At 41.5% G+C, this 68,628-nt stretch overlaps 9 protein-coding genes and 1 non-coding gene across 18 annotated transcripts in view; 7 read left to right on the forward strand and 3 right to left on the reverse strand.

Annotated features, from left to right (window-relative positions):
* Positions 1–154, forward strand: part of Rlip (Ral interacting protein) — a 3,977-nt gene extending 3,823 nt beyond the window's left edge. For all 4 annotated transcript variants that reach the window (XM_014357266.2, XM_014357267.2, XM_089590177.1 and 1 more), the window contains exon 10: positions 1–154. This exon is cut by the window's left edge and continues 57 nt beyond it. In XM_014357266.2, coding sequence (XP_014212752.2) covers positions 1–57 — 57 coding nt within the window. In that variant the 3' untranslated portion in view covers positions 58–154.
* A 3,402-nt stretch (positions 155–3,556) lies between these two features.
* LOC106642462 (glucose dehydrogenase [FAD, quinone]) lies at positions 3,557–7,751 on the forward strand. The gene is made up of 6 exons (XM_023392539.2): positions 3,557–3,829; positions 5,191–5,387; positions 5,481–5,624; positions 6,224–6,744; positions 7,021–7,328; positions 7,395–7,751. Exons 1-6 carry the CDS (start codon positions 3,557–3,559, stop codon positions 7,749–7,751), a joined length of 1,800 nt encoding a protein of 599 aa, XP_023248307.2.
* A 2,448-nt stretch (positions 7,752–10,199) lies between these two features.
* Positions 10,200–21,804, forward strand: LOC106642501 (dnaJ homolog subfamily C member 5). Of its 3 annotated transcripts, XM_089590201.1 has the most exons (8): positions 10,200–10,852; positions 11,986–12,124; positions 12,224–12,376; positions 12,452–12,583; positions 14,524–14,574; positions 15,088–15,165; positions 15,695–15,869; positions 17,781–21,804. In XM_089590201.1, exons 1-8 carry the CDS (start codon positions 10,833–10,835, stop codon positions 17,840–17,842), a joined length of 810 nt encoding a protein of 269 aa, XP_089446327.1. In that variant the 5' UTR covers positions 10,200–10,832; the 3' UTR covers positions 17,843–21,804. The 3 variants fall into 3 exon arrangements, with proteins under 3 accessions (XP_089446327.1, XP_014212797.1, XP_014212798.1); XM_014357311.2 differs by lacking the exon at positions 15,088–15,165; XM_014357312.2 differs by lacking the exons at positions 14,524–14,574; positions 15,088–15,165.
* Positions 21,805–23,082: 1,278 nt separating this feature from the next.
* On the forward strand, positions 23,083–24,776 carry CycH (cyclin H). The gene is made up of 6 exons (XM_014357268.2): positions 23,083–23,422; positions 23,582–23,806; positions 23,876–24,049; positions 24,123–24,348; positions 24,422–24,533; positions 24,603–24,776. Exons 1-6 carry the CDS (start codon positions 23,306–23,308, stop codon positions 24,742–24,744), a joined length of 996 nt encoding a protein of 331 aa, XP_014212754.1. The 5' UTR covers positions 23,083–23,305; the 3' UTR covers positions 24,745–24,776.
* Positions 24,777–25,029: 253 nt separating this feature from the next.
* On the reverse strand, positions 25,030–32,013 carry LOC106642463 (uncharacterized). The gene is made up of 5 exons (XM_014357239.2): positions 31,824–32,013; positions 31,582–31,707; positions 27,540–27,778; positions 25,325–25,461; positions 25,030–25,246 (listed from the first exon to the last, which is right to left on the reverse strand). Exons 1-5 carry the CDS (start codon positions 32,011–32,013, stop codon positions 25,030–25,032), a joined length of 909 nt encoding a protein of 302 aa, XP_014212725.2.
* On the forward strand, positions 25,760–25,832 carry TRNAM-CAU (transfer RNA methionine (anticodon CAU)). The gene has a single exon. It is a non-coding gene; the product is annotated as a tRNA-Met (tRNA).
* Positions 32,014–33,397: 1,384 nt separating the features above from the next.
* On the reverse strand, positions 33,398–36,692 carry LOC106642492 (UBX domain-containing protein 4). 3 transcript variants are annotated; one of them, XM_089590417.1, is made up of 7 exons: positions 36,359–36,692; positions 36,046–36,180; positions 35,540–35,793; positions 35,108–35,383; positions 34,648–34,968; positions 33,973–34,202; positions 33,398–33,888 (listed from the first exon to the last, which is right to left on the reverse strand). In XM_089590417.1, exons 1-7 carry the CDS (start codon positions 36,438–36,440, stop codon positions 33,768–33,770), a joined length of 1,419 nt encoding a protein of 472 aa, XP_089446543.1. In that variant the 5' UTR covers positions 36,441–36,692; the 3' UTR covers positions 33,398–33,767. The 3 variants fall into 3 exon arrangements, with proteins under 3 accessions (XP_089446543.1, XP_089446542.1, XP_014212775.2); XM_089590416.1 differs by having other exon boundaries at positions 33,398–33,871; positions 33,962–34,202; positions 35,465–35,793; XM_014357289.2 differs by having other exon boundaries at positions 34,648–34,974; positions 35,465–35,793; positions 36,359–36,690.
* Positions 36,693–37,314: 622 nt separating this feature from the next.
* Positions 37,315–43,674, forward strand: LOC106642493 (mitochondrial ribosomal protein L10). Of its 2 annotated transcripts, none has more exons than XM_014357292.2 (3): positions 37,315–37,483; positions 42,678–43,205; positions 43,320–43,674. In XM_014357292.2, exons 1-3 carry the CDS (start codon positions 37,462–37,464, stop codon positions 43,544–43,546), a joined length of 777 nt encoding a protein of 258 aa, XP_014212778.2. In that variant the 5' UTR covers positions 37,315–37,461; the 3' UTR covers positions 43,547–43,674. The 2 variants fall into 2 exon arrangements, with proteins under 2 accessions (XP_014212778.2, XP_014212776.2); XM_014357290.2 differs by lacking the exon at positions 37,315–37,483 and adding an exon at positions 42,041–42,587.
* Positions 38,552–42,033, forward strand: LOC106642491 (partitioning defective 3 homolog). The gene has a single exon (XM_089590415.1). The coding sequence runs from the start codon at positions 39,140–39,142 to the stop codon at positions 41,942–41,944; it is 2,805 nt and encodes a 934-aa protein (XP_089446541.1). The 5' UTR covers positions 38,552–39,139; the 3' UTR covers positions 41,945–42,033.
* On the reverse strand, positions 43,564–50,001 carry LOC106642489 (uncharacterized). The gene is made up of 9 exons (XM_089590503.1): positions 47,222–50,001; positions 46,893–47,140; positions 46,635–46,815; positions 45,658–45,923; positions 45,086–45,258; positions 44,731–44,842; positions 44,393–44,575; positions 44,055–44,297; positions 43,564–43,972 (listed from the first exon to the last, which is right to left on the reverse strand). Exons 1-9 carry the CDS (start codon positions 49,572–49,574, stop codon positions 43,892–43,894), a joined length of 3,840 nt encoding a protein of 1,279 aa, XP_089446629.1. The 5' UTR covers positions 49,575–50,001; the 3' UTR covers positions 43,564–43,891.
* Between the last annotated feature and the right edge of the window lie 18,627 nt (positions 50,002–68,628).

Here is a 68,628-nt window from a genome sequence, read left to right on the forward strand (position 1 = left end):
TTGAGAGTGCAGTTAGCTCTGCATGCTCAGAAAAACAAAAGCTATTATTCTCAATGATTGCACGTCAGTATTCTTAAACAATATATTACAGACGTTTCGAGGTTCTCTCAAGAATCATGCATTTACTTGTTATCCTCCTTGGCTTCAAAAGCAGCCTCTGTGAATCAATCAGATACGCAGCAATTGGGATCGATATTTTACATGGCTTCCGAACCATGGGACAATGATTGAAGTAAGAAAGTGATTTCACATCGGTGCTAGTCTGGTTGTGGGCCGGTAATTAAATTCGGTGTATCTGAGTGAAAAAAAAAACCTACAACCTGTAAGAGCCCATCACCTTAGACTAAATTTGACTACTGAGACTCAATATTTGTTTTTAAAACGATATTGTTATTCGCGAGCGAATTTCTTGAAATGTCAATAGACAGTTTATATATTTTTTCAATGTTGCTAAAGAAGTGAAAATAAAGAATAACATATCGTACATCAATTTCGTACGACAAAAAGCGATACGGTATCTGTATAGTTTGTTATTAAATAATAAACTTTAATCAAATGTTTATTAAGAATATTATAATTGGTTACACATGGTTAATGTACCTACGTATACGTATATATCTGTTGTCTTTAATTAATTTAGAATCACGTTTTCAGAAATGTAAGGTAAAAAAGCAAGTGGCTCAATTTATGGAAAAAATCAAATTTTTTCTTTTTAGGCACGACTGCTACTTTTATTACTAGAGCAAAAATTGTGAAATACACCTTACACCAGACAGTAATTCGTTGCGTTTTTTTTTTTTTTTCTTTTTTTTTTTTAACGCAACCTACCACAATTATACATAGGCCTAAAGCGTAAGCTGTGAAAGTAATGGCAAAACAGTTGATTTTTTGGGGATTATAAGAGGCTTTCTTTTATTTTTAAAACTAAGAATAAGTTGAAACGGTAAAAAACATATTTTTCTCTACAACTGCTCCTTTGGGCCCAAAGACTTCCAGTTTTTCAAATCTAGCAAAAAAAAAAAAATAATAATTTTTTTCAATTCAGCTAAACCGATAAAATTTTACGTTTTTTTTAAGATTTACAACTTTTTTGCTTAGGAAAGTTACATACAAAATTCTGATTTTTTATTTACAAAATTCTGCAGCTTGAGGGCTCGTGAATTTTTTTTCTTTTATAAAACTTATTGGATTTGGATGCATAAAATTGTGGTATGAATAAAGTTACAATGATCAAATGTAAATTTTTTTAGATAGTCGATTTAAGGATGCACACACAAATATTTGTATGTGTATTTATTTGCATTTACTAGTGTGTGTACTGTTCTGATCACCCGCATTTTAGGTTCAAATTTTTTTTATTGACTAAGTGTACGTTTTTTGTTTTAATAATTATATTAGGTACTCCTGTGAAGTAGTCGTGCCTAATAACAAGTAATAAAATTTACAACTTATGATAAACGTTATATTTTCGGTCAGTGTTATGCTTCTGCTAAAATAAAATGATTATTTTACAATCACGTCAAACGCATTAGATATTTATCCCCACATATTCGCTTCCAAAACTTTGTCATCATTAGCTGAATATTAAGTAAGTGTTGCGCACGAGAATGTGGGTCACTGGCAGAGCAGCTCCTTACGGCGTTTCCACTTTTATCTCTTTAACGATCACGACGAGCAAGATCGACCAGTTTCGCGCTTGGAAATTTTCTCTTACGTTCCAATGTCGCCAGAAAGTGAAGGTTGCCTCTTGTTGTGAAAGGGTTCTCGATAATTTGGCCATACTACTGCTTCTGTTACTGTTACTGATGCCGCTGGCAGAAAAAAAAAAAAATTGAATTTTAGTATTAGTAGGCAAAGAATTTGGCATTGAATTGACCTTCGGATCGGAATCAGCTTGTTACATGTCAAGAATCAAGTTTCGATTACTCAATAGTCCATGGAATTTCGGAAAAAACCAAAAAGTTCATACAACTGATACATTCCGCCAAACAATTCTTTTTTTCGCACCAAAGTCCATTGCACGATTGTTATTAATATTACTATTCTGTGTCAATTATATTACTATATTGATGTCATTGTGTCATGATATTAACACAATAAGTAGGTGACCGGCAAGTAGCTGCACGATAAGATGATTTCGAAACGTTTTGCAAAGCGTCAAGACCCTCTATAAGTACCTATTATCGCATTTTTTCACGCTTTTGGAGTTTATTTATTTATTTTTTTTTTTTTTTTGTATAATCATTGTCATCATTAATATAATTAAAACTTTTTCACATTTATATAGAAGTAAATATCCATGAAAAGGAAGCAAATTAATTTTAAAGACAAAAAGTACCCCTCAACCAGCATCGGGCTTTATTTTTTCCCAATATATTTGTTTCAGCTAGACATTTACGATTTCGTAACTTTTTGTGTCATTTGTACAAACAATGGCGTAAAAGTTTAAGCCCCAAGTAATATTATTCGGCACACGGTGCGTTTATTTCATTGAATCAACTTCGCGTGCACGTATAGGCATCGTATGAAAGTAAGGATAAAATAGTTTATTGCACAATATTTTTCAAGAACCGCACAATGATCAAATTCACAGTAATTGAAAGAAAATAAAATTTAATATAATAAGAAATAAAAAATCGGCAAATATGTATGGATAAATAAAATCAAAGGTACATGTGCAGGATGGCAATTTTTCCGAATAAACAGACAATGCACAATAACCGGTTCCCCATGTTTTGTATGTAATCGTAAAAAAAACTCTGGTGTATTTTAATGCGAGTGTCCGAAAACCATGTGGGAGATCGAAATTATAAAATCGCCAAAAAAACGAACCAGATCCCCTTCACCTCTCCGAGGTATTGAATAACGCGCGCGGGATGTTGTGTGATCGCGGGCGCGCGTCTCGCGGGGAGAGGTGTCGCGCGCGAGCAGTTTCAAATCGGCTATCGGTGGATCGGGTCGGGCGTCTCGGGACGTTAGTGATTGGGCCGCCGGATGGCCCCTCTCGGAGAATAGGTCCAAATTATTCACTCGAATCGGATGTATAAATGTTGAGCCCAAATTCGGTTGTACGAGGAAAAACGAGGAAAATCGGCTTGACGAAAATAATGTAACTTATTCATTTCGTTGCTCCCATTTTTTTCATCATCAACTTCTTTGGAAGTTTATCTGTGCATAGTTTCTTATGGAGGGCTTTGCCATTTAATTTGCTTTTTAAATAAAAATTTCACCTACACTACGTTTAAAATTACATTCAATGGCACAATAATATTATAAGTTGTATACTTTTATTAAGTATACCATTTTTTAATTTTTTTTATTTATTATTGCTCTACTCGTATGTACAAAATAAGCATATAGTTACAGCTTGTATCCACTATGCATGCAAATAGTGTAAAGTAGTGTAGAACAAAAAAACTCTGTGTGTATCTCACGAACGCAGAAACTAAAAAGGCACTGCAGAGAACTGCGTAGGGCCATTTTTGTATTCCATTATAAACATGTGAGATTCGACTGAATAGTTGAATAAAAAAGGAAGAAGAAAAATATAATCAGTATGTATAGTGTCAAAGTGGTCCGAAAAGTTGTGGTTTGGTTGGCACTGTGCAGCCTAGCTGGTGCGGACGAGTACGACTTTATAATAATCGGTGCGGGCTCGGGTGGCTCCGTTTTAGCCAATAGACTGAGCAGCGTCGCCGACTGGAAGGTACTTTTGCTCGAAGCGGGCAAGGAGGAGATGTTTTTTCTCACAGACATGCCCCTGATGGCACCCATCATGCAGATCACCGACTACAACTGGGGCTTTAAAACTGAGCCGAAAACGGGAGAGGTATTTTTGCATCATTTTTATCATCATAATTACTTCATTAAACCAAGATCTCGGTTGTTCTTGGAATTAAATTATTCTTAGCTCAACTTTTGAAATCCAAAAATCACTACGTAAATGTGTGCTTTCACTGCAAATCCTATAAAATCTTTAATTACTTTGAAATACACATCTTATTATTTATTGGTTCACAAAGCGTATGAAAGAAATGAAAATGCGAGTACAGAATAACCTTGGATTCATTGAGCAAAAACAATAATATTAATAAGTTTGTTCATTTTTTTTGCTTTACCATTCATTTGAAATATGAAAAAAAAAAATGATTGAAAAATAACATTTTGAAGATTTACGACTTTCCTTGACCATGCATGAACTTTAAATATATACAGTGTTCGTGTTAACTAAATCTTTAAATATACGTCATTTGTCATTTTTAGAGATGATATTTTACTTTGTCACAAAATGTCACTTCTTACCACAAGGATTACGTCCTGCACGAGTTATATATTGTGTCTTTTGTGGTGTGAAAGCATAAACAAGCATCATTTATTTACAATTATTATTGTTCCCTCCATTTTACGACTCAAGATTATGACCAACACCTACATACTGGAGTTAAAAAAAAAAAAAAAAAAAAAAAAAGCATTATAACAAAGGATGCGTTGAACCAGTAAATAATAATTGCTGCGCCGTTTAAAAGATACTTGGCACCGTTCCCTCTCTCTCTCTCTCTCTGTATAATTTATCGTCATTGTCGTACTTAGTCGCCGGTGACGGCGTATTTTTAGTTATACGACTCATTTTAATGTTTACTAAAAACACATGTATAGTTGACCACATTAACTCACATATAAATGATTATGGTAAGGTATTGATCGGCGAGGAAGAAAAGAAGAAATATTATGTGCACGTATATTGTTGTGGTATTTGCATATTGAGCGAACAAATAACCATTGTGAAGAAGAGTAACATGTAAATAAGTGTATGTATATATAATTTTTCTCTGGCTCCTCCATCCCTTCTTTTGTTGCACCTGTTCGGCTACTTTGCATTCACGTCGAGATTTCGATTCGCGACTCGACTTTCAAATTAATAGTATAAACATTTACAAGGCCCGTCTATCGCGTTCTCACCTTTAGTTTTGTTTATCTCTTCTTTTTTTGCGCGAGTCCACAATATATACACATTGTACATATACGCTACGTAGAGAAAACCAATAGATTTCCGATCATTCGTATGTATATTCAAAACACACTTTCACGCGTTTTTTCTGCAGATTCAAGTAAAAGTATTATTATATATGCACGTTAATTGTATTTTTTTTTTTTGGTTAACTTGTTTTTCTATACCTATTGAATTTCCAGGATGGCTACTGTCTGTCGATGACCGACGGCCGATGCAATTGGCCACGGGGTAAGGCCCTGGGTGGCACCTCGGTCATCAATTTCATGATTTACACGCGCGGCGCCAAAGCTGACTACGACGAGTGGGAGGCCCTGGGCAACCCTGGCTGGTCCTACGACGATGTGCTACCTTACTTTTTAAAATCGGAGAACAGCAGGTTACCACATATATTTGTATTTTTTTTTTTTTTCCTTTTTTTTTTATTGAACACCGAAATAACCGTGAATACTGTTCGCGTATATGTCATCAGGCTGAAGTGGCAAGACAAAAGATACCACTCGACAAATGGTTACTTGGACGTCTCCAACGTTCCGTACACGTCGAAACTCCGCAAGCCCTTTCTTCAAGCGGGAAAGGACTTTGGGTATAAAATTAACGACTACAACGGCGAAAGGTTCGTTCAATGTTTCAAAACCAATAAGGAATTTGTAGGGTGAAAATCTTAGTTTTATGCTGTAAAAATTGTGAAATGGTAAATAACAGATGTTTTATAAAATGCCTGTGAGCATAATATAGGTAGTATTAAAGATCGACCCTTCCTCCCTTATTTTTTTTCACCGTAAATAATGCCGATTTTTAACACCGAAATTGGATGAAAAGAAAACACATTGTCATATTCTTGTCATATTGTCGCTGGATCACTTTGTACAAAAATGTCAACAAAGGTGAACATTGCTTCGTTCTCGTCAAATATTTTTCCTCATCACCTTTGTCAATGTCTTTCGAAAAAACAGCCATCACCTGAGCTCGATGGGTTACTTTTACAACAACTTTTTTTTTTCCTCCCTGATCGGCGGGTTACCAGTGTCCCGCATAACGTACGGTGATCAATGAAATGGACCACGACCCTGTATAAGGTATACCGTTGGAAATGACTCGAGCGCACATTAAAAGGAAACATGCGTTGAATGCAATGTACACATTTTTAAGCAGTAGAGTCGCGGACACCTGACAATCTTGAGGATATATATAGCTTGGCTTGACGATTCGCAGGATCCTCGGGTTCTCCCCGGTGCAGGCGAACCTGCGCAACGGCCGGCGCGTGAGCGCGGGAAAAGCCTTCCTGCAACCGATCCGCCACCGGCAAAATCTGCGCGTGTCGACCTCGTCCCGAGCCACGAAAATCCTGATCGAGCAACAAACCCGGCGAGCGTATGGGGTGCGCTTCATCGACGGTCAGGGCCAGCCTCGCGTGGCCACGGCTCGACGAGAGGTCCTCCTGTGCGCCGGAGCCCTCGGTTCGCCCCAGCTGCTCATGCTCTCGGGACTCGGGCCCAAGGACCAGCTCGAGCCCCTGGGCATTCGACCGCTGGAGGAGCTGCCCGTCGGCTACAACCTTCAGGACCACGTGAGCATGGCCGCCCTCACCTTCACCGTCAACGCCAGCGTCACCATAGTCGAGCCGAGGCTCCTCGTCAATCCGGCCTACGCCCTCGACTACCTCTTTCGCGGCGCCGGCCCGCTAACCGTCCCCGGCGGGGCCGAGGCTCTCGCCTTCATCGACACCAAGAAAAGTGAGTCGACACCACCCACACACCTCCACAATATACGTATACACACATTTGGTTTAACATATTCATTTTCTACAAGGACAAAAACGCTTTTCACGCATAACTGACGCTTATTTGTTTATTTTGTATAGACAATATTACGACTTGAGTTAATTGCTCATCACTCGTTATTTTGTACACTATAAAAAGATCGTGTACATCATTTAGCTTATTTTGCCGAAAACCGTTGGACATCAGCGCTGTTGTCCTATACATGGTGGTGTTTGTAATTATTTGCAGTTTTGGGGGATGCAGAGGGGAGCCCGGATTACCCGGACATCGAGCTGGTGTTGGGGATCGGGGCGCTGACGGGCGACGTGTCGGGGGGCATGCGGTCGATATTGGGTCTGAGCAAGGAGTTCACCCGTCAGGTGTTCGACCGGTACTTGGGACAGGACGCCTTCAGCATCGTGCCGGTGCTGATGAGACCCAAGAGCCGCGGTCGCGTCAAACTTCGCGGACCCGACCCCCTCGACCCGCCCGTCCTCGAGGCCAACTACTACGAGCGCCAGGAGGACGTGGACACCATGGTCCGCGGGATCAAAGCGGTGAGTGTGCATATCGGCAGACACGGACGCGGCAAAGCAAAGTAAAAACGCTTTTGTTGTTCGCAGGCGATAAGGGTTGCGTCGACGGAGGCGTTTCGTCGGTTCAACGCGACGCTCCTGCCCCAGCCGTTCCCGGGTTGCGAGCACTCGAGGTTCGCCAGTGATCCTTACTGGGCGTGCGTCGCCCGTCACGTGTCCACCACGTTGGGGCATTTCACGGGCACCTGTCGCATGGCGCCTCGGGAGTACGGTGGCGTCGTTGACGCAAGGCTGCGCGTCCACGGGGTCAAGGGACTGAGGGTCGTCGATGCGAGCGTCATGCCCGAGATTGTCGCCGGGCACACTTGCGCCCCGACTTACATGATCGGGGAAAAGGCCGCCGATATGATCAAGCAGGACTGGGGGCGTGCGCCCGTAGACTGACGCGATTGCATGATATACATTTTTACTTTTTGTTTTCATCACTCCCGTGCCGTGTCACATCTAGTCGACTATCTTATTTTGTGTATATATATATATATATATATATTATGTATACGCGCGTGTGTAAAATATATGCATGTTTCGGTATAAAATTGTTAGTGTAATATTGTGTCCATCGTTTTATTCCAATTGATTTCCCTGATGATTCGGTATAGCTATAAAAGGATACATACCTATACTGTATCCATATCTTGTGTATATTTTTAGGAGCATAATATAATACTGTATATACTTTATTCCAACGTAATCAAACAAACCGTGCGGTATTTTTTTTAAGAGGCGGTGGTGGCCGTTAATTAAACTACGTCCTCTTTTTTATTACTACAATAGGATTTTATGATAAAATTCGTAATTATATTTTTTTATTTGTTTATAAACATTGCTTAGTAGTTGAAACCCATGAGAAACACAATGCCAAAACTGTTTAATTCAGTAAATTAAAATACATTAAAAATGGCATACTATATCGTGTAAATTTTTTAAAAGTTTTAGTGAAAGAACAAACTGAACCAGACTGAGACCGAACTCAAGATCAATTGTCAATTCGTCAAGAAATTGAAGCATTTTTCGTATTGTGATTGGTTACAATAATTTATTTCATAGGTTTAATAAACAATCAATTGCATATATTAAAGAGTAGTTGTCATACATGAAATTAAATAACTTTACTAAACTACCCAGAAAAAAATTGTATTCAATTGTCATTCTATATAAACTGTACGTAACGTACAATTATATTTTATAACATCCGTATATAACGCGATATGTAGGTTTTTATTAATAAAAAAAAAGTATTTGTTTAAATGAAAAGTTATGTTTACGAGAAAAAAAAATGTTCCCAACAATGGCAGTACAAAAATTACATGCGTAAGATTTATTATGAATGTTTGCGATAGTTAAGACGAGACAAGTAGTGTGGAATTGAATGCTTTATCGAATATTATAAATTTTACAATGACTGGTACCGTTACACAAGTGTTCAAATGAACTACTCTCGTTTTATCATAAATATAAAATTATTTTTTGACATAGCTCAATACTATGTTATAAAATGTATTCGACAAGCGGATACTGTATAAATGTGAGTCAGAGTTCATACCAACGCCGCAAGTCAATAAATTATTGATGCGGCCGCTACAATTAATGAAAAGAAACTGTACTAGCTTTTAAGAAAAAGATCTCGGGACAGGCTGCATCCCTATATTCGGGGGTTCGGACCTGAACAGCTGCACGTGTGTTGCTCTCTGCACAAAAGGAGAGAGGCCAGATGCCAGCTGATGCCAGATGCGGATGCGGAGATCCCTTATTCCTATGGCTTCTTCCTCTTTGCCATTTTTTTTTGTCAATAGCAATAAAATAACATATATGTTTGTGGGGACCCTCTCACACACATGTACGTACACTTCGGCTCTCCGTCCTTCTCCAACCATCCGCTAGGCGTCTAACCATGTCACTCGACCTTCTCGCAAGTGCCCGGATTTCATGTTGGTTAATATATAAGGGCGTTTAAGATTGAGCTAGGGTATCCCCACCGATATAGGTGTCTAAGGCAGGGAGCACGTCATCAGCCTTACTGATGAGTCCTGGCGTGCTCCCGGGACGAAACATCAAACAACCTTTTCTCTCTTTTCATGGCATCACTGATAGCCATATTGGTGACCCCGTAAACTTGAACATGCGCAACCTTCTTCTAATTATTCTAATAGCATCTCCGTAATCTCTACGCCTCGGGACAGCAACTAGCTTCCCTCTCTTTCTCCGACTTGACCTCTGTCTCGGTCGCGGCTAGAGCTTCTGCTCGCCTCTCTCTAGGACTCTACAAGAGCGTGGAGGATTCGGAGATCTACTTTATCAACTATCGACTTCTTTCTCCCCTATCTTGCCTTCTGCTAATACACCACGCCATGCACGTCATATGCGTCACTGCGCACTTCTTACATATCGTCTACACTCCTTCATCCGGCGTTGTAACTGGAGGGGGAGTATGTGGGGACCCTCTCACACACATGTACGTACACTTCGGCTCTCCGTCCTTCTCCAACCATCCGCTAGGCGTCTAACCATGTCACTCGACCTTCTCGCAAGTGCCCGGATTTCATGTTGGTTAATATATAAGGGCGTTTAAGATTGAGCTAGGGTATCCCCACCGATATAGGTGTCTAAGGCAGGGAGCACGTCATCAGCCTTACTGATGAGTCCTGGCGTGCTCCCGGGACGAAACATCTAATAATCTTTTCTCTCCTATCATGGCATAACTTGATAGCCATATGTTGAGCTAACCTAGCGCCACACTTGGTGCCTAGCGCAACTAAAATATTGAATAAGCCCGTTGAAGGCAAGAGCAAGAGATTTATATCTATATATACGTGCAGCAGTGTGTTAAAACTTGCCCTGACTTGCATGCTTGCAGTTTGCGTGATTAAGCATACATTTTTATATACAATCAAGTTTCACCTTATAATTTGTAGTGATATCTGATATCGTGGGTGTACCAAGTAGTGTTGCGTTAACCCATTTATATATTGTGTCGCATTGCCTATCAATATTATCAAGCCAAACTTGATCTTACATCTTAATCTCAGGTAATAAGAGGTCCTCTGTACAACGCTGCTACACCCTGCAGCCTGCAGCAGCTGCTGGTGCTGTCTGCAGCACGCCCATACAAGTGTTGCATTAAACCATATACACACATATATACCTTCTACTAGTGTAATCACCATCGATAACTCCGAAGCTCCGACTACTCCGAGTGCATGCATGTTATCGTGTTAGCTTAATGGCAGTGCAGTGCGATAAAAAAAGTGTCAGCTCGGCTGACAGTCTGTAGAGAACCTCCGACCGAGAAGAGGGTTCTCTTGGTTTTCCGTTCAAGTATATTTCGTCGTTGAAGCAGTTTTTGCTTCCTTAACTCTCCAAGGTTCTCGATAGGCCGCCAACACGCAGTCCAACGAGCAGCAGCAGCAGGCCCGCGGGCCTCAAACAAATCCTTCCGATCCAAGGCAACAGCAGACCCAGTCCAACATGGACAGAAGAAAGCTTTCGTAAGGATGTTTAAGCTCTACATATTCAACCCTGTGCAACACCTACTGACATTTATTTAGACTAATTGGGTGCTTTCATAGGTCACTTGTATTTAAGTAAATGGATATTCGTAGGTTGAACTTGAAACATAATATTAATATTTCGTACTTGTGCTTTTCGAATATCGATGCAAGCTCGTCATAACTTCTTGTATCGCAAGTTTCGTTCATTTGGAGGTTAGAGACATGTAGGGAGTAGCCAGATATAGAGATTACGAGGACTCAGTAGTACCTGTTAGGTATTCCAACCGTGAGGCGAGCGTTATAAAATTGACAAGGTCAAAACATGATGCCATCATCATCGAGCCGTTTTCGATGTTATTAAAATTTAATCAGCAGCTCAGTGTCAATGGCGTATTTTTTTTTTTTTTTTTTTTTTTTCCCCATTCACGTAAGTGCCTACTTACGTTGCATCTTACTCTTAGAGACTTTACGCCGAGTTGGATATACAGTTTCAATTGTCGGCAAAATGGTGACACATACTTGGAACTGCGTAAATTTATGTTGAAACGAGAGTGCTTGTACGCTCTATTTTAACGTTAACAGCACATTACTAGCAAATGTACGTAGGTACGTAAATACAGGTGTTTTTTGCCCATTCGCTGCAAGCTTCAATGAGTTTATTACGGTCGAATTTGGACAGTGCTAACTCAGCTTTAATTTTTCTCGCTTTGTAACGACATACTTACATGAAAATACGTGGTCGATGAGTCAACCACTGCTGCTGCAGCAACAATGCCAACAGAGCATTTAAAGAATACGCATACCTATGCAAATGCAAATAATACAAATACACTAGAGACATGTTTAGGCAAGATGATACAAATGATATATACATGTTCAGTAATATACTTACACGAAAAAGTAATTGAATAGGTAATTGAGGAAAACAACAAGTCAGGTTTACTCCAAACTACCTGTTATCAATAATAATCATGATTATGACCCACTTTGGTAGTAACTTTGTAATACCACTCTCAATATTTTTTAAATCTAATCCCACAGCTATTATTTTAATTATTTTTATAATTCAATCAACATCGTCAGCTTTATTATAATTTTATGTTATTATATTTTTTTATTTTTTATTTTAGCACATCCGGGGACTCTCTCTATGCTATTCTCGAAATTCCAAAAACTGCCACACCTGAAGACATAAAGAAAACTTATCGGAAACTGGCACTTAAATATCATCCTGATAAAAATCCCAATAATCCTGAAGCAGCTGAAAAGGTAAATTTTGAAACCTCGTTTTCTTAGTTTATGTATTTTTTTCATGACATGTATCGTGTTAGAATATTTCTTTCAACGTAAGGATTTCCACATTTTTAGTTCAAAGAAATCAATAGAGCAAGGATTATATTAACTGATTTAACCAAACGTAATATATACGACAATTATGGATCACTTGGACTTTATGTTGCTGAACAATTTGGAGAAGAAAATGTTAACGCATACTTTGTCATTACCTCAAAATGGACCAAGGTACTCTTATTTAGGCGCGTGTAGTGCGATTTTCATTATGACCTTTATTTTAATTTACGTATTAAAATTTTACAGATGTTCTTCTTGTTCTGTGGCGTTATTACTGGATGCTACTGTTGTTGCTGCTTTTGTTGCTGTTGCAATTTCTGTTGTGGCAAATGCAAACCTCAACATCCAGAGGACAGTGGAGCTTATCACAATTTACACGTGAGGATTAATTTATTTTCCCCCGTTGTAATCTAGTCTAACTTGGTGATCTAATCCACATCATCAACATGATTTTATCAATTTGAATGTTTCTTTTTATTGGTAGCTGATGGCACGGTTTTTGCTTATTCTGTGGTTACCTTTTTACGTACCCGCAGTGCTATACCTGACAGTTCAATCATTTCTTAAATTCCCAAACTATTATTAAGTGTACAATAAATGATAGATAAACTAAAAGAGCTCGACGACTAGGATGACATTCACGCGTATAATATATTTGCACGTATCGTTGTACGGTCTCTCTGTCATGTTTCTTGCTGTTACCATTTATTTGTATTTGTAATAAAACTATGCTACCTCTAGGGAAAATTTCAGTTACGAATTGGTAAAGGCGAAAATCCGTATGTATATTCTATATATGCTTTTTTAATAGTTTGATCATAGTTATGCATGTTTTTGTACGAGAGTAAAAAAAATATGTACAAAAAAAAACTGTACGATTTATTGGATAAAAATTGTTTTGCTTCATATTTGTCACTGCTTGAGAAATTTGTTGGATCTACACTGCAGTAACTGTTCTTAGTATGTTTTTAGTTTATATTTTCTAAGCAATGGTTATGGGAAACAATTTTAATCAACTTGCATCATTTTATCAAGACCGTTCACACGTGGCTCCATTAAATGCACAACTACTAATAGATTATTGTTAAAAATATCAAAATTTGCACGATTCTTCATTAGTACAGCTTATTAAATAAATTATAATATTATAAAATTTTAAAACACGGCATTCAATAGAAAATGTGTTTGCAATATAGACAATATTTTTTTAGTCAAGTCCGTTTTACTTATTTTTCGAAATTTAAATTTGTAAAAGAGAATAACAAAAAATACTTCCATTATAACATCCCATATTAAAACCTCTATTTTCAAAAAGGTTTTTTCTCGCGTTTTGGCCCAACGACCATATCTAAAAAATTAAAAAGCATATATTTTCATCTCTAACTTATAGAGTTTCATTTTATTTCGTTCACAATCATTTCACGCATGAACCTCTTTAAACGACCTGTATTGATCTTATCTGGTTATCATTTGGCACGTTTTTATTTATTTATTTTTTAACTTCTTTTCATACGTAAATGTACACGATTAATTTTCTCATTGTGTTATATAAAATCGAAGTTGTCAATTTCATTTTGATATTCGTATTGATTCTCATAAGCTTGAGTAATTCAAGTCATTTTGATCAATAATTGTTACTTAGTGATTCTTTTCATACATTGTTTAAGCAGAATCCTTTAATGTCATCACAAGATATTACAAAGTTTCGTGTATCATCAGCAACCAAACGTTCATTTTCATACAATAATTTTACATTTAGCTTTTGGTAGAAAAAAATGAAGTAATAGACATAGAATTAACTATCACGATTTTTCATTTAGATTACTAAATTATTCATTGAACAAGACGTTAATTGTTTGGAAAGAAATATTTTTGCGAAATGGATGTGCAAGTTTATAATCACTGTTTCAAAAAATTAACGTCTTCAATTCATCACAATTCATTTTGGCAATGCATTCTTGGCACTGAGTCATTTGATAGCTTCAACAGTACGTTTTATTTTGTCACAAAATTTATCCTAACTAGATAGTCACCATATTATTGATTCAAAACAAATTCACGTGATCGACAATTTTTAGTTAAAAATCATTTAGCTGTACATAATTACTTTCATTCCACCATTAATTTATGATTCGCTCATTTTCGTTGTTACTTAATCGCGATTTGGTCGATGATTTACTGTAAGTTGCAAGTTTAGAAAAAAATACAGAACCAATTGAACATAAACATTTATAGCCATTGCCAAGCATGCCAAGCCTATTATTTTGATAAAACGCATAGCAATTAGCAGTTTTGTTCATGTTATTGTTGTATTATAGCGGAACCAGAATAATCCAGAAGGCGACGTAATATCAAGTCAACCTCAAAGTGTTCGTAAGTTTTTATTACGTGCATCCTGTTTTGCTTAACTAACCAAAGTTTGCATGCAAAATTGCTAATTATTTTTCTTGCCCTGTTACTAACTCAAGTTATTTGTTAATTAATTCATTGTCAGAACCCAGGACTATTGGCCATGGGTGGATCAAGAAATGTGGGGGCGGGGGATCATTACATTAACTATGTTCTTCATTAATTTCATTGATTATGAATTGTAATACGCCGCAGCCTATTTCCACTCATTTGAAAATTCACTAGTACTTGTAGTCATCACGTTTTATCATATAGTTAAATTTAACTCTATTCACTTTCAAAAATCCTTCTCTAAACATATTTACTTTATTTATTACATTACGATTCTTCACTCTACACCATGTCAATGATATAAAAAAGATGGTGACAGGTAAGTTTAAACATGTTTTACTTGAGAAAAAAAAAAAAAAAAAAAAATTAGCAACCTTTATTTTTTAATCGTTAAAGGCTAGTAAATAACGTACTAATTTCAGAGTGGAAATCAACGCATGATTACATGGGTGATACATAGAAAATCGATTGAAAATGACGCGACATCAAGCCTATCGCACGTAAGACGCGATGATTCGCTGGCTAGACTATATTATTTTGTATCAAGAAAAAATCACTCTCTGATGCTAAAATCACACGAAAATATAACAATCTAGTGTGCTATTCGTGCCGTTCCTTTAACTGTTACTGCTTTATTAACACCAACGTACATTAACCTCGTCTGCTTTGCGTGTATCTGCACTACTATCACTTGATTACTGTTGGACTTTATATTTCCATTGATGGCTTTGAGTTCGAGCCACTCACATCCACATTTACTTAATTAGAAAAAAACAATCTACTTGCAAGTTTTTTCATTCTTTGTTTTTTTTTTTTTCAATTGTTTTTTTATTTCGTTGTTTATATTGCTTAGAAAAATAAACATAAGAATGATAGTATATTTATTGACAATAGAAGAACGAGGATCTTAATAATGACGACAAAAACAATAATAAATATATTGTTATGGATTTCCAACAACGATAGTGTGACAAAGAAAAAGTAGATGGATAAAACAGCTAATCGATTGCGTTTGCTTTCTGTAAACAGGAGGAGGAGGGGGAGGAGAGTGACCTTGATGCGGTGACGTCCCAGCCACAGAGCAATGCATCTCAGGTTCCAGGACAGGGAAGCCAACCGCTTGCGTTCGCAATGCCTCCGCCGGCCCAGGCTGACGAAAATACAAACTTGAACAGTGGCCGAGAACGCGTTGTCTACACCCCTGGTATTTCTAGCTATTGAATTGCCATGCACTCGCTCTCGACACTTCACTTTTTCCTCCACAGTGACGCAGTCATAACGTCAAAACCACCTCTACCATTTTTACTGCTGTTGCTATATATAGCTACTATTATTATTAAAACTTTTACTCTTTAGCTTCCTGCAGACTATCATTCGAACAACAAACCTCGCGATTTTTTTTAATTTTATTTATTATTGTACTCTGTAGTAGTTACCTGTTGGCATGCGTTTGTCGTTTTTGATTTTTTTTTATACCTTTCATCATGATTATCATTCAAGCTTTTCTCGAGGAATAGGTGATACGAATCAAATGGAATACGTAAAAAGTTGATTCAATAAGGAAACAAAAAATAATAATACCGAGACTTGCAAAGGGGCTGAAAAAAAAAAAAAAAAAAAAAAAACTGACATACGTGCACCGGTCATGCATTTACACCCTCGTCGTTGTATATATGCAAATCAGAGATGAATTTTGCCTTTCTATTTGTCTAGTTATAATTATCATCACTATTACCAACATTTTTGTCGATTAACAAAAACTTTACCCGAGTAGTGATGCAGATTTAACTTGATTATGGTAAATTTTTGTTGACTAAGCGGTTATTTTACGCAGCTATTTATTTGTAAATACTAAAATTTCATACAAAATATAGCGCACCAATAACGCTCCTTGAATAATCTAGGGGTAAATGACCCAAATACTGCGCACTCGACGGTAACTGAAAATAAGAAAAACAGACTGAAAAATTTGGGTGTTTGGATATTGTAACACGTGCTGACATTAATAACGTTCAATCCAGAATCATACTTTACATCATGACATTTATAATTGTTTAACTGAATGACTCTAAACGAATTTAACCTACAAAACTTTGTAGTCGTGCCAAGTGATTGGTGCGCAGCAATTGGGTCTAATAGGGCATGAAAACCTTATGGGAGATACCCGCGCAGTAATTGGAGGCGCAGCGACTGGTGCTAATTTTATAACTGTGTGCAGTAATACCAGCAAGTGATATGAGCATTAAAACAATTATTTAAAAAAAAAAAAAAGTTACTTAACAGAAAAATGCTTGTCGTTTTAATCGCACAAGATGCTGCAGATAAAGGTTAAGTAAAACTGGTTCAATTTACGTCGAAAAACATTGAGAAATGAGAAATTTAGTACAATCAAAAATTTCAGTGCGCAGTAATTAGGTCATTTACCCCTACATTGTAATGAACTTGGTACATCAAAGTTTTTCTTCACATTTGGCAATTGCAGTTTTTCCGTTACTCAATATTGTTGAACATGATTTTTAAAAGCTAAGAAAAGTATATTTGTTAAGATCATTGAATTAAACAAAATATCAAAAAAAATTTTATTTAAAAACTATTATGTTGCGTAAAGTATTCTTGATCTTAGAGCTTTTTAGAAAAGTGCAACTTTGAGTTTTCCCTCAAGTACATGATTTATTTTTCGTAATGATATCTGGGAAAATGCATCTAATTGATTCCATCAATAGTTGTAAAATAGTCTAAGCATACCAAACAACTCGTTTTAAATAGGTTGTATTTCGTTGTATTCATAAGAAAAACTTTGTACGCAACTGCTTGCTTTAATTAAACTAAATAATTCGCAGTTTAATTCACACGATTGGTTTTATTGATTTTTCAACCCTTACACCACATAAGTTAAATTTTTATTAAGTAAATGAAGAAAAATTTTACATTATAAAATGCATTTAATTATTATTTTTTTTTTTTTGAGTGTGCATGAGTGATTGCATTAGACTTACATGTTTTGTTTATTTTAAAAAAAATTCAGTGTAAATTTTGTTGAATTTATTTATTATTCTATAAAATATATATTTACGTGAGTCGATGAACTAAAGGTATAATTTACTTTGCAAAATAGCTTCTACAAATCCATTTGTGAATCCTGACTTGACGGCCAGTCCCGGAGTAAACAAGTGGTAGTCATCATCAAATTGAAGATTCAACGATAAAATTACTTAACACAACTGTCACATCGTAAGCCATGACTTAACTTTTGTCCAATCATTTAGAACTCGAAACAAAATATAAAGTAAATAATTTATTGGAAATTCAATCAACATAAAAATATATTTACAAAGAAGAAAAAAAAACGCCTACAATACGTTTACTTTCTAAATTTTGCGTAGAAAGACCATCTCTCTAATAGAATTAGTCTATATTTTTCTTGGCTCGAGTAAATAAGCGGGTTTTCAAGTGGCAAAATGTTTTGGATTTTCAACTCCCTATCATACTACAATGCGTTAATTTTTTTTAAAATAATTAACAATACCGTTACACGGTTGTTATTTAAATATAATGCATATTTTCTTATTACTTTACGCGTCATCCCAAACACTTTTAGATATACGTTGTTTTAAAATAAATCAAAGTTGCTGCCATAAGTGTTTGCTAGATGGAAAAAAAAACTTAGTTTCAAAGCCGATCGAGAAAGTAAAACAGCAATCTCAACTTTCTGAATGCCACATCGGCACGACTATACCCAATCAATATGAATGGCAGGATTAAATAAATTGGTGCATTTATTTGAAAATTTTTAGGTTCTGGGCCCTAAACAATGGTCGCTTTGCTTGAAAAACATCTAAACTTCAAACGTAAAATTGTTTTAGCTTAGCACTAAGGAGTCCTGCGACACAATAAGTGGGGATGAGCTATATTTATTACATTTTATGGTACCTTCATGTCATAAGTTATACTAAAGCACACATAATTAATTGTTTCCCTTTGTCTTACTTCAATAATTACTTAATAATTTTTAATAAGTTTCGTAACATGTATTAAGAAATACCATTGGTTAAATCAAACAACGGCATGGGCATAATTTATGTTTGGATTATTACAACAAGCTTATTCATGATTCCTTTTGGGGTATAACTTGATTTCCATTGACGGCCGTGGCTGGCACGTTTGTTCGAACCTTTCAAGTAGTTATTACAAATATGCCGTTGTGCTTGATTTACAATGTGATACTTCGCAACCAGACCAAGGCTGCGTTCAGAAACTCAAGTTTTTCGAGTAAATGGCAGCTTTATCAGTTCATATCATTACTCAGCTTTTAATTTCGGAATTTTCGAACTTTACCGTGTAGGTTTCGGTTACAGAAGCGTTGCCGTTTACTTTGCAAACTTGAGTTTTAAAAGAACGCTATTATTATATAGCCCAAGAGGAACAAACGAGCAAAGCGGATATTTACAGAAGCGCTGATCAAGAGATCGCGCGCACGTTACTAGATCCATCAGTTACTTATGAGCTTGTCATGATTTTGTTTTTCCTGTAAAAACTTTTTGCAAGAATTAAGTAATACACACGTTGCATATGTAATATATTTATATGCATCAACTATATTTTAAATAATATCTTCTGAAAAGTGACTTTGCTAGACTATTTTTAATGACTGTTGCTTGCAAAGTTCAAGACAAGCAAGCAGTCGATAATATTGAATGAAAAAAAAAAAAAAAAAAAAAATTTATTCTGTTGATAAATCAGTGTCGGTAGTATGTTTAGAAATAAATAATTATATTATATATTATACATACGCGTGAAAACGTACGTTTGCATAATCTGTATTACGAATTTATAAATATATTATATAAATGATATACGAATAACTCATTTCAAAAGATATGTTTATATAATATATATAGATGATAATTGAGGGATATTTGCTGTTGTGTAATGCACTTTGAAAAAACAAAAAAGGAAAAAAACCAAATAAGAAAAAAAAAAAAAATGTCACCACATGCACTAATAACCTGTACATGGAGTAACAATGGACAATGAAAAAACGAACTGCACGCAAATATTTGCTCCGCGTAAGCGAAACGCCGGCCTCATTTAATCCCTCCATACCAATAAAACCCAACCCCGTATTACTTAAATCTCATTGCGCGCGGGAAGAATAGCCGCGCTGTAACTGACCGAGTGAATCTCCACTCTCTTTGGCACTACCGCTTGACTGACTCGCAAAAGGCAAGTTATTTCTTCCTTTTACGGTGCTAAGTACTTGAGTTACCGCTCTCCTGTAATGCCTTCACTTCGGCCGAGTTCGTGCCAAAGGAGTCCACTCATTTGGTCAGTTAATAGGTTGAGAGTGAGTAGCGCTACAGTTGTTTCAAAGCAAATACAATAGAACTACGCGATATAGACCCTCCCAAGACTTGCACGGAGCAAATATAGGTACATGGAAATTCACTATATGAATTGATAACTTTTACTTTTCTCGAACAATGTATTCGGTCCTCGGCACTGCAAGCTTCGATGCCATTGAGGGACCATAAAGAGCACGAAACGCGGGGAAAGTGCAAATTCTGCCTAATGTTATATTACCTGTTCACAAGTGCACATAGGTCTTTCAAACTGTTAAAAGATATCAATTTTTAATCTGTAGCTAATAAATGACAAATGCATCGTCCATGATATACCTATGCTGCAGTAAGAATGAATCAAATCGTGTTTCGCTCCCCCCCCCTCATTTTGTGCTTTTTGGTACATCTAGATATTTTATTCGTATTCATGCATTTTCCACCTTGAAGTATCTAACGAAGTGTAATATTATGCAGTCGAAGCGGCCATCGCGACTACTTACATCCATATACGTGCGTGCACTTTTGCGTCGCAAAATATCCATACTTATTAACTTATTCTCAAATTCATATGAGATACGTTGTTGTCGTTGTTGTTTTTGACATACATATGAAGATGTTTCTATTGGACGAAATTGGGTTACTAGCGACTGGATTGCTGTGTTAGATTTGTTGTAAAAGTGCATTATTGGTGTATTATTTATTATTCATTGATTCCTATGTGAATATTATTGATGTGTGATTGGAGTATAAGGAATAGTTAACAACGAAAACGAGACAGAAGATGCATGGCTTAACGGTGCGTGTCAAAAGAATCGTGTAGTTCCAGCTATTTTGTTAGTTCCTAAAAAGTTTTTTTTTTTTTGCAAAAAAAATAAATCGCGCATGTGGATGCAATTTCCTAACAAAATACTCCCGTGTTATACCACTTATACTTTTCAATGTCTTAAAAAAGCGATCAACATGCGCGCGTATTGGTTAATAAACTATAAACTATTCTTGAAAATTTAACATTTTTATTTATAATTATGTATTGTGTACACAAAGTCTGCATTTCATTTTATAGACGAAACTTTGTGTTGGCCGATAATAGTATCTTATTAATAACATTTTTAAATGGTATAACAAACAATAATTGATGATTATGACAATTTTTCAAATTTGCGTGTGTGTGTGTCCATGTATTTATAAAAAGATTCCATTAATCTGTATTAAAATGATTCAGGAGTTATAATATTTAATTAAAATTTGTTTTCTCATAAGTAATGGTCAAGAAAAATAGATTTTGGAATTATTGTTCGGACTTGGAGGTTGACAATGTATGCAATTAAAAATTTCCAAAAAGCTCTGTGACGATTAGTTGTCAGTGTTTTTTCATTTGCGTTCGAGTAATTACTTGTCGAACTTACATCGTAGCGCTCCCCCGCGCGACTGGAATTGGATTTTTCTCGATCAATTCTTACCAAACTATCCATAAGTATGCTTTTAAGGGATAAAACATGTAATGAGTATTTTTACATATTCGTGTGATGATATGTTTGAAAAGCTTAATCTCTTGCTAATCATTTTTAAATCTAAGCAATACTTAAAATCTTGGAAAAAAAAGAAAACCAAAAAAACTTAAAAATTTAATGACTAAGTAAACGTGATCAAAGCATACTTACACTATAGTGAATGAATAGTTGAAACAATCCCTCAAATGAAATCCTTCAGAAATTGTTGCTCAAGTTGCTGGATAACTACAGTTAAGAATATGTAATAAATAAGACATTCTTGTAAATAAACTACAATTTGATTCACGTATGTTGACTAAAGCAGTTTTATTATTATATCATAAATACCCTATTGGCAACAGCTAACATCAATATAGCATATAATATTTATTTTTAATTTTTATGTAAGCTTTAAAAAAAGCGTCGATGGATATCGATAATACGGTGGTCGAATAAATTTTTCATGAAAAAGTTGATTTTTTTACCACTAGCGATTTTCCAAATTATTCGTACAGAAATCACCTTAATTTGAATTACAAACTACAGTATTAATTTCAAAAGATTGGAAATAATCATTTTTTCATCTTTAAATTTCTCTACAGCAAAATAAAAAAACTTTTTTGATTATGTGATACGTAGTCAATTTTATATAATTTTTTTTTATCATGTAATGATGTAATGAAGTTGCCACCATTATTTATAGAAGATATCACAACGTATGAACGTATTTGTTTATTTAGTTATTGGCTTATTTTTTTGCAAGTTAACGGTAAGTACTTAACATTTATACAATTATAGCTCTCTGGCATTCGCCTGTTATGTTGTGCATAATCAATTGTTTTTGAGAAACTTTTCAGTTATTTAAAAATACATATCATCGAGAAAAAGAGTAGTTTGTTTAAGTTGACAGACTGGATTTTTTTTTTTTTTTTTCATGCAGAAACACAAAAGATTTGCATGGACCAGTTGAAAACTGATTTTTCGATCCGCCATGGTGAGAATATTTTTAATGGAAAACTCCATCGATGATGGTTAAAATTAGAAATTTATCCACTAGTCACATACATGAAATGCAGTAATTTTTTAATTTTACATTTAAATTTCTGCATTGCAAATTTCAATTAAAAAATTATACCTACCTCCCCCCTCCACAGACCCACTAGGTTCGTTCAAGCCCCCCTTGGTTCGGTTCGGTTTGGTTCGGTCGGATCTGGGACCAAAACACATAAAAAAACACGTATTTACGAGAATTTGGTTCTATCACCTCGGACCTCTCGTGAACGCGTGTTTTTTTATGTTTTTTGGTTCCAGAACCGACCGAACCGAACCAGGCTTGAACGAACCTAGTAATTTCAGGGTGTATTCCGCAAATGCTGCCAGCAGTTAAGTTACGTAGGTCGTGGTAACGCCGCATGGTCGGGCGGCGCTAGCGTCAACTTGTACTAACTGTCGGTGGGTTCCGCATGTCAACAAACTCCGAAATATCAGATGGCATGGGAGCGAAAACATAGTAAAAAATATCAAAGTTTGTTGACATGCGGAACCCACCAACAGTTAGTACAGGTTGAAGCTAGCGCCGCCCGACCATGCGGCGTTACCACGACCTACGTAACTTAACTGCTGGCAGCATTTGCGGAATACATGCACCCTCAGCCTTCCTCAGCGGTCTGGCTGTCTGCTGTCTGTTTGTTGATATCGGAGAGAGCACGAATAAGCGAGCAGCTCTTGTTTCATTAAAAATTGAAAATTTATTACAATTATTTACGTGTACTCATGAAATTGCTAAGTACTTAAACTAAATTAATCTTAAGATGTTTCCGGCAAGTTCGCAGAAAAAGTTCTGGCTCTTCAATGATGAAAATGATCTTTCAACCCTTCGAGAAGAGGCAAATGCTGAATTTATTGCAAAGCACGGAGCGGATGTGTCGGTAAGTGTTTTTTAAACAATCGATTTTTCCATAATAAAATTTTCTTGAATCTCAATATGAACTTGAATGCCACATAATCTGTTTATCTTCTCACATATGATCACAACAAATTTAAGGTTATATATTAATGAATTTTTCGTGATTTTTCTGTTTTTCTAGGGAGATAAGAGAGAAAAACATTTTTTATCCGTGGCAGAGGAGAGAATACTTCAAAGGTTTTACGAGTCGCAGCTCAAAGAGTTTTGCAAAAGGTTTACACCACCCATGCCAAAGTCAACTATTGCCACAGCTCTACACTACTTCAAAAGATTTTACCTGAGGAACAGTGTTATGGATTATCATCCAAAAGAAATTTTAGTCACTTGTGTGTACTTAGCTTGCAAGGTAAGTAGTGTTAGGATGATTAAATAATTATTTTAAAAGATTTAGTAGTTAATGCTGCTTTACAACTAGGTCGAAGAATTCAACGTTTCCATATCACAGTTTGTAGCCAATATTATGGGAGACCGGGAAAAAGCTTCCGATATTATTATAAATAATGAACTTTTGTTAATGCAACAGCTGAACTATAATTTGACAGTTCACAATCCATTTAGACCTGTTGAAGGACTTTTAATTGATATTAAGGTTTGTAAGATGATAATCAAATGTATAAGATAAGTCGATCAAGTATTGAATCGTTTTCTTATTTCGTTGATAGACTAGGTACACATCTATAAAAAATTCTGAAATTTTGAGACCTCATATTGACGACTTTTTAGAAAAAGTGTTTTTGACCGACAGCGTCTTACTTTATGCTCCAAGTCAAATTGCTTTAGCGGCCACATTGCATGCTGCTTCAAGTGTGAATGCAAATCTAGACAACTACGTTACAGATATTTTATTTTCCAGAGAACATTTAGCAGCGATTGTTGAAGCTGTGAGAAGTAATAAAAAATTTTTTCTTACAAAAACTTAAAAAATAATACTGAACATTTATTACATTTTTATGAATTGCAGAAATAAGGTCAATGGCCAAATTAGTAGAAATGCCCCAGAGAGAACTGGTAAAGAAATTAGAAAAAAAACTAGAAAATTGTAGAAATCAAGATAATAATCCTGACAGTGAAGTGTGAGTAAATATAAGAATAATCCTTTCTCATGAAGTACACATTCTTAAATTTTTTTTTTATTATTTTAGGTATAAGCGAAGGATGCAGGAAATGATAGACGAAGAAGATTTTTTAGATAATCAAAAGTATGCACAAATTGTCAAGAGTCAAGCTGCTAACGATGAAAAAATTTTAGGAGTTACGAAAGTACAGTCTCCGGGTGCTTTGTAAATATAGTATTTTTTTATTTTATGAATTTTAAATAAAATGGTGATTTTTTATAATTGGCAAATTTTTTACTGCAAAATAATACTTTTTTAATTATTCGTTTTGCAAATATGTAGTCCCATACACAATTTTCATTAGAAAAATATCACAGCTTACAAAATTTATCAAACTTTCAAAAAATATTTAATTTTTCAACTTTCTTAACAGTTTTTTTGTAAATAACACTGAATATTCTCACGTTAACATTCATTGATGGTAAAAAACATAAAATAATCAATTTAAAAAAAATTAAGAGTTCTGATGCCTGTAGTCTAATCTTTGATTAAGATTGTAATTTGTGTGACTAGATGATATGTTTTGAAAAACAGAGTGATGCTGTCCACTTGATGGAATATTGCTTGGTAAGGGTTGTATTACCGGTAGAGTCGGTGAAATAGTCAGTGGCGAAAAATGTGCCGGTAATAGAGATGTTCCTGGCTGAGAGTGTCCAGGATAGTTGAAAAACCTGGATCAATAAAAGCATGGCAGACATGTATTCGAAACACATTTTTAAAGGAATTTTAATATCGATAACAAAAATTACCACAATCTGTCCCCAACAAATATCGGCCTGGGAGCATGAATCCCTAGATTAGAGTAATATTGCTGGGCCAAAAGTTCCACGTCGTTTGTGTATTTTCTTTTCCACTTTGTTCTCCTGTTTTGAAACCATATTTTTATCTGCAATATATAACACAGAGAGTCAACGTTATGCAACAACTTTGCAGCTGAATTACTTGCGAATAAACAATATTGTGAGTAATAAATTACACGGGAATAGTGAAAAAATTTAAAGAAGTTAAAAAATTATAGATATTAAAAAAAAAAAAAATACACGTAACGATAAGTCAATAACAGTTGAACTAAAGTACTTGACAAACAAACAAAAATTTTAACAAAAAGTTGCCTTTTAAATCGATTATTTTTCTCAAACTTTGGTAGTAGGTTCATAAGTGTCATCAGATGCCCGGCAATCATGGCCTCGGTAGCGCAGATGGCAGCGCGTAAGTCTCATAATCTTAAGGTCGTGAGTTCGATCCTCACCCGGGGCAAGTATTTTTGCACTTATGCTAATCAACCGATGGTTGTTTGAATTCAACATATTAATTTTTTTTTCACTTGATATTGTTAACATAAACGAATTATCGGTGGAAATTGTTTTTTTAGTCACACAATTGAACGCACAAAGCATGACAAACCATAGAACTCTATCAGCGCGTATGTTTTTTTTTTTTTTTTTTTTGTAAAGTTAAAATTGGAAACAAAAAGGCGACCCCCGGTAATTACCGAAGCGAAGAAGAGTAGGCACGTGTATGCATATATACATCGTCGAGGTGAAGAGTCGACTAGCGCTAATAGAGATCTCAGCGAGTGTCTTTCGGAAGCGTCAAACGCTTGAAAATCGCACTTGCCGTCTCGCGTTTTTGCGCGTCGTCGTCGCGCCGAAAAACGAAAGAAAGAAAAAAAAAAAACCCAAAGTTGATGGGTCTCGCGGGGTGAAAAAGCCCAACTCCGGTCTCGCAGTTCTCCGCAAATGGACGGGGCGCAATATATCCTAATTAAAAAATCGACGCCTCTTTGGTCCGTCGCCTCCGGGCTCTTTCCCATGGGTATAATAAGGTACACACGCGGACGCGCGGCTCGTTAAGTCGGAGAAATATCGTGACATTTATGCCCCCGCGCCTCCACCGCCCATTCGTTCCTACTCTCTCTGATCTATATACACTGACGCGTCACCTTCCTTGACAAAAGCCCACGTCGGCTCCTCTCGAGTTTAAGTAGCTCCGACAATCGTCCAAACCCCCCCCCCGCGCTTATTACGCCCCCTCCCCCCTTTTCCACTCCCGTGCACTACTTGCAACTAATTTCAACTATGCAGGGTTAAAATGCTTACGCCGGTACGCACATAATATACGCCGGTTCTCACGGAACTCCCGCAGTTTCCAGGTAGAGGCACTTTTTTTTGTTTCCCCCGACGCCAACAGATGCAACTGATTAATGCAACGAATGATGGCGCATCGGTTATTTATACGCGCATTTTTCTCTGTATTCCAGAGCTATACGTGTATACGGAAGAGGGGGGGGGAGATGATTTGTCGCCAAGTTTCCAGCCCCGCCTCCGCGCGATCGTATATTATGTACGCGCTATCAAGTGATGCGCGTGTACCTGAAAGAGGAGGAATCGACGGCACGCTTCTCTATAATATACAGGCGAGAAGCGGGGGGGTGTGAGAGTTTCGAGGTGCTAATTGGTCTTACGATCAAGTCGCGACTGTATGATATGCTCGCGCGCTTCCATGGCGCCGCTGTTCCGTGGCGCCTAGTCTCCCACCGCACGTGTTCGCGAGGGGGACCCATAATTCAACTTGGGAGGAGGCGACCAATTTTTTTTTTTTTTTTTTTTTTTCACCCCCTTCGTTCCGAAAACTCGAGAGCGGAGGCGTCCCCTCAAACCCGCAGTACTGTTATAAATTTCTTCAGGTGGCGTGGGTATATTACAACTCTGCGGGGGAAGGGAGGGTCTCGGGCGCTTTTTTTTTTTTTACCCTCGGGCCGTATTAGCGCGGCGCTGAATGAGCTTTTTAATTCGCATGCATCATTTTAGCAGCTTTTTCTCTCCTCCCCCCCTTTCGTTTCTATACTACACCCTCTTTCGGTGGGACACTTTCGAGGAAGACTGATTGTAATATAAAAACGCGTGACCAACGAGGGATGTATTCGATCGAGTGTAGGAATACTTAAAAGAGAAAATACTATACCTGAGTCTCGGTGAGCTTGAGGGCCTTGCTGAGCTGCAGCCTCTTGGCGACGCTGAGGTACTTGTTCCTCTCGAACTCCGCCTCGAGGGACTTGATTTGCGCGGCGGTGAAGGCGGTACGCGGCCGTTTCTTCCTCTCGTCGTCGCTGGCCGCGCTGGAGCCCCGTTCCGGCAGCTCCCGGTCGCTCAGCTCCAGCGCCGAGGTCGAGTTGGCCCCGTAACTCACGCTCGTGCACGCCTCTGCGGACCACCATACGGGTGAAATGAAAAAAAACAATTGCATTCGTTGGTGCAGGCACGAAAATGATCGGGTATAACAGCCATTGTTGCAACTAAAGCGCAGAGAAAGAGACAAACGATGGGGTGGCACGCTCAACCACGGAATAGAGCGGCCCGATTAGCCCGAAGAATTTCCAGCCTCATCAATCTCCCCATACGCGGTTAAAGGATGTATGTATACACTGAGCGCGAGGGTTCTTTATAATATGTACTCTCGATATGGTTTGTCGTGTACGCCTGTAGGTATATATATATGTATAGGTACCGATGGCGCGGGTAGGCGTGTCAGCCGCCGCGAGCCAACCTCGCCGAGCTTTAAAGCTCTCGGTATCGTCCTCTAATTATCTGGCCATTCGTCATCTCCGACTCTCGGTTCGGAGAGGGAAGAAAGAGCCGGGGGCTCTCTAACGAAGACACGGCCAATTTCTCGTATTTCGCGCTGCCGCCGAGCAAAGCCGCGTGTGATTGCTTCATCGACTCTGGGGTGGGGGGTGGGGGGATATTACTCGTAATCATCGTTTTTTGGTGGCCGCTCGAGCTCAACGTGCCGGTGTATAGGTGATACATAAATATACACAGGGCACACGCGTTGGAATTGAGCGGACGCGAAAGCTACATCCTGCTCTGGTCTTATATTATAAACCGCTGCGCGGCTGTACTTTGACAAATACACGCGCTGCTGGATTTTATGGAAAGTGAGGGGTGCGTCCTCCCTCGAAAATTGAAAATTAAGTATCGCTTACTCGCCAGCTGACTGTGTTTTTTTTTTTTTTTTTTTTTTTTTTTTACGAAAAAACTCGTTCGAAACGTATACATATATATATTGAAGAATCGAGTGGAGGGAATAAGGGAGAAACGAGAGCTGTCGCTCGGCTTATACATGTACTTACTTTTTTCACCTCTGCTAATGAGCGATTTTCTTTTTTAAAGCATCCGAGAAAAATAGATCGTGTAGGGTTGTATAGCTATATTTTTGTGTCTATTTTTTCCGCCAGTTGCGATGTATCTTGTTTTTTACAAAAAGTAAAAGAGAAAAAAGAAATTTTTTTTTTTTTCAACCCAAGTATATTATGTACCAATCGCTGCGACTCCAAAAAAAGTCATCACTCGCTGCTCTCCCTTTATTTATGATATTAAAAACAATGCGACTCGTGCAAAAAATACCTCCGAGAAACTATTCGCGTCGGAGAGAAGATCTCGAGATCTGCTTTTTCTCCCCGTGCCGAATTTGCCATTCAAAAACTTATTTTTGCATAACGAACAAAGAAGAAATATCTTTTCCAGTGGTAAATTTTGGGATGCCTCAAAAAATAAGCTTTCGAAAGCTCATTCGACCACTGCTCCATACACAATGGGTGTGCACGAGAAAACGGACGAATATAGCACCGGCTCTGTAACAAACACCGGCAACGAGGAAACGCGTATTTATCACACAAAAAAGGCATACGGACGGGGTAAAAAAAAAGAGGAGAAAAAAAAAGGGCGAGAAGCGCAAGGAGTTTCCCTCGGCAGCTCGTTTGTCGTCGAATTTCCATCGACTCTCGCCTGATGGACGAGCTTCGGGCCGTTAGTGGATCGGTAAAAGCTTGAAGCAAAAAAAAAAAAAAAAAAATGAACAACCAAACCTCCACTCTGCAGTATACGTATATACATACCTACAGAGAAGTGTAGCTAGTGTGGTAGGCAATAACGAAGGGAACAAGAGAAGTCGGACGTTCAGGAATAGAAGCCGTAAGTATATATATATACCTATAGTGGCACAACACGCACACGCACGCCTGGTAGTTTACCTAATTGCCGGGTGCTATATACCTATCCTACGCCCTGCTGAACTTGTCTCCTAATTATTCGGTGATTAATGGATTGGGGGGGGGGCTCTCTCGCGCGCGCGGATTGCACTGCCCCTAATTTTCCATTCGCCTCCTCGCGTGTATCTATGCGATGTATACACACATACTTACCTTGTGTGTTTGCGTTGCTTTTGCGGCCGAGTTACAAGCGCTACACACATGTGCCGTAGATATTATTATTATTATCGTGTATACAATATACGTTTAGGTTTTTTGTACGTTGTATAAGTGTACATGTACCTTATAGACATCAGAAGCTATTGCTCCCTACCCTATAGACTCGAAGGACACGTGTTGGTATGTGCAATGTGTTTTATTTTGTTCACAGGTTCCTCTTCACTGTACACACACGATACGGTGTATGATCTAATAATACAGTCCACGCGACATGATGTAAAAAAAAAGGGTAAAATTATCCAATTTATACACTCGATTTTCATGTACCAAATTCTATGGATGGCTCACACAGAACTATTGCGCATTAGCACTACAAAATAAGGTTTTTTTATTATTTTTTCTACCCGTCGAGGGTTGAAAAACGATTTGTTTTGAATCGAATGTGCAAAGTATAGGTATAATATATAAATGACTTTCCATTAGTTTGGCGGTTGAAGGATGAAGACTCGGTGCAATTGATCCGGTTATAGAAAACTCGCCCTGCACCTACCCCGGACTAATGATTTTCTCGAGCAAAAGCGAAAGCACCAGACAAGCGATACGGTCATACAGCAGGCCGATTTATCAAGTGATTTTTCTTAGTGAAGGGGAGTAGGTATACCGCCAGCTAGCTAACTCTCCATAGGTACGCGTACACCGGGGGCGCAACAATAAATCGAAAAGCAATTAAGCGGACAGTATGGGACGTGCGCGCGGCGCAGTCTTGGGGTGTACGCGAGATTTACGCGACGCGTTGACGGCTTTGTAACGGCCGAAGAACGTGTCTTGGTCCCGGGCGCTGCAAAATTGCGCGCACGAGGCAAGGGAATCGCGAATTTATCGCCGGCGAGGAGAGAGCACACACCCTCCCCATGTCCATATAACGTATACACCGGGACTGTCACTGGGAAAAAAGAGAAAGAGGGAAAATTAGTCGACGGCTTTTTCCCGCAAACAAGGGAATCCTGTTTTACGCGCGTATGCGTGTTATTTTTGTATACACCCCCCTCTTAATTCTTATTGCAATTTACGGGTGTACAGCGACGCGCGCCCGTGTTCGGTCTTGATTGAGTGTCTCATCCTATAATAAGTATACCTTATACACGCGCGATTTTCCCCGTGCACTAATTGGCGAGAGGGCAAAGGCAATTTGGCGAACGTCAAGTTATTTCACGCGTTCCGATGGACGCGAATGATGATCGCTTTGGCGGAGACCACTAAATTTGTTTGTACAGTTCTTAGGGCGCAATAGGAAAAAACGTGCATATATAGGTACAGGTGTATAAATATATGTATATATAGTTGAGATTGTTGAGAATGTCATGGCAGAGATTTTGTTGTCTCTTGGTTTCATGCAAATGCGAGTTTGATGGGGTCCCGGCACCGGAACTAAAGAGGGAAACACATAGACAAACAGTAGAGGTGTAGGGTATAATATACAAGTATAGTTGCCAAGACATCAGATAAATAGCGCGCATAGACGGGGGGGGGGGAAGGAGCTTTCGCGCTGGTGATGGGCCCCGCTCGCGACACTGAGTGGGCGTGGGCCACTCGCAGGAAGTCATGGATCAAAATCACGCAGCCGTGTACCGAGACCCCAGCTTTGCTCTCTATCTCTACCTTTCCGCATCCCGGGTACATTTATACTTATAAGCATACAGTAATAAACACTCGGACGGAGCCATCGTCGCGGCAAGCTCGATTTTATAGATTTCGATGTGCTTGCGGGGATTTTTAATATTGTTAGGTGCAATATACCGTCGATGATCTCCGGCTCCGACGAGGTGGAACCCACTCTTTCGATATCTTGAAACTCCATATCCTCCGAGGCGAGCATCGAAGAGTCGGGGTGGACGGACAATCCGGATGCCTCCCGCTCTTCTACTGTAACCCGGGGAATCAGCGGAAAATTGAAAAAAAAAAAAAAAACAATGTAATTGTCCCCAACGAGAGTAGATGATACTTGTCAAAAGGCCACGTAAGTATATACATATATGTACCATCCAAAGAGTGCGCGGGATAGTCGCAAGCGTTGCGATACGAGCTCTGCCGGTCGAGATCGGCTGCACCCTTGGTCGCGGGTGCCAGCAACCTTTCTATACTGAAGGAAGTGGATGAGCCCCTGGTGTACACCTCCACGGGATGGGCCGAACCCTTCTCCTGGGCTCCGCTGTCCCTTTCCTCGGCCATCCTCGCCCTCCAACGAAGCACTGGGCACTATACGACTGTCGAGAGAGCGATGAGCCGACAAAAACAACAACAATCACTGTCCTTCGTCTGGGAGATATCCTGTCACCCAGAGATATCGGCCTGTTAATCTCGGGATTAGCAGCTTTCGACTAACGAATTCTCGGGCCCGTCGCGCGCGACGCTTCTTTCCCTGCGAGCTTTGTTGTTTTTTTTTGTTTTGCTTGTTTTTATCTTTTTGCTCTCCCTTACGGGCAGCAGCTCAAAAAGCTCTCGAGGCGGGGCCACGTGCGAGGGGGCCCCCGTCCGTCCAATCGACCAAGATTTTGGGCGGTACTTGGCAGAGCACCACGTGCACTCGCTCACACATGTATATACAATATGGGACTCTGCTTGTTATACTCTCTCTCCCTCTAAACGCTCTGTAACGAGCCTGCCATAAATTCACGTCCGCGGCCGAGAGAACCGCCTGTCCGATTAATGACCGTTTATTTGGATGAGCATGTGTATATGTATATATGCTGTTGCAAGCTCCCTCTATTACACGCTGGAAAAACACCCCCACGTATAAAATTATCATATATAAGTAGGTGTATTTGCCTATACTTGCACTTCATTGATTGGGATATGCATGAAAGTTGCCAAGGTGGGCTCCCCCCGTGCGTATCGGTAAATCGTGCCAATTTTAATATCTCGATCCTTTGTTTAGTCTTCGTCGAAGGTACATTTTTCAACCTCCATTACGCGGACAGGTGTACGAGAGAGCGACCGGTTTTCGTCTTCTCTTTTGTAATTTTAGACAACATTACCTTTTTTTTTTTGCCTTCCATTTTAATCTCTTCCTAATAGCCAATTACGGGGACAATGCGACGAGTCGGGTCCACCTCCTGCTGTCCATCAGTGTCGCAAGTCGCAAGACTTTGGATGAAAAAAAAAAAAAGAGGAAAATACATTGTTAATTACCAAAGATTTACGGTTTGAAGTGCCGCCAAGAGCTATTAATTGTCCTGTGATTTATTGGGCCTCGGGAAATGCCTCGTGTGCATAATTGGAGCAGAGAAGATGAAACGCGCGATGAAGAGTGCCTTATTGATCTGGACTCGGTTCGCCGAATTCTTGAGGGGCGCCCCTTTGTCAAACATCGTATTTATACATATATGAGTGTATGCTGCGTGCGCCAAGTGACTCGCCTCGGAGTTTTAAGAAAGTGATAATTAAGAACTGGCTGCCGCGAGTGCGAGGGCAGGGCTTTCAAGTCGACGCGTCAATGTTTCGTAAACGATGAGCTCAAGGGGTGAAGCTTTTTTTTCTCCTTCGGGGACAGAATTTTTTTTTTTTTTTTTTTTTTTTCTTATTTTACCGAGAAAAAAGATTTTTTATTAACGTGTACTTTGATAAATTATTGTTTATTTTTGCATGAATGAAGAATAAATTTACATGTTATTCACAAACTGCGTGCATCCATCCCTCATGTAACCGACTGTCGCATCGTATCGTATCACGATCGTCAAATACCCAATTTTTTCTTTTTTCCATGATTATTCAAGTTAAGATAGTTAGTAAAGAATCATTCAAACTTTTTCTGAAAATTTTGCAAGTTACAGTTTGTTTTCAGAAATACAATTTGTCCAGTCCAACGCTTCAAAATCAACATCGTTATTTGTGTTACTCACGAATAACGTAAATTGTATTTTTATCGTAAAAAAATCATTGTACTATTTTTTTTTTTTTTGTTTAACATAAATTAATTAGTAAAATTACATCTGTTGCGTTGAGTTACCATTCCATGTGTTATTTTCGTCATTATCATTGTCATCAGCGCGTAGAGAATGTATATTGCCACGAGCCCTAATCTTTGCTCCTTGATTATTCAACCTTCTGAAAAATTATAGACAATTTCATCGTTAGATTAATGTCATCTTTCTAAACTCAACTTTTTATCAATTATTACTTGATACGAACCTCACTCCAAAATCAGGCAATCGTCCAAACGAAGCACCAGTACTGTCAGAGTTTGCCGAATTTCCTGCATTTCTGTTTTCGTTGTTAGAAGAATCACCCGCACTAGGTCTACCAGTAAAATATCCCATAACGTAATTGTATATGCTCATTACTGGAGCGAGAAGTGTCCAAAAGAAATGAGAAAATATGCCGGAACCGTCGGAAGATTTTATGACGGACGTGGGAATATTCTGAAATAATTTTTATTTCTTGCTAAAATGTCCGTCATTTTTTCAGATGAAGTTGCTTTTGTCTTTTCAATTTAGAGACAAGCAAAGTAAATGCACTAATTTTCGTGTTTATAGAAAATTTGGAAAAGTTGAAAATTTGATTTTCAGTCTATATTTGTGAATATTCTGGGATTCCATTATAAATTACTGCAAACCTTAAATCTTTGCTGCTCGTGAGATATTTTAAGCAATTTTAAAATTCTCAAATGTAATAAAGACCATTGGTTTATAGCAATTAATTAAATCGTTAAAATTTTTTACCAATCGTTACTTTATTAGATTAACAAAAATGACAGATGTTTAACAAAAGCAGCTTTTTTGTTTTAATGAAAACGCAATGTATCGTATGTATGAAAAAAAAAAAGAAATTAAAGTATGTTATTATAAATATAAAAATTTAGCTTACAGATTTGACGGGTAAAATTAATATAACTGATGAAGGAGCTAAATTTAGTTCTAATAGAGTCTTGTTGTCATCAGCGGCAGTAAAGTCCTTCCGCGGGAAAAACGCCGACATGGAGAACTGACGAAATGGTAATTGGGCATTTTGTAAGACGTACGATCTTAAACTTTCTAATGTGCTCGTTGAATCGAATGTTCCAAGGATAGGACTTCCATTTGGTAATTTGAATTGAATTCTGGTTTTGGACATATCTACAGACGCAGCTTGCGCTTTGGCTTTGGCCTTAGCTTCCTCTTGGATTTTTTTTTGTTCTAACTGATCATTCTTTTCCTAAGAGAAAAAATTGGTTCATCAGTTTAACTTTGACGTTTATTTTTACATATTCTTATTGAACAGGAGCAGTTATGCGTTCCTTATAAACATTTAATGAAATAACATAATTAAAAAAAAATTTTTTTCTCACCTGCAAGTGCTTTTCATGCTTCCTCTTGCGCTCCAATTTATCCTCAGCAATTTGTTTCAGTATTTTTTCTCTAGCAGCTTGTTCAGCTGCTTTCTCTCGAAGTCTTTCTTGCTGAGCATCTTTAATATCCTTATCTTGCTGCTGTTGGCGCAGTTTTTGGAGATCTCTGCCTACTTTACGCCTTTCAATTTCCCTTTCTCTTTCTTTTTTTTCCTCCTCTTCTTGCTTTTTTTTCTTTTGAACTTCAATCAACTCTCTGGCTCTTTTCAGTTTCTCCTACAACAACACACATAATTATTTCTCATTGCATTAGATCAATCCAATTAAAAAAATAAATTGAAAACATGATTCTCTCACCTCTTGTGAAATTTCGAATGCCGCTTTATCTTCTGCAGATTGGGCTGCAGATGACTCTACATTACCACTTGATGCACCATCGTTGTTTGTATTATTTGTTTCAGAACTTGTTTTACTTTCTGTTTCACTAGTTTGATTTTCAGAGGAATGTGCCTTTTGTTCAGCTTCTATTAAATTTGTAGAAGTATTGCTGGAATTCGGATTGGCCTTTGCCAAGATAGAATCAATTTTAGTTTTCAAGTCTACTGGAGGTAGAGAATTACCAATGATTTCTAAAGGTGTGCCATTATCTCCAATGAAAAATATTGATGGAACAGGAACAAATTGATCTGTAAACATATTTTTTCCAATAACTACTTTGTCCACATTCAAAGTTGACAGTTGTTACGACAAAAAAATGTATTATATGAATTAAGATTACTCTTTGGCACATCTAAGAAGCAATGTATAATGAAAAACATGTATCAACATTTTTGTAAACATTGAATGTCGCTGCTGAACCTTAACTTCAAGTAGAAATAGAAAGGTCTAACGGGCATTTGTTCTGGGTATACAATACAAAATATGATCAAGATACTTACAAATCTGAGCAAAGAACGTGTAATTCTCTGAATCACTTTGTAGCTTGACGGCAACAAACTTTTCAGATTCCAAACACGACGATACTTCTGGGGAGTTCAAAGACCTAGAAACTTCTTGTGAGGCATCATCTTTGCCTGTAAAAAAACAAAAGCATTAAAAAACTAGGAGCTCGATCGCCATTCCAAAATGAGTCTCGGGTACCGTTTAATGAAATTGCGGTACTTTTAGTACTTAATTGGTTGGCTAAATTTTGCATGTCACGAGACAAAGGAACTTAACCTAAAGAAATTTGTAAAACAACATTAAACAAACCTTCGATAAAAACCACAAAGACGGCCTTCTTAGCTTTTGCCGAAGCTATAGCTTCTGGAATGGTGCCCTCAAACCACTTCATCTCTTCTCACAGATTTCACGAAATTTAACACTTTGTACAGAGTTTTTCAGGCTTTTTCAGGAACAAAATATGACGTAATACGTGAGCTTCGTTGTAAACGCACTTCTAATTTCGTGGTGATGAGGTGGTAAAAAGTAAAGTAATCAAATCGGCTGACTCGATATCATGCTTGTACTTATTCTTCGATTCCTCTCCTCCCTCTACTTAAAGTTTCCGTCATTCCGTCCTGTCGCTTTTCTCTCCAACGCTTTTCACTAACACCTCCCTACCCCCATCCCCCTATGGCAGTCCCACGTTCCAGTGTCCCACTGCATTCAAAAGTGTGCCAAATTTGAAATTCAGTAACCAGCTGAAAAAAATTCAGTAAATGAGACGTGTTGTGCAGGGCCTAATGAAACCATTTAATTAATAGATTTCTTATTAATTAAATGTGAATGGGTAATATGGGTAAAGAATACAAAAATAATCTCAAGCTTCTATGTTTTCATGATTTTTTCTTTTTTAACCCCGCCATTTGTAGGAGCCAGTCATCGATTAGGGAAATTTTCCGCTCATAAAAATTGTTAATATTCTTTGGGATTTTCATCTACTTAAACGCATGTCTGTGCTAGTTTTGATAATTTTACGTACGTGAATATGTCAATGAGAAATTTTGATAAGCTTTTATTTTTGGTGCTATAGTATTTACTGTATATTGTATGTGTGAGGATATTAAAAACATCTAAACGTTCATGCAATTTCTTTCAAACAAAAATGATCGGAAAAAGCTATATTAATTTGATGATGGCTGATTGGAAATAGGGTACTTAGTACTACTTAGTATGGGTAGGTGGACTGTTGGACCTTGGTGGAAAAGTGGACTGCATAAAATCTAACCAGTCGTCGTCGAGCCTTGAAGTAAACACGAATAATAAGCTGTCGGCTTGCCCATACGTGTGCAGTGTAAAGATATCTTGAGTATTTGAGTAACAATTTGACATTTATCCAATTCAACGAGTTCATCAGAAAAATATCTGCAACCATGTCTCAGCTTTTCAACAAAGGTGAGTCAATCATTTTATTTTGAATTTCTAAACATTGTTTGTAAGGCTGTCTATGAAAATTCAAGAAATTATTGTAAACCTTTTGCATAGACTCATTTTGTCATTCTTCAAGAAATAATGAGTCAACTTTAAGACACATAAACAATTAAATTAATAGAATAGGTAAACCATTGTATGGAGTATATTTTTTTGGTTGTGCGTTGTGTAAGGAATTCTTCATGAAAGCTGTCTATTTACTAGTGTCATTCTAACCTAAGATTTATAGTTTTCCTACAAAAAAAATGTTAAACCCATCACAAGAGATATTTTTAACTAATTATGGCCAGTAGTGCTATCTTCTTTCACAAACTCAACTTTTATAAGTACTTAAAATTGGTAAAGAATTTAACAGCGTGATGTTATTAACAATGTTCCACTATATGTCATGCTACTCATGCTCATACTCTTGAGATAATCTTTAATTTCTATTGTAGATTTAAAAAAAATGTATACTCTTTAAAATAAAAAAACAAATAAAAAAACAATGAAAACCTTTAAAGAATCTTAGTTGGCAGTATGTTCATATTTTTTTTATTTTATTGAAATTAGCAATGTTTTTTTTAAAACCATATATATATATCCATTTAGATAATGTGTGTACTGTTGCTGCGATGGAAAGTTACAAAGAAAAAGAAATGTTAATTTTAGTACAGTATTATTACTATAACTTTGTTAGGTCACATAAAAAAAAAAGTATTTTGCTTAATTCATTCAAAACTGCCACCGTCAAGTCCGTTGATCCACGTAAAGAGGTGTGTTCTCGTTGTTGGTTGACAAGTGCAGTGAGTAGGTATATTTCAGTGGAAATCGGCGATTATACCTGTACTGTACCTGTTAGTCACTGCTGCTGATTAATCATTTTATTTACTTAAAAAATGTATAAAATAATGGAAATCAAGTTTATATGTTTAACATAATTTTCTGTGAGGGCAAGTAATACAAAAAAAAAAAAAAAAAAAAACAAGTAATTAATTAGCAAGTGGGACGACACGGTGAACATTTCTATGAACTTTCTAATGTACGTAACACACCTTCTTATTCGGTGTAATCGGTGTGTATTTCTCGGCGGAGAGGGAGGAGCAGCTGCAGCTCGTTGTAATGGCGTAGTATAGTGCCTTGTGTATATTTTCTATAATCTCACTGGTTTTCCGTACGTTTTTTTAGTGTACTTATTTTTTTTCAAGTATTTACTCGTGCTCCGTCAGACGTCTAGCTATTAAATTCGCTTTCTTGTGATGTCGAGGGGCTACAGGGAGTCAGATTTGTCAAGTTTATCAACGAAAATAGTCACGAGTGGTGCAGTGGTGCGCGTCACTGATTCACTCTCTTTCTGTCTCTTTTTTTGTAAAAAGTGGGAGTGAACAGAACGGCCAAAACGTGATGCAGATATGCACCTGCCACAGATAGAAATTTCAATGGACTGATCACATTCCGTCGAAACTTACTCGTTAGCTCTGCTCCAATAACACTTAAGCTGTCTATATGTGCGCATATGTGTGTGTAAATTGTATTCTGCTTGCGCATAACCTTATACTACGTGCCCCAATTTCGGAGTCCACAGTCTGTGATTTATCTTTTTTACATTCTTAAATCTTGTGATGCTCATGATAAGCAAACATGAAGGTAACAGTGTGTTTTGATAATAACGTTAGAGTGGTTGTGCCTTGCGGAGATGGCAGTCTCCTTGTCAGAGATCTTATGCACGAAGCCATTCTTCGCTACAGGAAGGCTACTGGCAAAAACGATAGCAGCCTCTCCATCAGTAGCTTATCCTCATTGACCGGGGGAGGAATACTCGATCCGGACGACAGACTGTGCGACGTTGCGGATGACAGGGAGCAAATAGTCGCACAATTCGCTGGCTCGGATGTTATTCACATAGGCGGCGATGGGGCCAGCTCTGTGGGTACCAATAGTCCTGACTATTTTCACACAGAAAGCAAGGAGCACCGGATTTACGCCAGCAAGTCCACTGGTAACATCAAAAGGGAGAGCACCAAGAGACTGTCGATGCACGTCCTCTCTTCTAGGGAGCCATGTCTGACAACGTACTCGGCACTTTCTCTTCCCCGCGAGTCCAGGCGCAAGGAGCCACTCGGCCAAGATGCCAAAGCTCTGTACGAAATACCAAGTTTTAAACTAGACCCAGCGGACAAAAGTGAAATTCATGAGATTATTATTAAAAATGAAGCAGGACCTCTTGGTCTGCATGTCATGCCTTGTTACGACATTAAAGGAAACGACCAAGGCCTAAGAGTAGAAGGAATAGAGCCCAACGGGAGGATTGCTAAGGATGGCCAAATAGACTTACACGATACTATTATTAAGATTAATGGACATAGTTTGCTGAGAATACCATTTTCTAAAGTACAAGAAATCTTTAGGTCCTGTATGAACGAGCCGTGTTTGCGAATAACAGTATTGAAGTACAAGAGACCACAAGAGAAAAATATACAAAAAGTCGTAGGAACCTCCAACAGCCCAGAAAAATCTGTGGATCATGATGACAGTATAAAACGATTGCAGTGTGCTAATTACCATGTACTGCAGACAGCTAATACTCGTAAAATTGGAAAAATGATAGAAATAGAATTGACCAAGGGAAACAATGGACTGGGTTTCAGTGTTACTACCAGAGACAACCCTGCTGGAGGCCACTGTCCGATCTATATCAAAAATATACTTCCCAAAGGTGCTGCTGTAGAAGATGGAAAATTAAAGCCAGGAGATCGCTTGCTCGAGGTAAACAATTTAGAAATGACTGGCAAAAGCCAGTCGGAGGTGGTTGAACTACTGAGGAGTATACCACCTGGAGGAAAAGTAAAGTTGGTCGTTTCGCGGCAAGAGGAAGTTTGTTCAAATCCATCTGACGCGCAAATCGGAGTTCCCATTGTCACTCCGGATTCTTCAAAAAAGTGGAAATCTCTGCAGGAATCTTCAGCAAAGAAAAAAGAGGATTCACCAGACATTTATGACAAGTGTGATTATAAATCTGTGCAGGTAACAAACAATGTAGTTTCTTCGCCAAAAAAAAATAAGATGCATCTTACTTTAGACATTCCAGTTCATGATTCCGAGAAAGCTGGTTTGGGTGTGAGTGTTAAAGGCAAAACCAGTACAACCGACGATAATTCTAACATAGACTTAGGTATTTTTATTAAGAGCGTGTTACATGGTGGTGCGGCGTCGAGAGATGGCAGGCTAAGAATGAACGATCAATTACTCAAGGTGAATGGTGTTTCGTTACTCGGTTTATCAAATTCCGATGCCATGGAGACACTCAGAAGAGCCATGCTTAACACCAACAGCTCCATCACTGGAGTAATTACTCTTGAGATAGCAAGAAGAGTTTCCTCGTATGAAAACTCGTGCGAAAAGAATTACAATGACAAAATGTCACCTTTGACGTGCAAAATTGATTCTATGATAAACAGTGCCTATGGAGTGAATACAATTAATAAGCAAAACGATGGATACGTTAAGGAAAATAATAATTTGAACTCCCAAGTGGATGTATTGGATAAGGGTTTGCTGTCGGCATCAGCTTCACCATGGAATCCCGTGATAGACAGGCTCACGGAACAGTACAACAAAAATAGCTTGAGGAACGAGAGCTATTGCCTTGCAACGAATAAAACGTGGATCGACCCAATCAGTATTTCAACTAAACTTAGTATTGGCCAACGAGATGATAACTTAGGATCAGTATTACTAGAGGACTCCAACGAAAATTCTCAAAGTTCAACCGTGGATGGTAAAAAAGTTGCCGACGACAAGGACAGTCAGTATTCGGGCGATCCAACTTACGACAGCCAACTGTCTCTAGAGGAGTACAGTTCAACTAATAAATTTTCCAGGGATGCTCTCGGAAGGCAGAGCATGTCCGAAAAAAGGCATGCAGCTTTAGACGCCAAAAACACAGATACTTACAAGAGAAACAAGAAACTCCGCGAGGGTCGGGAAGTCAACAACAAATCGGACGAGCAAAAGAAATCTAGCAAAAAGGATGGCAAATCTGCTGGCGATAGCTTTGGCACGACAAACAGTAGCAAGTCGTCGATCGGAGAGAGCTCGAAACATTCCCAGCCGGAGTACCTGTACACCATTCCAGGATGCAACGATAAGCTGATATCGCCGCGCAAGCACTGGCTTGTGGACGACGTCCACAGCGTCGAGGTGTCAAACAGCAGCAAAAGCAACAACAAGGAAGTTCAGGGCTTTTCAAACAGCCGAGGAGACGTCAAGCAGGCATCCCTGAACTCGGCCCTGGACGATCGTTACAAGAGGTCGAGGAAGAAGACCGGCATTAGGTCGATGCTTCGATTGGGCAAGAATCGCAAGTCGCTGAACTTTGGCGATAACATTGAAAACAGACACGAGACCAGTAATTACTGTAGCGGGACAATTAACTACATAGCATAATGGACTAACTTTTCCAATTGTTTTGTCCATGGAGTTCAGCCAGAAATTTTTAACCCACGACGATAGTGCATCCAAGTTAATTTTGTTCGTTTTTTTTTTTTTTTTCTTTTTAATTTTTTAAATATTAGTATAACTTGATCACATTATTTTAATTCATAACACGTAAGAAATCGATTTGTGCACTATCAGATTGTAAGATTTTGTAAAAAAAATGCTCCAATGTGCCTTACATCTCGAGAACAGGACTAAATCTATATAGAACTAATGAATTTTTGTAAATATTATTTTGTACTTCAATTCAAATTATTATTACTATTATCATTATTATTATTATTATTATTATTATTATTATTATTATTATTATTATTATTATTATTATTATTATTATTATTATTATTATTACACATGTATACAATGTATGTACGGCTAGGCGATAATCCGTGTATTTTATTTTTGTGGATATTTTGCACCGAGACTAAAAAAAGATTCGCGCAGTTCCAAAAAGTATATTAATCGATGCAAAGTGTAAATTTTACAACAAAAATTGTAAATTAAAAAACCAAATGTAAATTTTATACGAGTATATTATTGACGCGTAATAAGAGCCCTATGATAGATCGGAATAATTTTTTAATTACCTTAGGTGAGAAATTTTCTGACAGTCTTACATTTTTAATAAAAATATACTCAACACCTTTCCAATTAACTTTTCTTCTTTTATTTTGTGTTACAGCTATTCAACCTATTCGAACATTAGTTTTCACTCAACAAAAGCGATTTCGAGCAAAAATTAACATACAAAAACCAAAAAAGTCACATCCAGCAAGACTAGCAGTAGAAATATTTACAAAACCGTTCATTTCAAACCCAGCTTCGAATTTACCATTGTGGGAAAGATGCAACAACATCCGTAGACAAGAGAGACAGAAAATCCAAATTGTTAATCCATATGAAAATATCCTAGCAAAAGAATGTATGAATTGGTTTAATAGTTCAAATATGACGGCCATCTTCCATGTCAACTCGATCACAGAGCACGATAAATTCGACGTTGCCGTGGCGTTAAAAAAAGAAAATATGTACTTGAAACACTATCAAAAGAAAATATTGAAAATAGCGTTTCCGGGTACAAATTACGAGGTACTGATGAATTTAATTCAAGACACGATATCCGAATCGACGTATTTTGTCTTCAGTCCAGAAATTAAAACAGAAAAGTTACACAAAATCACGAAGAAGGCGCCGCAATTTTTGTTATTAGGTAAATAAAAAGTCCATATTCGTAATCTACTATTTGGTGGGTGATTATGATGTTAAAATCACCTTTTACTTGTACTTAAAAACACTCAATAACGTGGATACTGTAATTTTTCAGCTGGAATACTTCATGGAAAACTGTTGAGTCGCGATGCACTTTTGAAATACGGCCAATTGGATCTCACGACTGCACAAGCTGGTCTTGTCCAAGTTTTGCGCGCCGCTTCCGGAGGAAATCTAAATCGTCAGCTGACGCATCACCAGTCTACTTTGGTTACCCGGTTAAAACAGATAGGTACAATAGAGGAAGGAGAAAAAGACAAGCCCTGTGATGCGAAGGAATAATTAACGGTGCCTATACGTTTTTTCAAACCATATTTGATAATTTATTGCGCGTTGTATAGGTTTACACAAGAGCTTTACGTAAACTGCAAAACTAGATTCCTTTGTATAAGAATATAAATAAGAGTATTGATTTTAATTTTAATTCAGCTCTCCAGTCATTACACTACATTAGTTCTCACTCGATTATCCTTGCACAACCTTATGCGCAGCTTCCCAACCCACATCGTTTCACACACCAAAGACTTCCCGCTTGACTTTTGTATTTTTCAATATCCGAGTCGTTACGCATTGTTTTCTCTATTAGATAAATCACGTTTTATCTAAAGGAAATCGATTTAAGACTATTCAGTGGCAGTAATTGCATCGTGGGTGACATTTAACGCCGTTCTCTCCGCACCGACAGCCTCCCGAGGTATCACCTTTACCCTGAAATATAAATTTTAAATGTTGAGCGATTTTTGTTCATTTTGGCACGCGTATTGGAAAAAGAAAGAAGAAAAAAACTCACTCCGGGTCCCCAGCGTGGTCCCCTGGTGACCCAGCAGATTTCAGTTTTACACATCGAACAGCGAAGCCAGTCGCAACCCCATTTCTTCATCAACACCACTGCACAAGTAGGACAAGGCAGGGCTTCACCCCGCTCGACCATCTCGTCCAACATTGCCGCTGTTCTCTTGGACTCGACGTCGCCTTCTTTCGAGTTTTTCAACTCTTCTTGGTACTGCCGACAATTTTTACCCATATGAATGGCCTTTGCATCAAAGAGAAAGAGAGAGAGAGAGAAAAAAACAATCATTAGCGATTCAAATGAGCATTAGGTAGTGCAAGATTTTTTTGTCGCGTCACCTGGCAGGTGAGACAGTTGTTAACTTTGCAAACAGGACAGAGGAAGTTGTTGACATTGTCGTCGTAAATGCACCAGCCCGGGCAGTCCGGGGTCTTGCAGTGGAAAGCGTTGTTCCCGGCATTGTTCTCCGCCTGAGCTATGGACTTGGCAAGGTGCTGCTGGTACACTTCCGCCGACACAAGCTGCCCGTGCAAACAAGAGTACATACATGAGTTTTCTTGTCTTTGTTCTTTTTTTTTTTTTTTTTTTTTTTTTTCTTTCTTCCCCTCAGGCCTCGTTATCGCGGCCAGCCGGCAAAGATAAGCACCCCGGCGGTGCTTCTTGGGCTTTCACTTACCGCTTTGATTTCGCGCTCCTGCAGCGTCGACTCGCACGTGTAGTCCGCGTCTCTGTACGGACACTTGACCTCGGCCTCCTCGCAGTAGCGCACGACGTTGGCAATACACATCCTAGAGAAAAAAAAAAAAATATATGCACGAACAATTTTACTGTCCATAATCGAGATGATTTAGGTACATATGAAACAAAATGTATTTTCTAGAACGTTGGTAATTGAAAAAAAAGTGCTGAGTAACGATGTGGTGATGAAAATATATTATATTTACGCGAGGATAATCAACAAGTTCTAAAAATATTGAAATTTGCCAGATTTTAAAAACGCGGGCTCATTAAAAATAGAAACAGCGGCGCACCTGCAAAACGAGTGTAGACAGTCGCGCAGAATGACTCCCTCGGCCGGTGCGAAAATCATGAAACATACCGGACACTCGATGGGCTCGCTGTTGGATATCACGTCGCAATTTTCCAGTGACATCAACTCCTCGTATCGCTTCAATTTTTCTCCATCTGGCATTACATTTTTCTCCTGCGGAGATTTAAAAAAATCAACATATTTTAATTAAAAATCTATTTTTGTGAGTATGCCCCGGTGACGTGTCGAAATCTCGAAAAAATGCCCCCTCGTACTAAAAACGATCAATCATGTCTGTCAGTCGCGCATAATTATATATACTTATTAATTTACTCTTCAACATCCACCGCTACTTTGGAACTAATAATATTTAAATTGTGGGAAAATACCATCATGCGGGTAAATTTATTATTTTGTTGAAAATAGCAAACGATCATTAGCGCGTATGAAATTCGTAAGTGCGAAGCGGAAATTTTACGTACAAGTGCATTCAACGGTTTAAAAAAAGAAGAAAAATCCTACGTAGATCCGGTTTAATTATTTTTTCCCCGATTCGTATAATACACTTGATTATACCTCGCTAGCTCGCGGTAGTGGCTCCTCAGTCCCGGTAGGTACTGGTGCAGCTGGAAGCTCGGGCTCCACGGGCGCGTGTTCAATTTTCTCTTCTATCTCGTGAATTTGCTCGTCATTCTTTTCATTTATTACTCGCCCTGCCTCCTCCTCCCCCGCCACCTCCACAATCTCCACCTCGTCCCCCGTCGCCTCCAGGGCTACTCCATCCCTTGGCTGCGGTGGTGGCTGCTTATCCGTTTTAATCGCTCCTCTATCCTTCAAATCTAAAAGTCATTTATGCTCGAGGCTATTTTTTTTTTTTTTTTTTTTTTTTTTCATTCCCATCGATGGGGGAATTTGTCTTTTTTAACGAGAGTGTTTTCAACGCCTTAATTATTAAATTTTTTTTTTTTTTTTTTAGTTTCTAAATGGGTTCTTAGTGAATTTTCTTTATTACATTAAATGGTATTCAACCCGGTCCACATTATCACATTTTCCCCCCACAAGAAAGAAAAGTAGGCCAAACTGATTACTCAAAATTATCAATCGGATGAACTTTATTTTTTAATAGCATATCGTACGCGTGATATTTCTGATGTTTGTACATTAGTAGGTATAACTATTCGGCATAGCGATAAGAATTGATATTAACTGACGACTCATCGAATTTTTTATCGTGATTTAAGATATCAAATTCGATGTAAGGAATGTCTTACCAAATGAATGATTAAAAATTCACACAATCTCGGTACGTAATATTATAAATAAACGTTCGAAGTATTGTACGTGTAAAAGAACTGTTTTATTATCTGTATGGCATTAAGTAGTTTTTTTTTTGTAAGTGTACCCGACTAGAAAAGTGGTTGGGCCATTGTCATCGTCTGCATATTGTCACACTGTATTATGAACCCAGAAAAAATGTGTAGACCATCGCCTCGTTTAATCCATCAAGCGAGTCGAGAGAGAGAGTTACCATACAGTATGGATATACCAACCTGGTGGCGCCACGAGGTACAGAAAGACAGGTGATCCCTCAAGAGCTTGCAACTCCTCGAGGGTCGATTCGTCATTGTCAGCCAAATTTTTACCGATTATCCAGCGCTGAACGTTAGCCGGAATTTCAAACTCTATGTGAATTTTGGCCTTGAGCTGCGCGACCGTCATTTCAACCGGCAGCTAATTTCAACAATCAAACCCGCACTTAATCAAGGGGAAGGTTCAAAACGAAAAGTTTAACGAAGCATGTCTCTCACCCGCAGAGGTATTGGGCCCTGGTGTGCCTGCTTGTCCTCGATGTACATGTTGAGATTGAGTTTGTCCCTGACGGCGCGCGATCGCTGCCTCACGACCGAGCACTGTATCTTCAGCTGAGCCAACTCCTTGGCCAAACTGGCCGCCTGCTGGTGGTGGCCCGACGCGATCGCCGACTCGAGCTTCCTCAGCAATCGGTTCACGGCCAACGTGTTTGTGCACCGCTTCTCCGTCTCCTCGAGTCCACCCCCTTATGCAAAAACAACGATCAATCGTATACATCACATGCGCTACATATTAATTTTACCGCACGGCTGTACCCTCCATTCACCTTCTCCATCGCGATCCTCCTCGTTGTCGTTTTTCCAAGGCCGCGAGCCTGCATTACCTGGATTGGCGGTGGCTTCTTTATTATCCGCTCCTCGTAAATCAATCTTCACCGCCCTCGGACGCCCTCGCTCTATCACTTTACCACCAGCTGCGGTGTCGCGAGCCCGCGGCGCGGCAACTTGGGCATTAGCGTAGAGCGATTGCTCCATCACATTAGCGTAAGTGTTCTCCCCCCTTGGCGGCCCGAGTTCGACGTACTCGCCCCGGTGGGTAGCCGTGGATCTGCCATCGACGACTCGGCGCACGTTCCCGCTCGTCTGCACCCCGGACGACACCTTGGTCGAACTGTGGGGCCTCGGGGTAAACATGGGCGACACTTCCGACTTGTCCGTTGTTTCGGGTCTCTTTGCCAGCGAGTGCCTCATCTCCTTCAGCATTTCCTTGAGCTCCGTCGTCGTCCTGTCGTCAACCCCGCTCACTCGCTTGGTCCCACCCTTGACCACCGGGCTCCGGGCTCTTTTGGCCGCTACCTCCTTCTCAACGCTCACCAGAATGTCTATGACCTTGGCCACCTGGCTCGTTATCGAGCCACCCTTGACTGGCTCCGGCACCTTCTTCTCGGCCGAGTCCTTTGCCTTGAGCTGCCTGTCCACCTCCCCAAAGATCCTCGTCACTTCTTTGCCCAGTTCCTCCTTCTCCGCGACCGTACCACCTCGTACGGTTGCTTCACATGCCTGGTCGTCCATCCTTGGCCTACCGTCTAGTTCCCGTTTCAGCCGAGCGATGCCCGAGGCCACGTCGTCCAGCTCGGCAGCCAGGGTCTTGGCCAGCTCGACGTTACTGTCGTCGGCAACTTGCCGCGGCGCGATAGTTTCCGCGAATACGGCCGCCGACTCCCTCCTCGGGAAGAGGGACTTCTCGGGAGGATGGTCGGATCTCTTGGCGCTACCGGGCTTGAAGAGGCTCGCGTTCGCCCCGACGACCCTCGTGGTGATGTTGCTGCCCAGGGCGTTGAACCTCGATATGAGGGCCCGGGCGCTGCGCCGGGGCGAGCCGTTGTCCTGCATCATCGACGCGTTGACGATCTCCTGGACGATGTCCTCGTTGGCGCCCATCCGGCGCTCAAAGTCCGCGTCCATCTTGGCCACCTGGAGGATCATGGAGGCGCGGTTGCGGGCCTGCTCCTCCCGGACGATCGCCGCCGCCTCCCGGTCGAGCTCGCTTATGTTCATCAGGATGGACACGCCGGACTTGCGCTTGTTCTTGCCGTTGGCCTCGTCGTGCCGGTGGAAGAACCCCAGCCGCTTGTCGAGGGACCGCTGGGGACTGGACGCGCGGGCTGCCCTCCGGCTGGGCGAGTGCTCGTTCCGCTTGTACCAGGGCCGGGGCATGGCCACGCCGAGGGGCTTCGCCACACCCACCGTCTCGGGCGTCCCGGTCTCGTCGTCCCTCCTCTTCGGGAGCAGGAGGCCCCTGCGCAGCACGAGCGTGTCGTTGCTTATGGTTTGCCGATCGACGCGGAGGTCCATGCCCGTGGAGGCCTCCGAGGACAGGGTGCTCGACGGGGTCTCGCGACCGGGTGGCCGAGGCGCCGGTCTGCGCTTGCGTTGTCTGACCCTTACACCTGGCTCTGGTGACGGTGCACGGGCCGCGGGGGGAGGCTCCGGGGCGCGTCGCTTGCCCCTCACGTGTACCCTAGCCCGTCCGGCTTGGCCCGGTGTCTCGAGGACGAGGGTCACGCTGCGGTCTTGGGGCCCCCCGCGCTCGAGTATGCTGTCGTACGAGACGAACGAGCTCGGGAGGAGGGAGTAGCGCGTCTCGATGTCGAGCCTCGAGGCCCGGGAGAAGGCACTGGGCAGGGTGCTCGTGTTGGGGCCCGCCCGTGTCTTCTTCTCGACGAGCTTGGCGGCTCCTGGGGCGAAGGGCCCGACAGCCTTGGACTGGCTCAGCAGGAGGGCGTCCCGGTGTTGGTGGGTCGCGCCGCTGTAAAAGGCGAAGCTGCGGACCGTCGTCGTGCTGTAGAAACTGTCGGTAGAGGACGAGGAGCTGGTGGAGGATGAGCGCCGGCCGACCCGCCTGAACAGGTAGCGCCGCTTGCGTTGGCTACCGCTGGTGCTGCTGTCGGCCGAGTCCGGCCGCCTGCCGAACCACCTGAACAGGGAGAACAGGGATACGCCGGCCGGGCGGCCAACGTCCCGCTGCCGGTGGCGCCGGTCGAGTTGCTGTTGTTGTTGTGGCTCCAAAGCCCCGTTGGTTTTGTTGTTGTTGCGGTGGGGCTTGTTGCTCCGCGATCCATCGAACGACTGCAGCTCGTGGGTCGTCGACGTCTGACCTCCCGTGTGCCGCTCCACCATTTCGCTCGGGCTTACTCACGCACATGCTTACAACTATACCAACACGCCTGGCCCGCCCCTAATGTGCACTTTGTTATTCTCATCACACGCCCGTATGTACCTTGCACACATATATACACACGCGGCGCCGTTCGTTCCTTATATTTATAGAATATATTCTCCGCCCCAGCTATATACACTCGGGGCTGACTGAGTGAGTTTGACTGTTTTTCCTCCTATATACTTTGATGCTTGGCGTGCCGTTTTCCTTTCTTTCTTGACAAAGTTTGGCTTCCGCGGAGTGGCGCACGACTCGCGATACTATACATACACTTGGACACTTGGTAACTGCTGGGCGTCAATTCACCCGCACTGTTCTTCTCGCACCTATCACTACGCGCGTATGTATATCCATGTACTATTGTCACTACCGGGGGATGAAAACGCGGGGGAGAGCTGAGTGGGGAGGGGGGTAACCTGAGCTTCCGCTCGACTTTTACATGTTGACGTGGACGGCTTAGCAAATAAACTAAACCGAATTTTCACGAGAACGGCTTTCCTCGGAGTTGTGGCCAAAGCTGCCAGCTCTGGGTGTCCACTCGCGTGCGCATCACCAGGTTTTATTAATAGCCTGCACCTCCCCGCCCCGGGCCTCTTCTCTCTCGATCTCTTCTTTGGTTATTTTCAAATCTACATTTGCGTGCCTGCAACATAATGTGTGTGTGTGTGTGCGTGCGACAACTAGATCGGGTTCTTTGGGATTGGGGGGGAAAAAAAAATTTTGGGATCAAGAGATCCATTACGTTAGATGTACCCTATATGGTACAGTTGTGTAAACAAAATTGTCACCGAAATTACAAGTTTCTCTTTTTCAAGGGATCACGTATACATTTGTAAGGGTATATACTTTTAAACTCATATATTTTTCATCCTAATGAAGCGCATCGTGTACTTTTAATTACATCCAAGGGAGGGGCAGGGGTCTGTGCAATATTTTTTACTCGCAAGTGTGTATATATATATATATGTGTGTACATCCAAGGTTTAGTTTTAATGAATAGCTCTCAACAACTCGCCCCCTCGTCGAAAACATACACGGATGAAGCACCGCACAATGCGTATAAGATATGCGTTTTTGCAGAAAAGCAAATCGCGGGTACATGTTTAATTAAAGCGCGCGTGGCTCATCGCATGAAAACGTACTCGAAAAAAACAAAAAAAAAAAAAAAAAAAAAAAAAAAAAAAAAAAAAAAAAAACAAAAACAAAACCCAAATGGACTAAGAGCGAGCTTGTATATTATACGCTTGGTTTTCTGTTTTTACGGGGAAAAAGAAAAGAGAGAAAGAGAGCACACTCAGTTTCTATTCACAAGCAGCACTAAGCATCTGTATATACATAAGACGTAGTGTATAGAGCTGGTAGAGCAGCAACGGCGTGCCGTGGAGTTTGAGTCACTTTGGCTAAAAATATACGCGAACGCGAAATAAATGAGCGAGGCATCGGGAACGCGATGGTAAGCCGAGAGAGAAAGAACCTCGGCTGGGATATAATTTAAAGCTCCGATGGAAAGTGTCGCTTTTCGTTTACAGAATGGGCTGTGCCATTTTTCCAGTCTCCTCGTGAAGGGCAACCCACCACTCCTGTTCATCTTGAGCGTTTGTATACAATAATTTGATAGCGTTGCATCGATCACTTACCGATGGGTATAAATACTTGCCGACAAAAGTATAAATTCTCCGAGCCCGGCGATCCGTCCTCCTTAAGTTTGTCGGGGACGATTTTTCAGCTTCCCCTTAAAAACGTGAGCGCGCATACACGTACCACGTGGGGAGGAGTGTGCGTTATATTATACGACCCGATCCGGATGAGTCAACGAACGTCTTCCCGCTCGCGCGCGACTCGAATTCGAATCGCGATATTTCCGCGGGATCATTACCATTAATGAAGACGTAAAGGACCTCCACCCCGTTCGTTCTCGTTGTGTGGATAACTCGGTCCGGAAAAAGTTTCCCCTCCCCCGGTCATAATTTCGGCACGTCGAACTCCTGCAGACGCGGGCGTGTGACCCAATTAATCGCGCGTCTCTCGAGTTTCCGAGCAGATTTCCATGTCGATGAGCGCGATTTTATTGCTCCTCCTCCTTTTTCTTCATCGCCGTTGTCCCGCGCGTGCAAAAAGACGCGCTTTTATCGAATGGACGTGAGAAACGAGTGCGCTTGATGAATGACAACGCCCATTATATATACACGTGCGCACCTGGGGAGCGTGAAACGGATGCCGTTAATTACACTCGTGATTTTCAAAAGCTTCGCCGATGAACGCGAGTATATGGAGCCCCTGTCCCTCTGCAGCTTGTACCCCCCTGAAACGTATAGTAGCACGCGCGCCTTGGCAATCATAATGCACGGACGTTTGTTTCGCCCCCGCGTCGATTTTTCCGCTGGAGTTTACAAAAGACTCGCTGCAGCTGCGCCACTATTTTCCAGATTGCAGCGAGTTTTTGAACAAAGAAGCGCCCGTCTTTCCCCTTGGGCGATGATGGAACAAAAAAAACTTTGAAAACTTATCCACTAGCTGTGCTTTTCGCAAAACGATTGCTTGTGCATATATATATATTATTGATTCCCGAAATGGAGCGGATGTTTATAAATGTATATCGATTGTTTCAGGTATATTTACAGTATGTACCGTGTTTGCTCCGAAAATAAGCGAATCCCAGTCGATCCGGTTGCATAATCAATTGACTTTCCAAAAGTTCTTCACCGCCAATGGCACGATTCAATAAACTTGATATCCAGTGAACTTTTGTCACAGGGCAACAGATGGACGTCAATTAGTGACCCAAAAACTCCAGAGCTATAATAAACTGTCTAGACTTTGTACTTTTTTTTTTCTCCCCTCCCCCTCCTTTCTCGAGTTCTCGGTGGACAGTCTTCAAGTACTCGATTGCGAAACAAACTGTACCTCCGGATTATCTCCCGGTACTCACCTACACAACCTCGCGGTGAGCATGTATCCACCTGTTTGTTACCTATATACCCCCATCTACTCTCTTGGGTGATAATTCACGCTCAAGAGTCACATCCCCCCGGCGGAACAGTAAAAGGAGTACCTCTCGGGTGCACGTGTAGCGGCGGCGGTGGTTGTGGCTCCACAGTCGCATGTTTAATTCATTGTACCATGAACGTTTAGCCGGGACTCTCTCGCTCCTCGGTGTGTGGGGCTGCCCGAGAATTCCCCGAGTCCTATAGTATACACACCCACCGGTGGATCTTCTTATTTCAGACGGGCTCCCCCGTTCTGTTCCGCTGTCGCTGCACCTCTTTATTCGCTCCTCCATTTTTTTTTTTTTGTTTTTTTTTTTGCTCTCTGTCTTTTTTTCCTCGCTCCGGAGCCATAGAAAATAACCGAGCTCGGGGCTTCTCCTTCGTCTCTCGTCGTGTACTCTACTCCCCCCCTACCACCGCCTCTTTCGCGAGTTAACCGCGTTACTTTTCTTTCTTTGCCTTTCAGATCTCCTCCTCCCCCCCCCTCACTCTTTGTGCTCCTTAGCCGGCTGTTATTATAGCCTTCCGCATTTACATCCGCAGCTCTGCCGCTTTTGATTATTATTTTTTTCTCTCGCCCCACCTACTTATTATTATTATTATTTTTTTTTTCTCCTCGAGAGCTGCTCGCGATAAGCGCTACAATCCCCGACGCGCGTTCTACGAGCCCTCCGTGAAAGACATTACCGTAAAAGGGCCACTTTACGTCCAATTGTCCATAAAAATCACGCCTTTTTTTTCTCTCTCTACTCCTTCTTCTTCTTCGTATCCCTCGGATCCTTTGAGTGTATATGCATTTGTAAACTCACCCGCTCGCCCCTCCCCTTCCTTTTAGCACAAACCGCGGTAACGTACAGGTGCACCCCCGATATGGATCCCTCGCGATGTTCAGCGGTGGGCAATTCGCATACGTGACGCGCGAAAGCACCGGCTCTGGGCATTATTCAGCGCCCACCTGTCCGGTAACGAGACCGCACATCGGTGGGTGTCGAACGGCTTTTTTTCTTTTTCATAACCCTCGCTCTACTACAGAAAAAAAAACAAGTGTCCCTATATTCCAGTGGTTTGTGACCCGCGTATCGATTTTTCGGACCCATCGTGCTTTTGTTTTCTCATTAATGAGGCGCGAAAGGAGGAGAAGCTGGGGAGGGGGTGGACAGGACCTAACTCGGGCGAGTTTCGAGAGTAGGGGAGGGGGAGGGGTGAAAGGAGATCGAAAAAATCGCGTCACAGCTGAGGATGGATGTGCCGACTGGCCCCCCGCGCGTTCGTTTTTTGCGTCCGACGCGCGGCTCACAAATCCTCATAATTCCCGAGAGGTGTCCGCGCGACCGAACAAACAGCCAAGAGGAGGAGGAGGAGGAGCCGGCCGAAAAAGAAACGAGAGGGCAAAAAATGAAACAAACGGGGGGAGGTGGCCTCAACAATCGCGAGTTCCGCGCAAAAAGCTCTCGGGAGAAGAGCACGGGTGGATCGGCACCGAGAAGTTTTTAACGAATGACTTTGAGGCCAGTGGTGGTGGTGGTGGTGCTACTGTACACTACGTATACTGCCACTTTGCGGTTCGTTCGCCTCCGTTAATTGCGTCTGGCAACTAAATAACAGCAGCTAAACTTTAAGAAATAGCCGGCAAACGGTCACACGAAGGCAGAAAAACTCCTTCTCTCGCGACGTTTCACGGGATGAAAATTTTTCACCCGCAACACACTCGATTCCTGCACGTTTGAGGCTTTTTGGCGCCCCGTGCAAGTTGAAAAGTGTGCGCCTATACGTAAGACGCGTGTACTTTTCAAACAAACTCGTGAACGCGCGTAGTTTTTTTTTTTTGTTTTTTTTTTTTTCGTGAAATAAAAATATACATATGACACTGCGAACCGCTGGCATGATGAAACGCAAAGTTATGTACACGCGCCAAGGTAACGATCGATCGGTGAAACTTTTTCTTTTCTTGTCTTTTTTTTGCACGAAAGTCGTTCTATTCGCATGTAAAATTTACGCGTGACGAAGATCCATTCATTTCTCCCGGAGGCACGTGTAAGTATATACATACGTACGAATGAGACAGGTACGAGGGTATATACCCAAGCCGAGCCGAGCGGAACGCGGTGCGCTTGAAATTTTAATCACCTCCACTGTCAAGATATTCAAGAATTCAGGAAAATAAAAAGAATTGGTCATACATGTGTGTGTGGAGGCGGAATCTACCTACACCGTATACGCACACCCAGCATCAAATATTAAAAATTTCCATCAACTTACAGCACACTCGTACCGAAGCAGAGAGAGAGAAAGAGCGTGGGGGGAGTTTGTCGCGACTCCTCTCTCGTACTGCACAAGCCGGGCGAGCCATTTCAGCTGCAGGTATACAACGTAATATACATATCGAGGCGCACGCTTGTACCCCCGTGTACGCGACATACCTGTGCATTCAGCGAAATAAGGAATAAGCCGAGGCGCCGAGAGCGAAGAAACGCGCAAACGTGTATGTACTTTCATACTTGGCGAACTGCGTAAAAAAAAAGAAAAAAAAAAAAAACAACTCGTGTATCGACTTTTACTACCTACTTCCGCGCTTACACCAGTCAAATTTTGCTAAACGCTAGGTGTAACTCAATGGCACAATGACGAAACATTATTATGTCTAATGATTTTTTCAATACGTGTATAGGTAAAAATCGTGTATCGATGTACAATCTCTTGTGAGAAAGCAATACTCGTGATAAAAAGTACCTTTAAAAATGTGATACGGTTCATGATAATAATAATAAGACTTTATTTGATCAGGTGGTATAACCACGTATGACCACAAAAAATAATACAAAGTAAGTACAGTAATAGAAAAATACAAAAAGAAAATTACAGAGTAATAAATTAACTTGATAGATTCATGAATCAAAATATAAATGCAAGTATAACTTATGTAGAAAAAATATCAAAACATCAAGCATGAATAATAAGCAACTTATAAATAAAATAATAATAATAATAAAGAATAAACATAATCTAATAAAATTATAATGAACAATAAAACTCATAAGGAGATTACATAAATATATAAAGATATCTTACAAACGAGGCAGTAAACCAGACTCGATATCCCACTTGCTCTTATCCAAATTCAAAAGAAAAACAAACAGAAAAGCTTTAAAGTTGTTTAGATTAGACAGATCGAACGTAGATTGACCAAGGCCATTCAGAAGAAGCGATGCTTGCACTATGAATGGAGCGTCTCATTGTCTCAGTCCTAAAAGATGGGATCACGAAGTGCTTAGGAGGGAGACGAATCAGTTGATTCCACAATTTTCTATACCGTTTGTAATAAAATTATACAAGATTGGAACTGTTTTCATGATCCAATAAATATTCACGAGCCAATTACAAAATAGAAAAAAAAAAAAAAAAAAACTACAAGTCAAAGTCGTTTATCTTTGAAAAAGTTTTTTTTTTTTTTTTTTAATGGGTAGAGGTATACAAGGGTAGGCAACAAATAACCCGAATACAGTTTGCCGAGCCACTTGTGTTTATTTAGATGAGAGACTTGCCGGTAATTGCACCCGGCGGGAAGTGGTGGAGTCACCGCTGCGCTCAAAGGGGCTTGTATACGAAAACGCAAAGTCCCACGAACACGAGCTACCCCCCTTGCTGCATTCCTCTCTCACCTCATCAAGATCGTGCCCATAATATACCTGTGTACACTCCTACATATATATATATATATTACTTCTCCCTGGCGCGGCTTCTTAATCCGCAGCGGCAGCTGCTATAAGGTTAACGAGGTATCAAAGGGCCGACGAGGGCTCATTGAAGCCCAGCCGCGTACAGGGCAAATATTGGCCTTCTCCCTCGCGGCTGGCAAAAGTGTCGGCGATCCCCCCCCCTCCTCTCGCGCAAACTTTGGTCAAGCGAGTGATTAGGTACTGAGCCCAGCACGTCCCCATTGATTCAAATATACCAACTACACACAATATATAAATGAGCCGGTTGCGCGGGTACTTGCGAACTATTTTTATATTTCTTTTATATTAGGCGAAGCAGCCTCGCGAGACCACAAAGTAAACCCTTCAAGTCTTTCGACGCGCTCGACTTGCAGCAACGATAAAAGTACTTACTTCATTTTCCCGTGGCAATTTGCAATTTTTAACCGACCGCTTTTGAGCTTGTGTATGCTTGTATTTTATTACGCGTTTTAATGCATATACATATATATATGTAAATAGCTACGTGTGTATATATTTATTGCTGCGAGAAGGTCGCCTAAACCCTCCTCGAGGAGCATTGCGTAGTGAAAAAGCGCATACATGTGAAAATACACAGAGGTACTTGCCCGAAAAAGTCGCACCATGGCCGGGAATCGAACCACGGTCTCCCCCGCGTGCCAATCCGCACGACCTAGCCGACTGAGCCACCGCGCGCTCTGTATATATGCCGTAAGTACCTACCCAACAACTCTCGGGCAGCCGAGCATGAAACTCGGGAGCATTTTCTTGCACGAGTGTGCAATATGCGTACATTATATGTATACACACGCGCGTGGAGAGGGCTCGAGTCGCTTTGTGCAGGCATCACCGGGACACACGGAGGTCGTTGCGAGCGTGCAGCCGACGATCGATAGTCTCCCCCTGCCCCGCGCCTTGCCAACTACTGCTCTACCGCGATTACCCGTGACACGACGAATTATTCAACCAATTGGCCGACTATCGACTCGGATGCTGCTATGTATAAATACCTGCGTTGATGGACAATCGCATGTACGAGCTAAGCTGAGAGCGGAACTGCGTGTGCAAGTTAGTTTTCCTTGCCGGTTAAAGGAACGAGATGTCGGGGCTGAAAAAACGCGGAAAAACTCCCTCTCTCACCGGCAATGTTTCCCTTGACTGAGAGGCGATGGTGTTTTCGTCGATTCAAATCTTTGTTTTTTTTTTTTCTCACAAAAATCGTTTTGCCCCGAAAAATGAATTTTTTTTCCTCGCGCGCCATAGGAGCGAAAAAACTTTTTCGATCTGAAATTTTCGCGCACCGCTCGGCCAAATACACGTATTTTCGCGGAATATTTCACAAAATGCCGATCCAGCCTCCTCGCATGCCCTCGACCCGGGCATCGTTCGTTTCTATTTCTGCATTTTCCGCGAAATCTGATATTTTCATGCCTATCATTTCCAACGCACGAATCCATGAAAAATTTTTAAAACAACGCCATCGCACCGCGGAGTCTCGCGTTTCGCTATCATCGTTTTTTCCCCCCAAGAGCATAAGGGCTTCCATTTGCATCACCCAACGGAAGAAACGGCGCGTGCATATTTAGAATTGCCTTTTGCTTATTGCGCGTGTTAACTACCTACGCGACCCCGGCTCGTGCAAAGTCGGGGGAGAAGTGGTGCGCGTGGAATTTTCATTTTTCCGGTCGACCTGCTGGAAAATCATAAAGCCCCGGCCAAGAGGCGCGAAACGGTTGACCTGCGCCGCGACGCAGCTGCCTCCTCCTCCTTTCCTGCTTCTTATTTTCGTGCGAGCAAACAGCTCCGGGGGATGCTGGTATAGCGATAGTTTTTCAAACTTGTTCGCAAACACAACTCTTGCAGCGCTCCTCGGGAGACTCGAACTTTGCCCTTCTTCTTGTTCTCGCGCTGTATAGGCGTAAAAACGGAAACAGCTGGTTTTTACCCTACCTCCCTTCGTTTTGGCTGATGTGTATGTATAGTTCATAGTTGCCACTGTTACGGCCACGCGGGGGAATTCCTGATTAAAGCGAGACTCTGTCGCCGCTGCTGTTGCTCGTACTTTTATATTTCCTGTCCGTTTTATTGTTTCGTTGTTTGCTGCAAGAACCGTTCGTGTTTACGAACTTGCTACTTTTTTTTTTTAATAACAGTGATTTGATTCATCTGTACGAAAGTTCATCTCGTTACATTGATAAAGACACAGTAGCAGTTTTTTTTTTTTAATATTGGGAAGAACAAGTCGTACAAAAAAAGATTAGACTGGTTCACAGCTTCTAGTTTACAATTTCGGACCGCATACGCATCCTTGATCGACTTTTAAGTAGAACAAGTCGGCGTTTGGTCAGACGCGTGGTGTAACTGTTTCATCATTATTTCCAAATATTTTCTACCCTCTGTTTCTTCATTGCCACATTGAAGCGTAAGTAACAAATGGTACGTATGTTGTGGCCTCATAAAAAGAAAAAAGAAAAGTATTGAATAATCGTAACAAACCGTGAGGCAAAACGTCGAATTTGACGAGTTCCAGGATATCCATTTTCCCTGGAAATATAGGGAAAAACAATAGTCCCAAGAACCGGAAACTCGGACCTGTAGCGTGTCGAGAGAGAGAGAGAGAGAGAGAGAGGAAAAAAACGACCCTTGACATGCACACACACACTCGCACAAAGCCCTAAGCTACGTACGCGCATCACGCGGTGGATGCTAGAGTGACAGGCTTCGACGACAAAATGAATGACATTAAATTTAACGTCAGCAATTTATCGGTAGCGCGCGCAAGGTACACACACGCGCTCACAAAACCGAGGCTGCCGCGGACTTTGACGCGATCGCACGGACCGTGCATGTATACGTACATACGGTGGATGCATGCTTTGACCAAATGCCAGCACGCCCTACCTCGCCCGCTCCTGTACATATATATACATATACATACGTGTATCGAGTTCGCGAGCTAGGGAGGCTTTTCCGCAATATCCGTCTCTTCACCCCGCCCCCCCCCCCCCTAAGCCCCTTCTCGCCTACTGCCTTTTATTTCGAGCCGGCGCACGGGTGACAGGGTTTTCGCGTTAGAAAGGAGGAACGCAGCCACGCGTATAGAGGAGGATATCCCGTCCTGTGCCGGCTCGATCGATAGATACTGATAGCTAGAGACATGCTTCCCGAGGAAAGAGAGGAAAAACTCTCGTTTCGCTTATGCGTCGGGGCTGTACAACCATACTGTACCAACTGATGCGTACAGTGGCACAAAAAAATAATATTAACAACAGAAAGTACAACGAGCAGGTACGTCGTAAAATCGGAGGGCCCTTCTCTCGAAGGTTGCGTAATGCAGTTACAAACCGCGAACGCATGTGGGTGTATTATTTTTGAAGTCCTTTTAACATGGAGCACCACAACCCTGCAACTGGGAGCTGCTGACAAAGAAAACGGGCAGCCAACTAACTAACTAACAAAGCTCGGCCATGGCGATGCTTCCCAGCAACCGCGTTGTTGTCGTATATATACCGTTTGGCACGCACCACTGCATAATGTAATGCACGCGCGCATATACAGGTACAGAAGGGACCAGCAATGCGCACACGTACGAGCAATAACGGGATGATATGTGCTTACGCGCGTGCATGCACGCATATATGTGTATATATATATAAACAAGGCAGTCCCCGTGGCGCGTATATATACAAGGGTAACACTGGAATTGATTGTTGGACGCCGAAGCAAGCGGTTTGGCAGCCGTTGCTCGCAAGTGCCGCGCAATTACTACAACGAACCACCCCCCCCCCCCCGGCTTCCATCTAGCCGCAGTAGCGCATGTACGGCTCGATCGTAAAATATGAATTTCCCTCCAGACGCCCGAGTAAATGGCACATGAACCACGTGATATTACAATAGCATCGGGCACACACAGCGATTTCAATCGCACGCCATATATACTGATGTATTATAAAACATATACATACATTCATACATAATCACTCTTGGCGATCCTCGACAATTGACTCGCCGTAGCAAAAGATCACAATCTGACGATACACGTATATGCGCATGCATATACCGGCTCCTCCCCCGAGGCGTGCTTACATCATGCTCGGGCGGGTATATATACTTATCCGCACGCTCGTTGGCAGTGACGTGATGGCAATCCAACGCACGCATCCTACCTCCCGTGGATGACAGCTGTATATATTATACACGGGTACACAATATAATATGTGTATGTGTGGACAGTGCAGCTGACTCGTGTGTACACGTGTATCAGTGGAGGGCTCATCTTCTCTCGCTCCACGTGTATATAATATATATGTATACTGCACGCAAGCTCCTTCGGCCCCTCGTCCCCCCGCGACCGACTGTTTCGAATCGCGTATAGGTCGAATAATCACGCGTGTAAGCGCCCGATGATATTAAATACGCAGCGCACAGCGAGCCGCGGCAAATTTATTCCGAGTTCTCCGGGCTTGTATATATATGTATAAATATACGTACGTTCGGTTTTTACCTCGCCCCCTCTGATTTGGCGCGTCTGCTGAATATCGAGTGGAGCGCGTATATTTCTAATCTGCCCGGGCTGTTTCCTCGAAAAATGAATTATGCTAAGCGTGCCCTCCTGGTGTTTTACATCTCGTGTTTACACGCAAGCGTGTCGCCCATTTGAATTACAAAACGCGTCGAGGGTTTTTTTTCTTTTTTTTTATCTTCGAAGCAACGGCTGTATCAGGTAGCTCGCCACGGAATGAAAATTAGATCGGTGATGCCGACAAGTGAGTCGATATCGAGTCATTGCGATACGATTAGAGTCGTACATTTTCAACTCGCGCCAAAGTAATTACTTGAGGAGTGCCATTGCCACGACGACGCATTGAAAAGGGTAACAGGTACACGCGTGTTTATATGTGTATATGCGTGAGCGCGCGGTGGCTCAGTCGGCAAGGTCGTGGATTGGCACACGGGGAGACCGTGGTTCGATTCCCGGCCAGTGCGACTATTTCGGGCAAGTACCTCTGTGATTTTTCACCACGCAATGCTCCTCGAGGAGGGTTTAGGCGACCTTCTCGCAGCATCATTGTCTAATTCCCCCTACCCCCCCAGTAATGGGAGGCCTCCCATCCCTCTTCCCTTCCTTCTCCAAAGTGCTAAGTGCCCTCAGTTAGTGCCCTTATTAAAGGAGCCGGACGTGTAGAGCACACTATAATTGAAAAAAAATTTATATATTATATATATATATATGCATTTCGTCACTGACGCAGCAGCGTTTGCCCCAAAAGGCAAATTTCAGCTCCGGCTGCGCTTCGGGTGAAACCCGCTGGAGTGCAAGTTTTGATTGGGCGCTCTACCCCCGAGAGGGTGATCTTCATCACGGTATATTTCAGCCGTGCGCCTTTGATTCCTATACGACATATCGGGTATATATACTTTTGTCCACAACGTATATCTCGCAATCGCAAACGTGTACACGCAATGTAGGAGCTGGGCCCAAGAGCCTCTCTCGTAGGTATACATGTATACGTCTCGGATGAGAAAAAGTCGTTTAAAATTCGCAAAAGGTGAAACGGAGCCGGTGTACGCTTTCTCGCGCTGGTCCATCACGCTTAGGGTGAAATTCGGGGAAACTCGGAGCGAGCAAAGAGCCGTGAGCACTGCTGATCGGATTTCTAGGGCGGGTGCGTTGGTGCATATCGAAAGAGACGACTACGGTACAGGAGTTCCTCGGTAAGTATATTTATGTAGGTGTGCGTGTGGGTGTGTATACAGTAGGCGGTGTGCTCCCTGGCAAAGTCATCCTAACTCGTCGCCTCTTGTGCATAAATCACCCAAGTTTACCCGGACCTACGTACATGTACCACAATAGCTTCGGTGGGGCTGGTAAGAGCGACAGTGGCCAGTATGTGTCTCCGTGGCTCCGTTGAATCTTCAAATGAATCTTTGTACCGGTGTAGCGCTCGAATTACCGTGCCCCGCGCGTGTCCACGTACATGTATGTACATACTACGCACAAGCAACCACCACCACGTTCCAGACTTCCGGACCGAATAGGGGATGAGCGGGCAAATCTCATTTCGGCGTCGTTATTGTTTCATGAAGCGCCTTAATGTATGCTTTGAGACTATACCTCTGTATAGATATACCTACGAATGGGTGTATTTGTGTTTGTGTCCCTGTACCCTTTTATCTTTCCGAGCTCAAGGGCCATGTTGGACAACATTTTTTTCACCACTCCGACGGTGTTTGTTTAAAAAAAAAAAAACAACAACAACTTTGACAAAAGAATAATCCCCGGGATCAGTTCAAAGGGGGAAAGGGGGGGGGGGAAACACGTCACAGCTCTTTTGTAACAAATGGACCAGAGAGGCCTCTTTCGAGAATTGTTGTATAAAAGCAAGCATATAGAATGCGGGGAAGGAGCGGCCAGGAGTCATATTTCTCGCTCGTCCCCTATATTCACTCCCAAGAGCCTTCGTTTCCCGTGTTTGCTTGTTTTTCCTCAGCGACATCGATACCTCGTTATTGTGAATCGGAAAGGAGGCGAATCCGGGAACGCACGCGCTATATATAGGGAAAAAGGGAAGATCGGGGCAAAGGATGAGGAGCACGAAGCTCGGGACTCCGGATGCTTGGGGCATGTCCTTTGGTAACTTCCAAGTTTTCGTCCCTCTGCAACGACGGCCAAAGGAGAGTGGCTGCCCCGCTATCCTCTTGCGTCCGCTTCGAGTTTGAGCGTTTGGTAATCAAAGGCCAACTTCTCTGTCTGGCAGACCTCCAGGCCGTAATCCGTTTTGTACGACGCGCGCACTCGTGTTTACTCATTAACCTGCTGGTATTGTGTTTTTTTTTTTTTTTTTTTTTTTAGATTGGTACAATACTGCATTATCCGTGCTTATACTACTGCCAATGAAAAAAAATTGGTATCAACCAGAATGTTGGTTGTTTCGCCTCGCCAATTTGAAACATTCGACCGGAACTGTTAATCCTCGCGAGCCAGTTGCAATACAGGTCAACTCGCAAAAGCTACGGCTCCGTCTACACCAAAACGCACCGCCTTTCGCTTCTCCCAAAGAACAGAGGTGGTGGTGGGGAAAAAAAAAAGAGAGAGATGATGAAAAAGGGTCGCGCGTCACCGCCGTACACCCGAAATTCGCGTGCACGCAGCGGAAAGATTTCGCCGGGAGCGGCGGCGGGTCTCTTATTGCGCGCCGCGCGACACGGAGCGACGAGAAAGGCGCTTCTCAAGCGTCGGTCTTCCGTTTGCGCGGCTTTTGCTGCTTGTCGGCACGTCGACGATGCCCGACCGATGAATCCCAAACTTGCGCCCCCCGACTCCGCAGGGCAAATGTCGCGGATGCTGATTAATTTTTCAGGCCCGATTTCGGTGCAAATCGCACGCAGTACAGCTCGGATCTTACGTCTATTGAGGACCGACCTTTGATATTTCAATTAAAAATAATAACACGCGAGCTCTGACACGATTGCGCGAGTATACTTCGGGAAGACGATAATCGGAAGAGATAAAAAAACAAAGTGGGGGAAGGGAATGAAAAAAAAAAAAAAAAAAATGGTTTTTCGTTCATTAGTATTCCTCATTTTTGACGCGCTCGTGTATGCTGTAATGAGAGGGAAAAAAGCGCGCAACAAGCTTGACGCCGTCGTCGTGGTGTTTGCATTTTATTACTTTTCCTCTAACGAACGGGAACGGCGTGTACCGGTGGGAAACGAGAAAATTTGACGCGGTGATAAAAAAAAAAAAAAAAAAAATTGTAAATATTCCCTCGTTTATTTATTTATTCTTAACCCCGAGGGACGAATTATGGCTCGTTTTGTCCCATCGCGCTGGCTGTTGACCAAAGGCACTTTATTTTATTCATATCCCCGCGGACAAACACTCGGATTCATTACCGCTCGTTGATTCAATTTTCACTAATGCCGTAAAGTTTCGACACGCGAGCAATCCGTGTTCTCTCGAAACGCGCACGTTCACCCCCTCGTAACGTCACAGTTGAAAAATTTCAGGCATCTCGCGAAGTTTGATCGGCGTCCGTCCGAATCCAGCTGTTTCGGTACACTGTGTATATCCCCATTGCGCTGTACGGACGAAAAAACAAAGTGATGGACGGAAAGGGCCGCCAAAAAAGGGGAGAGCGGGAAAGGGTGGATGCAAATCACAGGCGGCTCGTGGTTTCGCGGTCGGACGCGCCCGCTCACGGTCCCTCTTTTTCCTCGTCCTGCTCCGTCCCTCGACCACTGCCATACGCTGTCCAGAGGAGCAAGAGCAACCCTAGCGCAATAAAGAGAAGAACTGCCTCTGCCTCGGTGAGCACACGTTGTTTCGCCTTTTAATGCGATTAACGGCTCGAAAGATCTGCTTGGGTTTTTATTTTAGGTCTCGTTAATAATAAGTGCATTGCGTTTATCGAGAAATAGTAGTGATAAACAACGGGTACTGCCTACAAATAGCGGGTGGGTCTTCGGCGAAAGGAAACAAAATTGCACTTGCGTGCGGGAGAGTGAATCCGGGGGTATGAAAAATGCACGGCAATCGCACGAAATGCTTTTACCTACACGTTCTTCTTCGGGGGGTTGGGGAGTACGGGACGGAAATGACCAAAGATAAAAAAAAAGAACACACGTGTAAAAGCATTATTACTGGGGATGCGCCCGCTGTTACCCCTGCGAGGATGGATAGTCGTAAAACGCGTATTATGCATCACCGGTAGGTTTTATGCAGACATCGCGCGATTATGCGATCGGTAAAAAATGAATCCGTTCACGGGAGATCGACGATTTGACTTTTTTTTTCCCCACGCTGGGATTTATCACGTGCGTGCTATACGAAAAAGTTGGAAAAATGCAGTCGTAATGGTACAGATGTGCGTTATTGCTTGCGCGTCGTATCGGTGACACAAAGGGCCTTGTGGATTGGAAAAAGGGAGTGTATTGCTCGCAAACTTTTTGGTCAGTCCATGCATTCCTTTTCCAATGATTTTTTTCCTCCCATCTTGACGATTGGACACCCGATTGGGTCGAGTAATTAAAAAACGAAATGTACCTATTATATAAAATAAATGCCCAGCACTGAAAAGCCTTGATTCAACACAATAAAATTGTAAAATCGTTTTTTCCCCCCGTTGTCCTTGTGAGCCACGTACTTACAAGCGAAATTCAATAAATTTCGCCATAAACGTAAAAGTTTTCTCGCGCGGCCCATCCCCCGAAGCGCACTCCTGAGAAAAAACAACAACTCCCACGACTCCTCCAAAGTTCCACAGCCGCAAACTATTTAGAGACGCCGTCCGTACACGGTATACGCATTACACATGCCATTTTGCGCGTATAGATATGACGCCGTGCGGAGGAGGAGGCGTGTCCCCGACATCTGCTCGTGTAGTTTTTCCGACGTGTACAACGGGGCCGCGCAAGAAGTTTTGGACCGCGAAACGGGGTCAATTTATGCGTGTACCCGAGTGACCCCGCGCGCGCGCGCTCCTCGGGAAAATTGCTTGTCTCCTGTACACGTGCCGGTAAAAACCGGGGAAAACGTCTCTTGTTTGCAACTTTGTCCGCTTAAATTGCATTGCGGGCATTCAGTTGCGAGCGCCCCCCTAACCCCCTCCGTATGATTAAATAAAACACGCTTGTGCGCGACGTTTATCACTCGCTCGAGAGAAGTAATTGAATCCCAATTAGGTCAGCCACGACAAATTATATCCGCTTCAAAAGGTAAAGAAAAGAGATCGAGCTTCGTTTGTTCGATCGAAGCCCTTGTACGGAGAAAAGACCCTCCGATTAGAGGAAAAGTCCCGAGTCTTTCGCAGCCCACGCGCGAGTGGACGATCGGACCCCATAACTCTTTGCGTGCACTCCGTAGGAGCTCTCGGCGCGTACGATTCACGCTCGAGGGGAGCCAGCCAGTCCTGGAAACGCCGCGGTAAATCCATTTACCGTCCCCGCCGCTGCGACGGCGCTAAAATCGAGCCCAACTCCCGTTCCCAGCAGCGGGCCAATGTATACATACATCACGCAAAGGAAGTCCCGTCCTCGAGCTCGAGTTTATGACGACGCAAAGGCGGGGGGTGTACGTATACATATATAATCCCACGCGCATAACGAAGGGGCCCAACCGATGATTGTACGTATACGTATAATTTGCAAGGTTTTAATCCGTACACGGTGTATACTGCTACTGCTCGCTTTTTGCCGAGGAGGGCTCACCCCCCGAAAGTTTACTACTTCCCGCTTTATGGCCCAGTGATTTTGCAGTCTCTCATAGACGTATCCGCTTTTAATAAAACTGCACGTACATACACTTGCTGTTGCGGCGGAGTCGAGTCGTTCCTCCCTGCCAAGGACTGTGCCTTGGAGCACAGAGTCGCATACACCTACGCACCCAAAAAAAAAAAAAAAAAAAGGTAGGCAAGTAAGTTGTGGCGAAACTTTTGGAAAAAGCATCACCGCGCGTAAACGTGATTATTTGTGTTCGAGTGGGGATAGGCGGACAATAAAACCCGGCCGAGTTGAAGTAACGCGTGTCCCTTTGGTGCCGGAAAGGAAGAGAGGGAAAAAAAAAAAAAAAAAAAAACAAGTGACCGCAGCTCTTGCCATCCGCACCGAGTACTCGGAGGGCCATAACTCTTTGGCGCACGAGATGATGGTACACACGGCTACCGTATATATAAAGCTCGGCAAAACCCGTGGAGCACCGACCCGCACTCGGAACACTGGCAGTAAAAGCATTCCACGGCGGCGGTCCTTACCCCCCCTGAACTCTACTGCCAATGGCAGATATTACGGGTCCATCCATCTTTGTTGTACACAGCGCGTTTGTGTATACTCGAAAATGCATACATGTACCGGGGGGAGGCCTCGGGGCCTTTTTTTTCCATCGACTCTCGCCCGGCTCGTTGGCGCGGCGTTCCCCCGATGGGCGGGTGTTCGCGCGTGCGGAAACTTTAGATGAGAAATCGCTCGGACCACCGGGCCGGGCTTCTCCTTAAGGGTCGAGCTTTTCCAAAGCCGAAATACCGAAGACTCAAAGATCCGGGTGCATTCCACCCCGAGTGGGAGAGCTCGATTGCCGAGACGCGAGTTCAATATACGTGCTGCACCTGCTAGACCGAGGGGATTCCTTTGCGCTGGATTATTGCCGTGTATGCACCTACTCCCCCGATCGTTGCACGCCTCGACTGAGATTCGTCTCGGTAGGCGGGGTAGGGGGGGGGGGTAGAAAATTATTGGATCCAATGGAAAAAGTAATAAACGTCAACTGGTCGCGAGGCGAGGAGCTGTACATTGGAATATAATGTATGTTTTGCGCGTACGAGTATGCGTACAATGCATATGAGCAGCTGTTCAAATACAACCTTGGGGGGGCTGCGAGCTGAGAGGGAAAAGCTTTTCTTATACACTCAAATCTATTTGTACGGGAATTTAGGGCTGCTTATATAGGTATATATACACGTGCCGGGGTCGAGTTGTTTCAATTTCGTTTGCTCCCTCGTGTCGTAATGTATTTACCCATATCCTCGAGCTCCGGTGCTCCGTATGCGTATATATATATACATGTATAAGCGTAAGGTATATGTATTACCCCCAATCCCCGCGTGTGTCCCTTTTTGCCCGTCGTTACCTTTGATACTCTCCTGTTTGTCGGATAAAACTGGAACTGTACCTTGTTCTCGTACTTTGGCGCGATAGAATGCTGTATCCTCCTTATTCTTCGGCTCCCTCGGCGCGTCTTTCGGAATAGAAGGTACGCCGGGATTTCAAATATTTGCTCGGGCGCGCGACTGAAATGATTTTTCTGTTTATTTGGAGAGATGATACATGCGAGCTTGTTGTCGAGTAATTTTTGTTTTCCCGGGAAAATGGCTTTTCTCCATATCTCGCGACTCGGATCAATTATTACATCTTTGCGTTTTGCGGGGGACTGGAATTTCTGGGCGTTTATTGGTCTATTTTTTTTTTTTTTTTTTTTCTCTCTTGTGCCCAATGACGCTTTTTCACTTGATACCTCCGGACACGCCGTAAAAGAGAATTTTGTTGTCATCTGTGAAGCTAAAAATGGTTATTTCATCGCGAGCGAAAATGGCAATCGATGATTCGAGTGTCCGAGCGACAAAGACAAAATTGCCCGTCAAAAATGGAATTGTTTTTTTTTTTTGTTTTGTTTCAACGCCAGTGGTGCCTAGAGAGATAATAATTTCCCCGTATGAATATATTCGCTCGCGTCCACCGGGGGACGAGTAAATAAACAAAACGAAAGAGGGGAAAAAAAAAACGCAACTCACGGTCTGTGGAAATAAATCCCGGCGGAG

Source organism: Copidosoma floridanum, unplaced genomic scaffold, assembly GCF_036245765.1.
Source record: "Copidosoma floridanum isolate Cflo_tuat_1 unplaced genomic scaffold, Cflo_Japanese_pri ptg000012l, whole genome shotgun sequence".
Classification (NCBI taxonomy): Eukaryota; Metazoa; Arthropoda; class Insecta; order Hymenoptera; family Encyrtidae; genus Copidosoma; species Copidosoma floridanum.

What these genes read in the sequence shown, in the direction of transcription:
- LOC106642462 (XM_023392539.2), top strand. Translation starts at nt 3,557, where the DNA reads ATGTATAGTGTCAAAGTGGTCCGAAAAGTTGTGGTTTGGTTGGCACTG. An exon ending in TTAAAATCGGAGAACAGCAG is followed by an intron (nt 5,388 to 5,480) that starts GTTACCACATAT and finishes ATATGTCATCAG; the next exon opens with GCTGAAGTGGCAAGACAAAA. An exon ending in TGGTCCGCGGGATCAAAGCG is followed by an intron (nt 7,329 to 7,394) that starts GTGAGTGTGCAT and finishes TGTTGTTCGCAG; the next exon opens with GCGATAAGGGTTGCGTCGAC.
- LOC106642501 (XM_089590201.1), top strand. Translation starts at nt 10,833, where the DNA reads ATGGACAGAAGAAAGCTTTC. An exon ending in TTACCTCAAAATGGACCAAG is followed by an intron (nt 12,377 to 12,451) that starts GTACTCTTATTT and finishes AAAATTTTACAG; the next exon opens with ATGTTCTTCTTGTTCTGTGG. An exon ending in TATCAAGTCAACCTCAAAGT is followed by an intron (nt 14,575 to 15,087) that starts GTTCGTAAGTTT and finishes TACTAATTTCAG; the next exon opens with AGTGGAAATCAACGCATGAT.
- CycH (XM_014357268.2), top strand. Translation starts at nt 23,306, where the DNA reads ATGTTTCCGGCAAGTTCGCAGAAAAAGTTCTGGCTCTTCAATGATGAA. An exon ending in GTGTGTACTTAGCTTGCAAG is followed by an intron (nt 23,807 to 23,875) that starts GTAAGTAGTGTT and finishes CTTTACAACTAG; the next exon opens with GTCGAAGAATTCAACGTTTC. An exon ending in AATAATCCTGACAGTGAAGT is followed by an intron (nt 24,534 to 24,602) that starts GTGAGTAAATAT and finishes TTATTATTTTAG; the next exon opens with GTATAAGCGAAGGATGCAGG.
- LOC106642463 (XM_014357239.2), bottom strand. Translation starts at nt 32,013, where the DNA reads ATGGCCGAGGAAAGGGACAGCGGAGCCCAGGAGAAGGGTTCGGCCCAT. An exon ending in TCCCGCGCACTCTTTGGATG is followed by an intron (nt 31,708 to 31,823) that starts GTACATATATGT and finishes CCCGGGTTACAG; the next exon opens with TAGAAGAGCGGGAGGCATCC. An exon ending in TCAAGCTCACCGAGACTCAG is followed by an intron (nt 25,462 to 27,539) that starts GTATAGTATTTT and finishes TATATATTGCAG; the next exon opens with ATAAAAATATGGTTTCAAAA.
- LOC106642492 (XM_014357289.2), bottom strand. Translation starts at nt 36,440, where the DNA reads ATGAAGTGGTTTGAGGGCACCATTCCAGAAGCTATAGCTTCGGCAAAA. An exon ending in CTTTGTGGTTTTTATCGAAG is followed by an intron (nt 36,181 to 36,358) that starts GTTTGTTTAATG and finishes GTTTTTTTACAG; the next exon opens with GCAAAGATGATGCCTCACAA. An exon ending in TAATTTTACCCGTCAAATCT is followed by an intron (nt 34,203 to 34,647) that starts GTAAGCTAAATT and finishes AAATTATTTCAG; the next exon opens with AATATTCCCACGTCCGTCAT.
- LOC106642491 (XM_089590415.1), top strand. Translation starts at nt 39,140, where the DNA reads ATGAAGGTAACAGTGTGTTTTGATAATAACGTTAGAGTGGTTGTGCCT.
- LOC106642493 (XM_014357290.2), top strand. Translation starts at nt 42,554, where the DNA reads ATGATAGATCGGAATAATTTTTTAATTACCTTAG. An exon ending in TAATTTTTTAATTACCTTAG is followed by an intron (nt 42,588 to 42,677) that starts GTGAGAAATTTT and finishes TTTGTGTTACAG; the next exon opens with CTATTCAACCTATTCGAACA. An exon ending in GCCGCAATTTTTGTTATTAG is followed by an intron (nt 43,206 to 43,319) that starts GTAAATAAAAAG and finishes GTAATTTTTCAG; the next exon opens with CTGGAATACTTCATGGAAAA.
- LOC106642489 (XM_089590503.1), bottom strand. Translation starts at nt 49,574, where the DNA reads ATGGTGGAGCGGCACACGGGAGGTCAGACGTCGACGACCCACGAGCTG. An exon ending in AGGGCCCAATACCTCTGCGG is followed by an intron (nt 46,816 to 46,892) that starts GTGAGAGACATG and finishes TGTTGAAATTAG; the next exon opens with CTGCCGGTTGAAATGACGGT. An exon ending in AGGAGCGCGAAATCAAAGCG is followed by an intron (nt 44,576 to 44,730) that starts GTAAGTGAAAGC and finishes TTGCACGGGCAG; the next exon opens with CTTGTGTCGGCGGAAGTGTA.